Here is a 72,089-nt window from a genome sequence, read left to right as displayed (position 1 = left end):
CACCATCTCTTCGCCGAACTAGTGCACCTATACAATTTACCAGTGTATTGGGTGTGTTGGGGACACAAGAGACTCTTTGTTATTTGGTTGCAGGGTTGCTTGAGAGAGACCATCTTCATCCTACGCCTCCTACGGATTGATAAACCTTAGGTCATCCACTTGAGGGAAATTTCCTACTATCCTACAAACCTCTGCACTTGGAGGCCCAACAACGTCTACAAGAAGAAGGTTGTGTAGTAGACATCAGACAACAACAATCCCCTCCAGCACGGTGTAGAGCTAGAGGACGAACAACTTAGCCCTCCAGAGCAGACATCAGATGGAGAACCGGAGCATGACAATTACATGCCTCTCTCCGAAGACAAGGCGAGCCTCGGCGATGACGAGTTTATTGTGCCTGAGGACCCCGTCGAACCAGAGCGCTTCAAGCGCCGACTTATGGCCACGGCAAATAGCCTAAAGAAAAAACAACAACAGCTTCAAGCTGATCAGGACTCGCTAGCAGACAGGTGGACCGAAGTCCTCGCGGCCGAGGAGCATGAACTCGAGCGCCCGTCCAAGAGTTACCCAAAACGCAGGTTGCTACCTCACCTCGAGGAGAAAGCATTGAATACTCATTCACCAGTGTACGATGCGGCTGACCGGCCACTACGCGGCAAAGCCAGAGAGGCGTTTCAGCCTAAAGTTCAGACCGCACCCCGTCGCCACTCAGTCAAAAATATTAAGGCCCGGGGCAACACAGAGGACCTGCATGACATCTTGGACAATAAGGCAAAAATCGCAAGGTCAAAATACGGGACACGGGCACATGCGCCCACACGAGACGACGATCGTCGCGTCGGATACACCAAGAGTAAATCCGGCTGGGCTGAATACAGCAGACAAGACTCCTACGATCTACGTCGGGATATATAGCCCGGCACAGAGGTGCCGCACACCCCTTATGCATCACTGATGAAGTTATGAATCATGAATTCACGGAGGGTTTCAAACCCATAAATATCGAATCATACGATGGCACAACAGATCCCGCTATATGGATTGAGGATTTCCTCCTTCATATCCACATGGCTTGCGGTGATGATCTACATGCCATCAAGTACCTCCCACTAAAACTCAAAGTACCAGCTCGGCATTGGCTGAATAGCTTGCCAACAGATTCCGTAGGCAGTTGGGAGGATCTGGAAGACGCATTTCTTGACAACTTCCAGGGCACTTATGTGCGGCCACCGGATGCTGATGACTTGAGCCACATAACCCAGCAGCCAGGGGAATCGGCCAGACAATTCTGGACACGGTTCTTGACTAAGAAAAATCAAATTGTAGACTGTCCGGATGCAGAGGCCCTAGTGGCATTCAAGCATAACATCCGTGACGAATGGCTCGCCCGCCACCTCGGCCAGGAGTGTAAGTGCATCTAGTGCCACCCCTAGTTGCTTTTGGAGTATTGACGACAAACCTAGCTGAGGGACTAATGTGTTTGTGAAAATTGCAGGACAACACAGGTAGAAGTCCCTCATTGATTCGGTTTTCCTACCAGAGATGACCCCTAAAAATGTATGAAGACATTGAAGTTAAAGGTGGTATATGAAGATATTCACATTGAAGACTATGACAAGAGAAGACACCACATGAAGCCTATGGAGCTCGAAGACTTAGATCTTTCGTAGTCCTCTTTCTTCTGTGTTGAGTCATAGGAACCACCGTACTGTTAAGTGGGGTCCAAGAGAACCGGTCAGAATGACTGAAGTGATGCTTAAGCAAAACCTATGTCTTCGAGTGAAGACTTTGAGAGCGAATCTTGTCCAGAGTCGGGCAAGTCAGCTTTGCTTGAAACGCAAGTAAAGTTGCCGTGTGAGTTTGAAATCTGACCGTTGGAACACGTGTCAGTTCCTTAGTGACCCAGGGTCATTTCGGACAAATCAGGTCGGGTTGCCAAGTGGCTATAAATAGCCCACCCCCTACAACCATAAACGGTTGGCTGCTCAGATTCAGAGTACGGCTTTTGTCGTTTGAGAGCAACCCACCTTGAAGCCTTTGAGAGAGAATTCCTTGCGAGGATAAAGCCCTAACCACCCAGAGCCAAAGAGAATTAGGCATCACTTAAGTCTTCTTGTATGTGTGATCTGAAGACTTATTACACTTGAGGACTGTGCATCCTCTAGCCGGTTAGGCGTCGCGTTCTGAGCATCCAAGAGACATTGTGGATTGCCGGTGAACGAAGTCTGTGAAGGTTTGGGAGTCTACCTTGAAGACTTACCAGAGTGATTGGGCGAGGTCTGTGTGACCTTAGCTCAAGGGGAATACGGTGAGGACTGGGTGTCCTGAGCTGCGTGTTCAGGACTGGTGTCCGGGACTGTGTTTCCTAAGGTTTAAATACCTAGCCTCCCTAACCAGACGTACAGTTGTCACAGCAACTGGAACTGGTCCAACAAATCATTGTCTTCAACGAGTCACTGGTTTCATCTTCCCTTCCCCTTACTTACTGTTACTCCTTGTGAAGTCATTGTATGTTCGCACTATCTTTTGTCTTCACTGAGTGACTGCGTGTTCTGTGTGGCTTCACAATATCTTCCTACCTGATCCATACTACATTGTTGCTATTAGTCATTGTGCTTTCACTCTATTGAATACTTGACTATGGCTTGCCTAGTGTAGTCTACCTTCCGCTGCAGGGTAATAGGTTTATTTCTATCGTTTGTCTTCATAACTTCCACGTTTTGAAGACTTTCATAAAAATCGCCTATTCACCCCCCCTCTAGTCGATATAACGCACTTTCAATTGGTATCAGAGCTAGGTGCTCCCTTGTTCTGTGTGATTCGGTTTAACCACCTGGAGTTTTAGCTATGTCGACTGCAGGGATAATTAAAGTCTCCGCTGCGTGCCCCGTCTTCGATGGAACTGAATATCCCTACTGGAAGAATAAGATGTGCATGCATCTTGAAGCCATTGACGTCGACCTATGGTATGTCGTCAAGAACGGCGTTCCCAAGGCTGGAGAAGGTGTCACTGCTGCTGATGTCAAGAAGTTCGTTCAACTGGACTCTACTGCCAAGAATATCATCTGTGGTCATCTGACCAAAGAACAGTATGGCCGTGTGAGTGCTTTGGAAACATCTAAGCTAGTCTGGGACTGGCTCTCCAAGGTCAATGAAGGCGTCTCAACCCAGAGAGATCAGAGAATCAGTGTCCTTCGCAACCTCTTCAACCGCTTCAAGCGAAATGACAATGAGAATGTCCAGCTCACATTTGACCGACTCACTGACATCACAAATGAGCTTCAAGCCCTCGGCGCTACTGAGATCACCAAACATGAAGTCGTCAAGACACTACTGAGATCACTTGATAGTTCGTTTGACACCCTAGCCCTGATGATTCAAGAACGTCCTGATTTCAAGACACTCGAGCCGTCTGACATACTTGAGAGGCTCAACACACATGAGTTTCAGCTTTCTGAGAAAAGAGATATCTACGGTCCAAACTATGGGCGAACTCGTGCCTTGAAGGCAAAAGTTGTCTCCTCATCTGAAGAAGAATCTGACAGCAGTTCGGATGATCCTGAAGACATTGGAAGGGAACTTGCTATGCTTGTGAAGAAGTTCCAAAAATTCACCAAGAAGAAAGGTTTCAGAAAGTCTTCCCGATCAAGCTCAAGGAATGATGAAGCTTCTGCTCACGACTACAAGAAGAAAACATGTCACAAGTGCAAGAAACCTGGCCACTTCATCTCTGAGTGTCCACAGTGGGACAATGATAACAAAAAGAAGAAGAGCAAGGAATATGACTCTGACGACAAGAAGAAGAAGAAATACTCAAAGTCTTCTTCCAAGTCTTCCTCAAAGTCTTCATCACACAAGAAGAGCTCATCTGGCAAGGCACATGCGTTTGTTGGCAAGGAAATGGATTCAGAGGAGGAGTCCGCTTCTAAGGAGGCAGAGGTGGAGTCTGAGGAGGAGTCCGATTCAGGCGTCGCAAGTCTGGCTACTGCATACGTTGCCAAGTCCATCTTCAACACTGAAGACAATGACTTCATCACCGACACCGATGCAAATGACAAGGACTACTCCGCTTCTACCTACTGCTTCATGGCACGCGGTGCCAAGGTAAACACACGCACTACTCACTATCAAACATCTAGTGACGATCACTCTGATTGTGGTTCAAAACCCAGCTACAAAACACTTGCTAAAATTGCAACTGAACAACAAAAAGCTATGGAACATATTCAAAAACTGTTAGACAGAAGCGATGATCTGTTAGGTGATGAAATGACTCGATCTGAATCCTTAATTGAAGACATAAAAAATCTTCACGTTAAGTATCAGGAACTTGAAAGTCATCATGAAACTCTCTCAACAACTCATGAAAAGCTTTCCTATGATTACCTTCAAAGGAAGCAAGATCTTGAGAAATTGAGAGCGGCTCATGAAGATCTTCAAAAGGAAAACGAGTCACTTCACACCAAACAGACCAGTTCCGCTCAGGAAGGATTTGAACCACCATGTCTTAAATGCATTGAGTGTGATAATGCTACTTCTGTTGCTGAATGTTCTACTGCTACTGCTGTTGCAATATCTTCAACTGTTGATGTGGTAACTAACCCCTCTGCTGAGGATACCACTGCTATTGCTGATGAGAATGCTAGGTTGAAGACATTGCTTGAAACAGGGATGTACAAAAGTCTTAAAGGGCATCAGACACTATGTGATGTCCTCAAAAAGAAGATTCGGAACCGAAACCCGAGGAAAGAGGGTGTTGGGTTCGTAAGGAAAATGAATGCTGATGGCTCTTACTGGAAACCTGAGCAGTACCCCAAAACCACGTGGGTTGCTACAAAGGAACCTTCAGCAAATCCATCCAATCTATCTAGCTTCACTTGTGCTAACCCCATTATCATTGATGAATCCCTTGATGCAAACTATAAACTGTTTAAGAATCAGAATGGTGAAGTGTTTGCCAGGTACATTGGTACTAACCGCAGGAATGGACCGCCTATGAAGAAGATCTGGGTTCCAAAAAGGTGTCTGGAGAATCTTCCTGTGAATGTCATCATTACACCTCACGTGAAGAAGACAAACCTCAGACCAAAGGCTTCATACGGTCCAAAGGCTTCATATAGACAGAGGACTCACCTGAGTCGCACTAACGCAAATGTTTTGCAGGGAAACCATACTCAGGCATATGAATATGAGAGCGGTTCATCAAACCGCCATGTTCATAAGACCAAGAACTATTCTGCTTATTCTTATGAGTACTATTGTCTGCCTGCAAGACTGTTTGCTAGGGCTCCAAAGCCAAAGTTCTCAGATGCTGCACTTAGACTTATTGCTTCTAAGCCACCCTTGAAGATGTGGGTGGCCAAGAAAGCTTAACTCTCTTTTGCAGGGAAAGGTCTCCAGCAGAAAACCAAAATCGTCTGACGCTATTGCTGGGGACCTTAAACATCTTGTAGGGCGCAAGATCAAATGCCCGAATGGTCTTACTATGTACTTTGTTCCTGAATCACTTGCCACTCTCCCTATTAGTCCTAATCTAGATCTAAGCTTTCATAACCCACTGGTTCGTCAAATGTTTTTGCTTCACAATGCTCTTCGTGAAGCCTATCCCCCTAACTGCACTGTAGGGTACGACACCAGCGTCTTCAGAATGGATTATTGATAGTGGGTGTACAAATCACATGACTGGCAAAAGAAGCCTTCTTATGGACTCAACCTTACGTCCATCCGACAAGAGCCACATCACATTTGCTGACACTGGTAAAAGTAAGGTATTGGGTCTAGGTAGAGTTGCAATCTTAAGGGATCAACACATGGATAAAGTCATGCTTGTTGAATCCCTTGGCTTCAACTTAATGTCTGTCTCAATGCTTTGCGATTTAAACATGATCGTAATATTTGGAAAATATCGTTGCCTTGTTCTAATGGAATCTGACAAGTCTCTAGTATTTGAAGGGTATCGAAAAGATGATTTGTACATGGTAGATTTCTCAGCAGGACCACAGCTTGCCGTATGTCTTCTCGCAAAAGCTTCAGAATGCTGGCTCTGGCATCGGAGGCTTGGGCATGCTGGCATGAGGAACCTCCACACCCTGGCAAAGAAGAAGCATGTCATAGGCATCGAGGGTGTCAAGTTCAAGAAAGATCACTTATGCGGTGCCTATGAGGCAGGAAAGATGACGAGGGCCAAACATCCCTCGAAGACAATCATGACCACTACTCGACCCTTCGAACTGCTTCACATGGATCTTTTCGGTCCCACTCATTACTCAACTCTTACTACTATTGCTTGTCTCTATGGCTTTGTCATTGTTGATGATTATTCTAGATATACTTGGGTGCACATAATCCTTTACAAGACTGAAGTGCAGGATGTCTTCAGACGCTTCGCCAATCGAGCAATGAACAACTATGGCGCCAAGATAAAGCATATCAGAAGTGACAATGGCACTGAATTCAAGAACACTGGCCTTGATACATATCTTGATACCTTGGGCATCACACATGAATTCTCAGCCCCGTACACGCCACAGCAGAATGGGGTCGTTGAACGCAAGAACAGAACACTCATTGAGATGGCTAGAACGATGCTAGATGAATACAAGACTCCAAGAAAATTCTGGCCTGAAGCCATTGATACTGCATGCCATACAATCAATCGTGTTTATCTTCACAAGCTTCTGAACAAGACATCTTATGAGCTCCTTACTAGCAAGAAGCCAAATGTCAGTTACTTCAGAGTATTTGGCGCCAGGTGCTGGATCAAGGACCCACATCACACCTCAAAGTTTGCACCAAAAGCACATGAGGGTTTTATGCTTGGATATGGAAAGGATTTGCACTCCTACAGAGTCTTCAATCTCTTTCATTACAAAGTGGTTGAAACAGTGGATGTGCGGTTCGATGAGACCAACGGTTCACAAAGAGAGCAACTGCCAAATGTGCTAGATGAAGTTCCATCCAGTGAATCAATCAAGCTAATGGGAACTGGAGAAATTATACCTTCTGAAGCTCATCCTGAAGAAGAATTTATCATCTCAGCACCTGATCAACATGAAGACAATGCTCAGCCTGAAGACATTACTTCTAACAACGACAATGATCAGCAAGAGCAAAATCTTCGCCCTATACATCCTCGCGTTGCCAATGAAGTGCAGATTGAAAGAATAATTGATAGCATCAATGCACCCGGTCCACTCACTCATTCAAGGGAAACTCAGCTAGCAAATTTCTATGGGCACTTCGCATTCGTCTCAATAATAGAACCCAAGAAAGTTGAAGAAGCCTTCATGGAACCTGAATGGATTCAAGCTATGCAAGACGAGCTTCAACAGTTTGAGCTGAATAATGTATGGGAACTGGTCAAGCATCCCGATCCTCGGAAGCACAACATAATAGGCACCAAATGGATATACCGTAACAAGCAAGATGAGCATGGTCAAGTTGTCAGAAACAAAGCTCGTCTCATTGCTCAAGGATATACTCAAGTGGAAGGCATTGACTTCGATGAAACATTTGCTCCTGTGGCTAGACTTGAAGCCATACGCATACTGCTGGCCTATGCAAATCATCACAACATACTTCTTTATCAAATGGATGTGAAGAGCACCTTCCTCAATGGCAAGATTGAAGAAGAAGTGTATGTTGCACAACATCCTGGCTTTGAAGATCCAAAACATCCTGACATGGTATACAAGCTCAACAAGGCACTGTATGGCCTCAAACAAGCCCCTCGGGCCTGGTATGACACACTCAAATACTTCCTGAAGAGCAAAGGCTTCATACCTGGTTCTCTCGACCCCACTCTCTTCACGAAGACATATGATGGTGAACTGTTTGTGTGCCAAATATATGTGGATGACATTATCTTCGGCTGCACCAATCAGAAGTACAGTGAAGAGTTTGGATATATGATGCAAGAGCAATATCAAATGTCTATGATGGGAGAGCTGAAGTTCTTTCTCGGTCTTCAAATACGACAGCAACACAACGACATCTTCATATCTCAAGAGAAGTATCTCAAAGATTGCCTGAAGAAGTTCGGTATGCAAGACTGCAAAGGCTTCACGACGCCAATGCCAGCCAAGCATCATCTGGGTCCTGACGACAATGGTAAAGAGTTCGATCAAAAGGTATACTGCTCCATGATTGGTACTTTACTTTATCTATGTGCATCTAGGCCAGATATTATGCTTAGTGTTGCATGTGTGCTCGATTTCAAGCGGCACCAAAGGAGTCACATCACTTAGCTGTGAAGCGAATTCTTCGATATTTGGCTCACACCCCAACTCTAGGATTATGGTATCCAAAGGGCTCAGAGTTTGATCTGGTTGGATTCTCGGATGCTGATTATGCTGATGACAAAGTTGATCGCAAGTCTACATCAGGCACATGTCACTTTCTGGGACGATCACTTGTATGTTGGTCTTCAAAGAAGCAGAACTGTGTATCTCTCTCCACTGTTGAATCTAAATACATTGCTGCTGGATCTTGCTGCGCTCAGCTTCTGTGGATGAAGCAAACGCTCAAAGACTATGGCATTCATCTGAAGCAAGTGCCACTCTACTGCGACAATGAAAGCGCCATCAAGATTGCCAACAACCTAGTTCAGCACTCGAAGACAAAGCACATTGAAATTCGTCATCACTTTCTCAGAGATCATGTTGTGAAGGAAGATATTGATATCATACACGTCAACACTGAAGAGCAATTGGCAGATATCTTCACCAAGCCTTTGGATGAGAACAGATTTTGCAAGTTACGGTGTGAGCTAAATATCCTGGAATCCTCAAATGTCCTGTGATCAGGCACACATCCTAACCCTTATGCATATTGATGACTTAGATGTGCAACACACGAAGTAAAGTATATCTTCAATCAACGAAGACATATATTCTAAGCGTGAATACATTAATGTGGAATTTGACTTTGGAGCGCCACGATAATTGTGCGCCGTGTCTGGGTCTAATACTTCCTATACGGTGGGTAACGCCACCACCAAATGTTCTATTTTGAAGTGTTTCGCTCATGGCATTACCTTGCTATGTCTTCACATTTCGTTTGGCTTCAATCTCAACATGTCTTCATGATTATCTTCACTATGTTGATTATACATATATATATATATACTAGTGTTCTGTCCTCTACAGCATTCACTTATAGCTATGTCTTCTTGTTGAATCTTTTGAACTAAGTGAATGTGATCGGACCCTAACCTCTCTATGCTTTCTATCTCAAACTCTATCATCTCCAAATCATATGCATTCTATTGAAACTGTCGAATGTCTTCTCTGCGTCCTTGTCAACAGAAGATACAGAGACAAACATTAAGTCCGTTTTCAATGCTCATTCCGTCACCTGAAACCCGGACAAGTGGGAACGACCACCCGACAATCCAGGCGTGCGTGGGACATGGAACAACCCCCGATATGCTACATGACGGCCACGTACCCCTCAGATGCGAATCGCCAGGGGCACCTGTGTAATAACGCAGTGCCACCCTGTACCTATAAATACACGCCTCACCACAGTCATTATCTCTTCTTCCACTCTCGCACGAACCCTAGCGCCACCGCTAGCCCTCGACGACGCCAGCGACGAAGCGCTTCGCTGCCGCAACCTCTCTGACACCGTCTTCACGCTGACCGCGGACATCGTTCTCTCCGCCGTCGCCGTAGGTGTCCTCCGTCGCCAAGTTAGGGCACGGAAGATCGAACTGCTCGGCCTCATCTTCCACTCCGTCTAGCAGTTCTTAGTGTGGTAAATAAAACTTCCTTTTTACGGCACCGTTGATCCTATGGCCTTGTCACTTTCTACCACAAGCAGTTTCTATTCACACAAGTTAGATCTCTCTCATACTGCATCTCATAATATGCCTAGTATATTCACTTATGCTTCACAAAGTAGTTAGATTCCTCACTTGTACTGATCTCTAGATTCGTACAAATCTGGAACCAACTCCTTATCTATGAGTGAATGTCTACGCACGATGAGGTCAATGTCTTCTAAACTGTTTTATATTCAAAATCTTCTGAGAATGCATATGACCTCTTCCCCTTCCCTCGCACCTTAATGCTGTCACAGGTACATGTCTGTGGGAGAATCCCTTGGTTCTCATAGTCTGCATTCATTTGCAGAATTCTTACAGCATCATATAAATTCTCCCGAAGCAAGTTCCTGTTTGTCCAGCAAGCGAAAATCTTTGAAGCCTTTGAACATGTTGAAGCCTTTCAGTTTAAAGTTCATGGCTTCAGAGAAATCAGCAAGGAAGGGTGGCAGAAAGCATCGTGGAGAAACATCTAGAGATCTGCCAGATGACCTCTCAGAACTGTACAAGACAGATCCTGAAGAGGATTACAATCAGCGCAAGACCCGAATCCAATGGATTCGAAGATATTGGGCAGAACAATGGTTCAAATACCGATTTGTAACCCAGGAATATGCTGAGAAAAATGCCATCAAGAGACCGTGGGGAGATATCCTATACAAGAATCTTCAACCCAGGTCCAGAGATGAAGCCATTGAACAAGGCTTCTATCCCTGCATGGTCCGTGGGCCACAGCCTGTTGATGCACACCGATCATCACTACTATGGTGTCGTGACGACATTCTGTTCAAGCGCAACTTCCAGTTTGCCCAAAACTCAGCGAAGCAAAACAAGAAGTCATTGGGACTAGACTTCAACCCTGGTCCCTCAGCTCCAAGGGCTGATGGCACACGAGATGCAGAACCCAATGTCATCGGTCCTTTCTACAACCTTGAAGGCCTCATCACCCATATCTTGGTTCAAGGGACTGCAGTGAATGAGCCTGCAGCTGACGCTGAATCAGATGAAGCGCCTGCAGCACCGAAGCCAAAGAAGTTGAAGAAGCCTAAAGCTTCAAAGCCTGCCCCTTCACCAAAAATCTCACAAGAGAAGCCACTGGCAACTGCACCTCCTCAAGACAGTGTGCAGTCCGAATATTTATCACGCATCTCCAAGCCCCAGAAGGTCAAGATGCCTCTGCCACACACCGGCCAAGAGCTAACAGCTGCTGCCATTCTGCGCAATGATGCCATTGATCTGTCAAGTGATGAAGATCTTGCAGATGACGCTCTTGAGCAACTCATCAAGAGCAAAGAAGAAGCAGAAATCTTCAATGATCTGCCTCTCTTTGATGTGACAATCATCCACAACTTCATTGATGAGTGGTTTGACTCGCCAAACATCAGCTTCGAAGATCTGCAGCTACCCATTGGCCTTAGTGTCGCCTTCCATGGCGCCATTGCTTCAGAACTAGCTATCGCCCAGCGCATTGTTGAACTGAAGCAAAAGATTGACTATGAAAAGGCTCAGTTCAAGAAGCATATGGCCAAGCTCAGCGTGCAAGAGGTGAAGAACTTCAAGATTATGTTGCACGAGCTCAAGGAAGCCTTTCTAAAGAAACGTGCAGAAGCTCAGGGTTCGCGTGAGCGCATGAAGGTTCTGGCTGACAGATGTGTGCAAGCCTACAATGAGGCTGAGAAGCGCAAGGCCCTTGGGCGTCCTGACATCGACCCCAGGATGGCAGCAAAGAAGATGAAGAAGCCCGCTACGGCTGAACCTGACGCACCAAGGCAGGAAGCAGATCCCATTGTCTTCCCAACTAGAATGACTGGCTTGAAGCCAAAAAGCCGGTCAACCGCTTCAGAGCTCAAGAAGACGAGGACTGCTGAGGCTGAAGCCAGGAAGAGGAAACATCCTAAAGCCTCTCCTATTGCCCCCTCCAAGAAGAAGAGGAAGACCAAGAAAGATCGGGCTGCTCCCACAGAGCCTTTGATAGTTGAACCCATTACTATGGTTCGTCCTGACGCTGAATGCCAACTGACAATCCATGAGCCTGCTTTCACAGAGGCTCATGAAGCTGAAGACTTTCCAACAGCTGATCCCATCGCTGCTGAAGACATTGGTCACCATGACCATGTAGAAGATGGTGCAGTCCTTCCTCAGCTCGAGCACAGCGAACTCATCAGCATTGGTCGTCCTCTGACGCCAATCGCTCAGGATGCTTCATGGGCTGATCGCCCACAAGAGGAAGAAGACTTTGAGGCCCAGCCAACTCCAACTACACAGGCGTCGCCTGCGTTGCGCAGGCTTCACAAAGGACCAAGGCCTCCAGTCTCTGCGTCTGAAGCTGAATCTGCTGAAGACATTCCGGCTGCATCAGCCGATGAAGAAAAAGTCCCACAAGCTGCTACTCCCCCGTCCCACCAAGAAGCAGTTCTCGAGGAGAACGTGATTGAAAATCTTGAGGCTGCCACCACCAACACCACTGAAGCCACTGACGCTGTCATGGCTGAAGCTAATGTGGAGCCATCACCAACAAAAGCACCAGAAGTCAGCAAAGCCACTGATCCCGCCACTTCTGTTCCTAAGTCTGCTGCCGGTCCCCAGTTCGACTATCATGTTGAGCACAGGCCTCAGGTACAGAAGCCAATCCCAAGATTGCCAAGGTTCCCAGGTCCTGCATCAACACCTGGCTCCTTCAATATCAATGGCTTCAGAGCAGACAACACATTCTTCAATAGCTCCAGGAACCCCTACTCAAGGGAAAGGATATCATCTGATCGGTTCTGGAGCTATCCACAGCGAAGCTATTACTCCTGCATTCTATACAATCAAGGTCGCATCTTCCCCCACAAGCGTCTTGACATTGAAGCTATAGCTGGTCTGCCCTGTCTAGAAGAAGCTCTGGATTGCTTCAAAGAAGTTGGATTGCTGCTGTTCGTCACTGACCAAGAGCATTGGAATGAAGAGTTGCTGCTCCAATTCTATGCCACACTTCACATCCGCGGGTATAGCAGAGATCCGAAGACTTGGGTCCTAGAGTGGATGATAGGAAACGTTCATCACAAAGCTAAAGCCTTTGACATCATTGAGCTCACTGGTTTGCCCACTCCTGGCGATCTCTATGAGCATGGCTGTCAGCTTCATAGTGAAGCTATTGAGAGCATCTTTCAGAAGACTGAACCTAATATGAGTTAGATGCTCAGTATGATGACGCCATTGCCCCAAGATGCTGCTTATCCCATGGAGTTCTTCGTTGAAGACCTTGAGTGTCTGCCAAGAACCATTTATCACATCATAAGGTGAGCTCTCTGGCCAATCAAAGGACACTCTCCACATGCCAAGCTTGAAGGTGCAATGAAGACTTTGATCTTCTATATTCTTCATGGAAAATGCTTCAATGTACAGGACTTCTTCATTTGCCAACTTGCTGCATCAGGCTCTGATCTGTTTGGCTTGAAGTTCTATGCCCCATGGGTCATGCGGCTGATCAAACTTCACTCCACTATCTCATATCAGCCATCTACTCACAATCATCGGATTTTTCTGCCTGATGTGGATATGTCAATTGAAGCCATCTATCCTGAGCCTGCTAAGGAACCTCTCAGTCTTCAGAATGCAGAGCATCAAAGTTTCACTCAGAATGTTGAAGGCGTGGAAGCCGTAACTCGTGTGTATCCTTTGGCTGGCATTACACGTGCACCGCATCCTGCTCTCACTGAAGCCACTGACAGTACAACTGCTCCATGACCCAAGAAGCGTACTCATGTTCTCAACGACCGAGAGCTTCTTGTGGCTCTTCATCAGAAACAGGATAGGCATCATGACTGGCTGAAGCGTCAGATGCAAAGCCTCTTGGTGGATGTTAATCGCATTCGCAATCTTGCCACCAAGAATGCTTTTGTTGCCCATGAAACCTCTCGCCGCACATGGAAAGGGCTAACGCTGATGTGTTCTGAAGATGATCTTCAAGAGGATGGCTTCACTGAGCGATTCAAGTTTGACTCCACACCTCCTCGAAGGGCAGTGCTATGACGAACTCCATCCCTTGAAGACTCTGAGTTCTCTTCCTCTGCTGCAACTGTGACTGCCAGCGTGATCGAGGATGAAGACGATGCTACTTCACCGCCACCTCCTTTAGCACGCTTCGACTCTGCTCCAAGCTCTTCAGCACCGCCAAACACCACCAACGACCCTGTTGCTTCACCTACTCCTCATGGGAACGAGTAGGTGCTCTATGTCTTCAAACCTTTTTGGTCCTTACTGACAAAAGGGGGAGAAGCATATGAGGTTGATAGTCTTCAAGCGGGTCCATATGGGCGGGTGCTTTATATTTTGCTTCGTGCTTACAACTCTCGTTTTGCTACATTTGGTTCTTTGAGTTGTAACACTTAAACTCGATGGTCGTCTGCTACTTATCTGCCACCTTGTGTTGCGATGATAAATTCTGCATGTGCGACGATAAATTCCGCACTTAGATCATTCTGCAGACGTCCATTTTCCATTATGCATGTCATTATCTTCATATACTTACACATGCATAGTGGATTGTCATCATAAGTTGAAGTGGATCTCCACAAGTACAACCTGCCATGTGCATTTGCATTCCAAAAGCAAATTACTTATATGCACATCTTCAGGGGGAGCCCTTGCAACTTATGAAGACAATTCCTTATCCTTTACAATTTCACAGATTATATTCCCCGTTGAAAACTTCAACTAGTTTGTCATCAATCACCAAAAAGGGGGAGATTGTAAGTGCATCTAGTGCCACCCCTAGTTGGTTTTGGAGTATTGACGACAAACCTAGCTGAGGGACTAATGTGTTTGTGAGAATTGCAGGATAACAAAGGTAGAAGTCCCTCATTGATTCGGTTTTCCTACCAGAGATGACCCCTAAAAATGTATGAAGACATTGAAGTCAAAGGTGGTATATGAAGATATTCACATTGAAGACTATGACAAGAGAAGACACCACATGAAGCCTATGGAGCTCGAAGACTTAGATCTTTCGTAGTTCTCTTTCTTCTGTGTTGAGTCATAGGAACCACCGTACTGTTAAGTGGGGTCCAAGAGAACCAGTCATAATGACTGAAGTGATGCTTAAACAAAACCTATGTCTTCGAGTGAAGACTTTGAGAGCGAATCTTGTCCAGAGTCGGGCAAGTCAGCTTTGCTTGAAGCCCAAGTAAAGTTGCCGTGTGAGTTTGAAATCTGACCGTTGGAACACGTGTCAGTTCCTTAGTGACCCAGGGTCATTTCGGACAAATCAGGTCGGGTTGCCAAGTGGCTATAAATAGCCCACCCCCTACAACCATAAACGGTTGGCTGCTCAGATTCAGAGTATGGCTTTTTTCGTTTGAGAGCAACCCACCTCGAAGCCTTTGAGAGAGAATTCCTTGCGAGGATAAAGCCCTAACCACCCAGAGCCAAAGAGAATTAGGCATCACTTAAGTCTTCTTGTCTGTGTGATCTGAAGACTTATTACACTTGAGGACTGTGCATCCTCCAGCCGGTTAGGCGTCGCGTTCTGAGCATCCAAGAGACATTGTGGATTGCCGGTGAACGAAGTCTGTGAAGGTTTGGGAGTCTACCTTGAAGACTTACCAGAGTGATTGGGCGAGGTCTGTGTGACCTTAGCTCAAGGGGAATACGGTGAGGACTGGATGTCCTGAGCTGCGTGTTCAGGACTGGGTGTCCGGGACTGTGTGTCCTAAGGTTTAAATACCTAGCCGCCCTAACCAGACGTACAGTTGTCACAACAACTGGAACTGGTCCAACAAATCATTGTCTTCAGCGAGTCCCTGGTTTCATCTTCCCTTCCCCTTACTGTTACTCCTTGTGAAGTCATTGTATGTTCGCACTATCTTTTGTCTTCACTGAGTGACTGCGTGTTCTGTGTGGCTTCACAATATCTTCCTACCTGATCCATACTACATTGCTGCTATTAGTCATTGTGCTTTCACTCTATTGAATACTTGACTATGGCTTGCCTAGTGTAGTCTACCTTCCGCTGCAGGGTAATAGGTTTATTTCTATCATTTGTCTTCATAACTTCCACGTTTTGAAGACTTTCATAAAAATCGCCTATTCACCCCCCCTCTAGTCGATATAACGCACTTTCAAGGAGAAGCCGAAATCTATGGCAGCCCTCACAACACTCATGACCCGCTTTTGCGCGGGCGAGGACAGATGGCTGGCTCGCAGCAACAACACATCAAAGAATCCGGATACCTCGGATACCAAAGATGTTAACGGTAGGCAGCGGCGTAATAGACCAAAGCGCCACAATAATGACGATAACACCAAAGATATGGCAGTCAATGCCGGATTCAGAGGCTCTAGATCCGGTCGGCGGAAAAAGCCATTCAAAAGAAATACTCCGGCTCCATCCAGTCTGGATCGCATACTGGATCGCTCGTGTCAAATCCACGGCACCCCCGACAAGCCAGCCAATCACACCAACAGAGAATGCTGGGTGTTCAAGCAGGCCGGTAAGTTAAATGCCGAAAACAAGGACAAGGGGTTGCATAGCGATGACTAGCAGGAGCCCCAGCCGCCGAACACAGGAGGACAGAAGGGGTTTCCCCCACAAGTGAAGACGGTGAACATGATATACGCAACCCACATTCCCAAGAGGGAGCGGAAGCGTGCACTAAGGGTCGTCTATGCGATGGAGCCCGTCGCCCCAAAGTTCAACCCATGGTCTACTTGCCTGATCACCTTCGATCATAGGGATCACCCCACTAGCATCCGTCATGGCGGATCCTCCGCACTGGTCCTAGACCCCATCATTGACGGATTACACCTCACTCGAGTCCTTATGGACGGCGGCAGCAGCCTGAACCTGCTTTATCAGGATACAGTGCGAAAAATGGGTATCGATCCCTCGAGGATCAAACCCAGCAAAACCACCTTTAAAGGCGTCATCCCAGGTGTAGAGGCCCATTGCACAAGCTCAATCACACTGGAAGTGGTCTTCAGATCACCGGATAACTTCCGAAGCGAAGAGTTAATCTTCGACATCATCCCTTTTCGCAGTGGCTACCACGCACTGCTCGGACGGACAGCATAATTCAATGAAGTGCCGCATTACGCATACCTCAAGCTCAAGATGCCAGGACCTCGTGGGGTCATAACAGTAAATGGAAACACAGAACAGTCGCTCCGTACGGAAGAGCACACTGCGGCCCTTGCAGCAGAGGCACAAAGCAACCTGTTCAGGCAAACCACTCATTCGGCATCACGGCCCAAGGACACCTTCAAGCGAGTCCGGAACAAGCTGCAACAGGATCGCCTAGCACGATCAGAGCTCGCCTAGCAATTCGGCCCCCGTCCCAGTCCCAGTGAAGCGACGAAATTCGTGCCGCGCATACATAACTACGCATTAAAAATACCATGGACATAGGCGGGGGCACGATCAGGACACGCCCCGCATTGTGGCTTAACCACACTAGGGGCTGTATAACTTCGACTTTCCTTTTCTCTTTCAGGGCCTAACTCTCTGGAAGCCCTTTCCGGCAGTACGATTGCCGGACACATTCCGGAAGCAACAACCAAGGCGGCAAGAAGCTAAGATGAACACGGGAACCGCTAGGTGGTCTCTAGTAATAATTGATATACCCTCTTTTCACTATTTTATGCACAGCTTGCCCTGGGATAGGACATTTCGAATTGTCCCCCTTTATGCTTATTGCACTACTTGTACCAAGTATGCTTCGACGTATCATTTAAATAACAATGCATATCATTAATCTGTCATTGCATTATTTAAGTTTTTCTCTTTCTCTTATATATGTCCATTTACGACAATCCGCACCCGCACGTGCGGGTGCGGTCAGTTCGCCAGGGGTCCTCGTTTACCCCATAATACGGCGCAAGAAGCCCGAACACTTTCGACAGTGCGGCACCCCGAACTTATAGCATTATATGCATCAGCTCTGAATCATGTCTTTGGTCAAATGTTGGGTTGCCCGGCTCCCATGCTTTGGTACCTTACGTTCCGCTATATCGGCTAAGGTAGCGGTGGGAGAACTACTGCGATTGTGTCCCGGTTCTTCCGGATGAGCACCTCAGTAGAGAAAGCCAAAAACCGACTGTCATGATAAGGCGAGAGACTAGTCGCTGTTCGAGAGGTCTCAAGTCCTTAAAGACTTTTTCCGCTTCGGGCGAGGAGTTGGCCTTGTCCGGCTTAGGCGTGTATAGCGCCCCAAATTCGGCCCTCTGAATACCAGGGGCTTCGCCAACAATTTAAAATCATAGACTTCTATGGCTAAGTGAGAGTGATAAAGCATTATAGTCCGATTGTCTAGTTCATTGCGCTGAACACCTCCCTTGAAGGACCCAAAATTGGGGTAAAGAGTGTTCAGATTTATCCCGAACACCCCAGTACTAGTTACATGGGGGTAGAAGCCGACGACTGGCCAACTCTCAGATTTTATAAACGGCCGCATAGAAGGTAATATTTTAAATTAAGAAAGCGTCGCATGGCGCAAACGAACTCATTTAATATTACAGGATCACATGGGCATGTTCATTCAAAAATTACATCCTTGGCACACTCATCTGCCACTAAGCAGGAACCCTTTAGGACACTCTCATAATAATTCTCGGGGCAGCGATGCTCCTTGCCCTTCGGTGGCCCCTCCTTCACCAGCTTCACGGCGACCAGCTTCGCCCAGTGCACCTTCGCCCGGGCAAAAGCCCTGCGTGCACCCTCGATGCAGACGGACCGCTTGATGACTTCAAGCCATGGGCAGGATTCCACTAGCCGCCTCACCAGGCCGAAGTAGCTGCCGGACAGGGGCTTGCCAGGCCACATCCGGACTATAAGGCCCCTCATGGCCTGTTCGGCCGCCTTGTGAAGCTCGACCAGCTACTTCAGCTGGTCGCTCAAGGGCACGGGGTGTTCGGTCCCAGTATACTGAGACCAGAACAACTTTTCCGTTGAGCTCCCCTCCTCAGCCCGGTAAAACTCCGCGGCATCCAGTACACTGCGGGGAAGATCTGCAAATGCTCCTGGAGAGCTCCGAACTCGGGTAAGAAAAAGGAAAGTCTCCTTCACATGCTTGCTTTGCATATTGAATGCCTTACCCGCTGCTATCTTATTCACCGCGTCAATCTCCTGAAGGGCCTTGTGGGCTTCGGCGTTGGCACTCCGGATGCTTTCCAGCGCCTGCGCGAGCTCAGACTCTCGCGTCTTGGAGTCAAGCTCCAAGGACTCGTGCTTTTTGGCAAGAGCCTCGAGCTCTTGCTGCACCTCGCCTACTCGGGCTTCTTGTTTCTCCCATTCAATGCGTTCTTTGGCCGCTTTGTCTTCAGCCTCGGACAACGCCTTCCTCAGGGTCTCCACCTCGGTCGTGGCCCCTGACAAATTCATGATGATCCTATTACTTCACACCCGAACTTCTTTTTAACTATATAGATAGGGGTATATCTTACCTTTGCTCTCTTCGAGCTGCCTCTTGGTAAGGCCGAGCTCGTCCTCGGACCGCTTCAGGGCCTGCTTCAGCGCAGAGACTTCCGCAGTACGTGCGGCAGCGGCCAGCAGTGAAGCCTGCACATACACATAGACATACTCTAATAAGACTCCTGAGTTATCATTTGATCCTCTATTCGGTTTTTCTTCGCGAACGCCGAACAGAGCATCAGGGACTCCTGAGTTATCATTTTGATTGCTTACCTCAAAGCCTGTTAGGAGGCTGGCGCAAGCTTCGGTCAGTCCGGAACCATCGAAGGTTGCGGCGCAGTGAACGGCTGGGGCCCGAACTCGAAGCCCATAGGAGCCTCGCTCCCTAGGTACCCAGGGTCCGGGAAGTCGCCGTCAGGCGCCCCCGGGACCACCTCCCCTTGGCTCGGTGCCTTTTGAGACAACACCTCGGCGTTGTCCGTAGGGCGAAGGGTGGAAGCAGTCGGAAGAGAACCGTTGTTCATATCCGACGAGTCCAAAGAGCCGCTTGACGAAGGTATGTCAAGATGAGCTCGGGACGGACTGCATAATCATGTTCGACATGAGGGAAGGCAGTACAATAAAACATACCATGAAGTACTATGGTGTCCGGACACTTACGATTTCGCCAGGGGCTTGACCCTGGGTAGCCACTCGTCGCCGCAGTCGGAGGCCATCGTGGCGTAGTCCGGAGGGAGGGACCTTCCCTTCTTGGACCCTTTGGCCTCCCCGGATGGGTCGGCCTTCCTTTTCTTGTCTCCCCCGGCTGGGGGGGAGAACTTTTCTCCTCCTCCTCGTTTCCGTGGGAGGAGTGCGCGTCGGAGTCATCATCTGATGACTCCGATACAACCTCGCACCGGAGACCCTTTCAGGTCCCCACGGCCTTCTTCTTGGTCTTCTTTTTCGGCACCTCATAGGGTGCCGGAGTCAGCATCTTCGTCATAAGAGCGTCTGCAGGATCTTCAGGCAGCGGGGCTGGGCTGTCAAGCTGCTCCGCCGTCTCTATCCAGTCCTGTTAATGACATGGAAGTTCAGATCCTGCACACAACTAATCCGGGGCAAATAAATACCCTGGGATATATAAAAACCTACCGGATTGGCACGGCGCTTTGTGCTGAGTCCGCGGTCCTCGGTGAGGGAGGGAGGCATCTCGGCGCTCTTGAACAGCACCCTCCATACGTCCTCGTGCGTCGTGTCATAGAGCTCTCGCAGCGTCTGGTGCTTGGCCGAGTTGAACTCCCACAAATTGAATGCCCGTCTTTGGCACGGAAGGATCCGGCGAAAGAGCATAACCTGGACCACATTGACAAGCTTGATTTTTCTGCTCGTCATGTTCTAGATGCAGGTCTGGAGTCCGGTCAACTCTACCGAAGAACCCCAGGACAGGCCCTTCTTTTTCCAGGAGGTGAGCCGCGTGGGGATTCCGGATAGAAATTTGGGGGCCGCCACCCAGTTGGAGTCGCGCGGCTCGGTGATGTAGAACCACCCTGATTGCCACCCCTTTATGGTATCCACATAGGTGCCCTCGAGCCAGGTGACATTAGGCATCTTTCCCACCATGGCGCCTCCGCACTCTGCTTGCTGGCCTCCCACCACCTTCGGTTTGACATTGAAGGTTTTTAGCCATAGGCCGAAGTGGGGCCTGATGCGGAGGAAGGCCTTGCACACGACGATAAACGCCGAGATGTTGAGGATGAAATTGGGGGCCAGATCATGAAAATCCAGCCCATAGTAGAACATGAGCCCACGGACAAACGGGTGGAGAGGGAATCCCAGTCCGCGGACGAAATGGGTAAGAAAAACTACCCTCTCATGGGTTTCGGGCGTTGGGATGATCTGCCCCGCATTCGGCAGCCGGTGCGCAATATCCGCAGCCAGGTATCCGGCTTCCCGTAACTCTTTGATGTTCTCCTCCGCGACGGAGGATACCATCCACTTGCCTCCTGCTCCAGACATGCCTGGAGTGGTTCGAGAAGAAGAACGCGAGCTTGGGCGCTAGAGCTCGAGTGTGCGGGAATGGGTAAGCGAGGAGGAAGAAGGCGTGGGTGAAAAAAGTAAATCTTTGTCCCTTTTATAAGGGCGGAAGAAGCGATGTGCCTCCCCACTTGCCTAGCAAAACCGCTTATTCCCCAGGCACCGTAATTGATGGCGCGGTTGGGTTACCCACATCCGTATTGATGAGAATCCCGTGACAAGGGGAACACGATCTCTACTTTGACAAGACGTGTTAAGAAAACCGCCTTGCGATATGTGCGGAGCTGGTTAAGAAAAGCGGTTTGAATAAAAAGTGGGCCATGGCATGATGTCATGCTGTCAAAACGTGTCAACAGATTAGATTCGTGGAAATATTATTCTCTCTACGGTGGTATGTGGAACTTATTTTGCAGGGTCGGACACTATCATTGTATTCAAGATCTTCAATGGTGTATTCAGAGGAGGAACCCGCCTTGCAATGCCGAAGACAACACTGCACGCCGGACTCATCGTCATTGAAGACGGGTTCAGGGGCTACTGAGGGAGTCCTAGATTAGGGGGTCTCCAGACAGCCAGACTATATCCTTTGGCCGGACTGTTGGACTATGAAGATACAAGTTTGAAGACTTTGTCCCGTGTCCGGATGGGACTCTACTTGGCGTGGAAGGCAAGCTAGGCAATACGGATATGTATATCTCCTCCTTTGTAACCGACCTTGTGTAACCCTAGCCTCCTCCGGTGTCTATATAAACCGGAGGGTTTTAGTCCGTAGGACAACATACAATCATACCATAGGCTAGCTTCTAGGGTTTAGCCTCTTTGATCTCGTGGTAGATCAACTCTTGTACTACTCATATTATCAAGAACAATCAAGCAGGACGTAGGGTATTACCTCCATCAAGAGGGCCCGAACCTGGGTAAACATCGTGTCCCCCGCCTCCTGTTACCATCCGTCTTAGACGCACAGTTTGGGACCCCCTACCCGAGATCCGTCGGTTTTGACACCGACAACAGCGGTCAAAAATATCCTTAGTGGAATAAGGAAATGTTTCTCAGTTATGGAGGTGACAAAGAGTTCGTCGTAAAGAGTTACGTCAATGCAAGCTTTGACACTGATCTGGATGACTCTAAGTCTCGATCTAGATACATATTAAAGTGGGAGCAATTAGCTAGAGTCGCTCCGTGCAAAGCATTGTAGACATAATTTTTTTGCAAAATACATACGGCTCTGAATGTGGCAGACCCGTTGGCTAAATTTCACTCACAAGCAAAACATGATCACTCTTTGGGTGTTAATCGCATAGCGATGTGAACTAGATTATTTACCCTAGTAAACCCTTTGGGTGTTAGTCACATGGAGATGTGAAGTAATCACATAAAGATGTGAACTATTGGTGTTAAATCACATGATGATGTGAACTAGATTATTGACTCTAGTGCAAGTGGGAGACTGAAGGAAATATGCCCTAGAGGCAATAATAAAGTTGTTATTTATATTTCCTTATATCATGATAAATGTTTGTTATTCATGCTAGAATTGTATTAACCAGAAACTCAGTACATGTGTGAATACATAGACAAACATATTGTCACTAGTATGCCTCTACCTGACTAGCTCGTTGATCAAAGATGGTTAAGTTTCCTAGCCATGGACAAAGAGTTGTCATTTGATGAATATGATCACATCATTAGAGAATGATGTGGTCGACTTGACCCATCTGTTAGCTTAGCACTTTGATCGTTTAGTTTACTGCTATTGCTTTCTCCATAACTTATACATGTTCCTATGACTATGAGATTATGCAACTCTCAAATATCGAAGGAACACTTAGTGTGCTATGAAACGTCACAACGTAACTGGGTGACTATAAAGATGCTCTACAGGTGTCTCCGATCGTGTTTGTTGAGTTGGCATAGATCGTGATTAGGATTTGTCACTCCGTGTATCAGAGAGGTATCTCTGGGCCCTCTCGGTAATGCACATCACTATAAGCCTTGCAAGCAATGTAACTAATGAGTTAGTTACAGGATGTTGCATTACGGAACGAGTAAAGAGACTTGCCGGTAACGAGATTGAACTAGGTATTGAGATACGGACGATCGAATCCCGGGCAAATAACATACTAATGACAAAGGGAACAACGTATGTTGTTATGCGGTTTGACCGATAAAGATCTTCGTAGAATATGTAGGAACCAATATGAGCATCCAGGTTCCGCTATTGGTTATTGACCAGAGATGAGTCTCGATCATCGCTACATAGTTCTCGAACCCATAGGGTCCGCACGCTTAACTTTCGGTGACGATCGGTATTATGAGTTTATGTGTTTTGATGTATCGAAGGTAGTTCGGAGTCCCGGATATGATCACGGACATGACGAGGAGTCTCGGAATGGTCGAGACATAAAGATCGATATAGTGGAAGTCTATGTTTGGACATCGGAATGGTTCCGGGTGAGTTCGGGCATTTACCGGAGTACCGGGGGGTTACCGGAACCCCCCGGGGAGTATATTGGCCTTATTAGGCCTTAGTGGAATAGAGGAGAGGAAGGCCAAGGTGGAGGGCGTCCCCCTTGCCCAATCTGATTTGGTGGGGGGCTGGCCCCCCTTCCTTCCTTCTCTCCTACTCCTACTAGGGAAAGGGGGAATCTTATTCCCGGTGGGAGTAGGACTCCCCCTAGGGCGCGTGATACGTCCATTTTGCATCATGCTTTTATATCGATATTTATTGCATTATGGGCTGTTATTACGCATTATGTCACAATACTTATGCCTATTCTCTCTCATTTTACAAGGTTTACATGAAGAGGGAGAATGCTGGCAGCTGGAATTCTGGGCTGGAAAAGGAGCAAATATTAGACACCTATTCTGCACAACTCCATAACTCCTGAAACTCCACGGAAGTCAGTTTCAGACTATATATAAAATATTGGGCGAAGGAAGCACCAGAGGGGGGCCACCCACCATCCACGAGGGTGGGGGCGCGCCCTACCCCCCTAGGCGCGCCCCCTGCCTCGTGGGCCCCCTGGCAGGCCTCCGGTACCCATCTTCTGCTATATGGAGTCTTTCGTCTGGAAAAATAATCATAAGCAAGCTTATGGGCCGAAACTCCGCCGCCACGAGGCGGAACCAATCTAGGGCTCCGGCGGAGCTGTTCTGCCAGGGAAACATCCCTCCGGGAGGGGGAAATCATCACCATCGATCCTCTCATCGGGAGGGGTCAATCTCCATCAACATCTTCACCAGCACCATCTCATCTCAAACCCTAGTTCATCTCTTGTATCCAATCTTTGTCTCAAAACCTCAGATTGGTACCTGTGGGTTGCTAGTAGTGTTGATTACTCCTTGTAGTTGATGCTAGTTGGTTTATTGGGTGGAATATCATATGTTCAGATCCTTTATGCATATTAATACCCCTCTGATTATGAACATGAATATGATTTGTGAGTAGTTACATTTGTTCCTGAGGACATGGGGGAAGTCTTGCTATAAGTAGTCATGTGAATTTGGTATTCATTCGATATTCTGATGAGTATGTTGTCTCTCCTCTAGTGGTGTCATGTGAACGTCGACTACATGACACTTCACCATTGTTTGGGCCTAGGGGAAGGCATTGGGAAGTAATAAGTAGATGATGGGTTGCTAGAGTGACAGAAGCTTAAACCCTAGTTTATGCGTTGCTTCGTAAGGGGCTGATTTGGATCCATATGTTTCATGCTATGGTTAGGTTTACCTTAATACTTCTTTTGTAGTTGACGATGCTTGCAAGAGGGGTTAATCATAAGTGGTATGCTTGTCCAAGGAAGGGCAGTACCCAAGCACCAGTCCACCCACATCTCAAATTATCAAAGTACCGAACGCGAATCATATGAGCGTGATGAAAACTAGCTTGATGATAATTCTCATGTGTCCTCGGGAGCGTTTTCCTTTATATAAGAGTATGTCCAGGCTTGTCCTTTGCTAGAAAAGGATTGGGCTATCTTGCTGCACCTTATTTACTTTTATTACTTGTTACCCGTTACAAATTACCTTATCACAAAACTATCTGTTACCGATAATTACTGTGCTTGCAGAGAATACCTTACTGAAAACTGCTTATAATTTCCTTCTGCTCCCCGTTGGGTTCGACACTCTTACTTATCGAGAGGACTATGATAGATCCCCTATACTTGTGGGTCATCAAGACTCTTTTCTGGCGCCGTTGCCGGGGAGTGAAGCGCCTTTGGTAGGTGGAATTTGGTAAGGAAAAATTTATATAATTTGCTGAAATTTACTGTCACTTGTTACTATGGAACATAATCCTTTGAGGGGCTTGTTCGGATATCTTCACCCCGAACAGTAGAGCAAAGAGTTTCTCCTCAACCTACTAAACCTACTGAAAATTTTTACTTTGAAATTCCTTCGGGTATGATAGAGAAACTGCTAGCTAATCCTTTCACAGGTGATGGAACCTTACATCCCGATTTGCACTTAATCTATGTGGATGAAGTTTGTGGATTATTTAAGCTTGCAGGTATGCCCGAGGATGTTATCAAGAAGAAAGTCTTCCCTTTATCTTTTAAGGGAAAGACATTGACATGGTTTAGGCTATGTGATGATATGGGATCATGGAACTACAACCGATTGAAATTGGAATTTCATCAGAAGTTTTATCCTATGCATCTGGTTCATCGTGATCGTAATTATATATATAATTGTTGGCCTCGCGAAGGATAAAGCATCACTCAAGCTTGGGGGAGGCTTAAGCCAAAGTTATATTCATGCCCCAATCATGAGCTTTCAAGAGAAATTAGTATTCAAAAATTTTATGCTCGGCTTTCTCTCAATAATCGCTCCATGCTCGATACTGCTTGTACTGGTTCTTTCATGATGAAGACTAGTGAATTCAAATGGGATTTATTGGAAAGAATTAAACACAACTCTGAAGATTGGGATCTCGACGAAGGTAAGGAGTCAGGTATAACACCTAAGTTTGATTGTGTTAAATCTTTTATGGGCACCGATGTTTTTCGTGAAGTTAGCACTAAATATGGACTTGACTCTGAGATAGTAGCTTCTTTCTATGAATCCTTTGCTACTCATGTTGATCTCCCTAAGTAGAAGTGGTTTAACTATAATCCTCCCATTGAAGTAAAACTAGTTGCACCTATTAGAGTTGAAGAAAAGACTATCACTTATAAAGTTGATCCTGTTGTTCCTACTGCTTATATTGAGAAACCACCTTTCCCTATTAGAATAAAGGATCATGCTAAAGCTTCAACTTTGGTTTGTAAGAGTAATACTAGAACACCTACACCCTCTGAGCAAATTAAAGTTGAACCTAGTATTGCTATGGTTAAAGATCTCTTGGCCGATAATATTGATGAGCATGTTATTTACTTCTGCGATGAAGCTGCTAGAATTGCTAGACCCGACACTAAAAATAAACATAGACCTGTTGTAGGCATGCCTGTTATTTCTGTTAAAGTAGGAGATCATTGCTATCATGGCTTATGTGATATGGGTGCTAGTGCAAGTGCAATACCTCATTCCTTATATAAAGAAATTATGCATGATATTGCACCTGCTCAGATAGAGGAAATTGATGTTACAATTAAGCTTGCTAATAGAGACACTATTTCACCAGTTGGGATTGTTAGAGATGTTGAAGTCTTGTGTGGGAAAGTTAAATATCCGGCTGATTTTCTTGTTCTTGGTTCTCCACAAGATAACTTTTGTCCCATTATATTTGGAAGACCCTTCTTGAATACTGTTAATGCTAGGATAGATTGCAAAAAAGATGTTGTTACTATTGGTTTGGGGGATATGTCTCATGAGTTTAATTTTGCTAAATTTCATAGACAACCCCATGATAAAGAATTGCCTAGTAAAGTGAAATTATTGGTCTTGCTTCTATTGCCGTGCCTCCTAATGATCCTTTAGAACAATATTTTCTCGACCATGAAAATGATATGTCTATGAATGAAAGAAGGGAAATAGATGAAGTATTCTCTAAACAGGGACCTATTTTGAAACACAACTTGCCTGTTGAAATCCTAGGGGATCCTACTCCACCCAAGGGTGATCCCGTATTTGAGCTTAAACCATTACCTGATACTCTTAAATATGCTTATCTTGATGAGAAAACGATATATCATGTTATTATTAGTGCTAACCTTTCAGAGCATGAAGAAAAGAAATTATTGAAAACTCTAAAGAAGCACCATGCTGCTATTGGATATACTCTTGATGATCTTAATGGCATTAGTCCCATTCTATGCTTGCACAAAATAAAATTGGAGAAAGACGTGAAACCGGTTGTTGATCACCAATGACGGTTAAATCCTAAGATGAAAGAAGTGGTAAGAAAAGTAATACTAAAGCTTTTGGAGGCAGGTATAATTTATCTCGTTGCTGATAGTCAGTGGGTAAGTCTTGTCCATTGTGTCCCTAAGAAGGGAGGTATTACTGTTGTTCCTAATGATAAAGATGAATTGATTCCACAAATAATTGTTACAGGTTATAGAATGGTAATTGATTTCCGCAAATTAAATAAAGCTACTAAAAAGGATCATTACCCTTTACCTTTTATTGATCAAATGCTAGAAAGATTATCCAGACATACACATTTTTTCTTTCTAGGTGGTTATTCTGGTTTCTCTCAAATACCTGTGTCAAAAGAGGATCAAGAAAAGACAACTTTTACTTGCCCTTTCGGTACCTTTACTTATAGACGTATGCTGTTTGGTTTATGTAATGGACCTGCTACCTTTCAAAGATGTATGACTGCTATATTCTCTGACTTTTGTGAAAAGATTGTTGAGGTTTTCATGGATGATTTCTCCGCATATGGAACTTCTTTTGATGATTGCTTAAGAAACCTTGATCGAGTTTTGCAGAGATGTGAAGAAACTAATCTTGTCTTGAATTGGGAAAAGTGCCACTTTATGGTTAACGAAGGTATTGTCTTGGGGCACAAATTTCTGAAAGAGGTATTGAAGTTGATAAAGCTAAAGTTGATGCTATTGAAAAGATGTCGTGTCCTAAGGACATTAAAGTATAAGAAGTTTCCTTGCTCATGCCGATTTTTATAGGAGGTTCATTAAAGACTTCTCAAAAATTTCTAGGCCTTTGACTAATCTCTTACCAAAAGATGTTCCATTTGTATTTGATGATGATTGTGTAGAAGCATTTGAAATACTTAAGAAAGTCTTGATTTCTGCACCCATTGTTCAGCCTCCTGATTGGAATTTACCATTTGAAATTATGTGTGATGCTAGTGATTATGCTGTAGGTGTTGTTCTAGGACAAGGAGTTGATAAGAAATTAAATGTTATCCAATATGCTCGTAAAACTCTAGACAGTGCCCAGAGAAATTATGCTACTACTGAAAAGGAATTTTTAGCAGTTGTATTTGCTTGTCATAAGTTCAGACCTTATATTGTTGATTCTAAGGTAACTGTTCACACTGATCATGCTCTATTAAATATCTTATGGAAAAGAAAGATGCCAAACCTAGACTTATTAGATGGGTTCTCCTACTACAAGAATTTGATTTGCATATTATTGATAGAAAGGGAGCTGAGAACCCCATTGCAGACAACTTGTCTAGAATAGAGAATGTTCTTGATAACCCACTACCTATTGATGATAGTTTTCCTGATGAACAATTAGCCGTCATAAATGCTTCTCGTACTGCTCCATGGTATGCTGATTATGCTAATTACATTTTTGCTAAATTTATACCACCTAGTTTCACATACCAGCAAAAGAAAGAAAGAAAATCTATGATTTAAGACATTACTTCTGGGATGACCCACACCTTTATAAAGAAGGAGTAGATGGGGTTATTAGACGTTGTGTACCTGAGCATGAACAGGAATAGATCCTATGCAAGTGTCACTCCGAAGCTTATGGAGGACACCATGCTGGAGATAGAACTGCACATAAGGTATTACAATCCGGTTTTTATTGGCCTACTCTCTTCAAGGATGCCCGTAAGTTTGTCTTGTCTTGTGATGAATGTCAAAGAATTGGTAATATTAGTAGACGTCAAGAAATGCCTATGAATTATTCACTTGTAATTGAACCATTTGATGTTTGGGGCTTTGATTATATGGGACCGTTTCCTTCCTCTAATGGATATACACATATTTTAGTTGCTGTTGATTACGTTACTAAGTGGGTAGAAGCTATTCCAACTAGTAGTGCTGATCATAACACCTCTATCAAGATGCTTAAAGAAGTTATTTTTTCAAGGTTCGGAGTCCCTAGATACTTAATGACTGATGGTGGTTCACATTTTATTCATGGTGCTTTTCGTAAAATGCTTGCTAAGTATGATGTTAATCATAGAATTGCATCTCCATATCATCCACAGTCTAGTGGTCAAGTAGAATTGAGTAATAGAGAGCTTAAATTAATTTTGCAAAAGACTGTTAATAGATCTAGAAAGAATTGGTCCAAGAAACTTGATGATGCATTATGGGCTTATAGAACTGCATATAAAAATCCTATGGGTATGTCTCCGTATAAAATGGATAATGGAAAAGCATGTCACTTACCTCTCGAACTAGAACATAAGGCATATTGGGCCATTAAAGAGCTCAACTATGACTTCAAACTTTCCGGTGAGAAGAGGTTATTTGACATAAGCTCACTTGATGAATGGAGAACCCAGGCCTATGAGAATGCCAAACTGTTTAAAGAAAAAGTTAAAAGATGGCATGACAAAAGGATACAAAGCATGAGTTTAATGTAGGTGATTATGTTTTGCTATACAACTCTCGTTTAAGATTTTTTGCAGGCAAACTCCTCTCTAAATGGGAAGGGCCTTACGTTATCGAGGAGGTCTATCGTTCCGGTGCCATAAAAATCAACAACTTCGAAGGCACAAATCCGAGGGTGGTGAACGATCAAAGAATCAAACATTATATCTCACATAATCCTATAAATGTTGAAACTAATGTTATTGAAACCGTAACCCCGGAGTAATACATAAAGGACACTTTCCAAAATGTTTCAGACTCCGAAAAGGAATAGGTATGTGGTACGGTAAGTAAACCAACTCCAAAACAGTTCTAATAGCAATTTTTCTCTGTTTTGGAATATTTAAGAAAATAGGAAAATAAGAAGCAGTCCGAAAAGGACACAAGGCTTCCACGAGGGTGGAGGGCGCGCCCTACCCCCTGGGCGTGCCCCCTGCCTCGTGGGCACCTCGTGCGCTCTCTAGACTCCGTTTTCTTGCACGATACTTCTTTTGGTCGGTAAAAATTCATTATATAATCTCTCGGAGGTTTTGACTATCGTACCACGCAAATATCCTCTGTTTTTGTTTCGAGCTGTTTTTCTGACATATCTAGATCAATATGACGTCTCCAAGCACCTCCAAGGACAAGTTCTTCGAGAAGGTCATCAACCCCTACCTCGCGGAAGTGCTGCAACATCCTCAAACCATTGAGATGCGTGAGGGGTTGCTGCACATCCGCGATGTTGAGGGAACAAGGAGGACCGGAAGCGTGAAGACAAGACTCGAAGCAGTGGAGCAACAAGTTTTCAAGTGCCAGGAGACAGTGGAACGTGGACTCGACGCCAACCACATAATGATCACGGAGTTCACCAACAACACCAAGCTAGATGCCAGGAACATCGGGGAGACCATCTTCAAGCTTCACGAGAAAATCGAGCATCTCCAAGCCCAGATCTATGACCTGCAAAACCAAAACTGTGAGTATGAATATAGATTCAAGAGGATGAGTTTGGCTGCAGATTCGAGGATCCCGGAGACTCGATCATCCTGATGGTGAGCCTATGCCTTGGAAGATGGACGACAAGCCTACATCATCAATAACTCCATCATCACCACCTCCGGGGAAGGAGACATAAACACACAGGTATGGGCACTCCCCTTGGCAACTGCCAAGCTTGGGGGAGGTGCCCCGGTATCGTATCACCATCACACTTTTATCTTTACCGTTTTTTCTTAGTTCGGTCCTTTTGGTAATATCTTGATCTAGTAAAATAAAGTTTTAGTATGATCTAGTTCTGAGTTTTGCTTTATGATCCTTCTATGTAATCGAGTCCGTGAGCTATATATAATAAAGATTAGTATTGAGTCAAGGGCTTGATTATCTGGCTATGATCTTGAGGGAATAAAAGAGAGAAAGAATAAAAAGAATTAAATAGATCATATGGATCTTATGGAGAGTAATGACTTCACATATAAAGAGTATGATGAATAAAAGTTGTTGAGAGTTGACAAACATAGTTTTGGTCATCGTTGCAATTAATAGGAAGTAATAAAGAAAGAGAGGTTCTCACATATAAATATACTATCTTGGACATCTTTTATGATTGTGAGCACTCATTAAAATATGACATGCTAAAAAGTTGATGTTGGACAAGGAAGACAACGTAATGGGTTATGTTTTCTTACATCCGAAATAAATTATATTCTCATGGATCATCCAACATGTTGAGCTTGCCTTTCCCTCTCATGCTAGCCAAATTCTTTGCACCAAGTAGAGATACTACTTGTGCTTCCAAATATCCTTAAACCCAGTTTTGCCATTAGAGTCCATCATATCTACCTATGGATTGAGTAAGATCCTTCAAGTAAGTTGTCATTGTTGCAAGCAATAAAAATTGCTCTCTAAATATGTATGATTTATTGGTGTGGAGAAAATAAGCTTTATACGATCTTATGATGTGGAAGAAATAAAAGCGACGGACTGCATAATAAAGGTCCATATCACAAGTGGCAATATAAAGTGACGTTCTTTCACATTAAGATTTTATGCATCCAACCATAAAAGCACATGACAACCTCTGCTTCCCTCTGCGAAGGGCCTATCTTTTATTCTTGTCTTATACTTCATACAAGAGTCATGGTGATCTTCACCTTTCCTTTTTACATTTTATCCTTTGGCAAGCACAATGTGTTGGAAAGATCCTGATATATATAGCTAATTGGATGTGAGTTTTCATGAAATATTATTGTTGACATTACCCTTGAGGTAAAAGGTTGGGAGGCAAAACTATAAGCCCCTATCTTTCTCTGTGTCCGACTAAAACTTCATACCCGTAAATATTGCATGAGTGTTAGCAACTGCGAAAGACTAAATGATAGTTGAGTATGTGGACTTGCTGAAAAGCTCTTATATTGACTCTTTCCGATGTTATGATAAATTGCAAATGCTTCAATGACTGAGATTATAGTTTGTTAGTTTTCAATGAAGTTTCTGATTCATACTTCAAATTGTGAATGAATTGTTACTTTAGCATAAGAAAGCATATGACAATATACATATATATGTTGCTGTTATACAAATGATCATGATGCCCTCATGTCCGTATTTTATTTTGTCGACACCTCTATCTCTAAACATGTGGACATATTTTTCGATATCGGATTCCGATTGAGGACAAGCGAGGTCTAAGCTTGGGGGAGTTGATACGTCCATTTTGCATCATGCTTTTATATCGATATTTATTGCATTATGGGCTGTTATTACGCATTATGTCACAATACTTATGCCTATTCTCTCTCATTTTACAAGGTTTACATGAAGAGGAAGAATGCCGGTAGCTGGAATTCTGGGCTGGAAAAGGAGCAAATATTAGAGACCTATTCTGCACAACTCCAAAACTCCTGAAACTCCACGGAAGTCAGTTTCATAATATATAAAAAATATTGGGCGAAGGAAGCACCAGAGGGGGGCCACCCACCATCCACGAGGGTGGGGGCGCGCCCCTGTCTCGTGGGCCCTCGGGCAGGCCTCCGGTGCCCATCTTCTACTATATGAAGTCTTTCGTCCAAAAAAAATCATAAGCAAGCTTACGGGACGAAACTCCGCAGCCACGAGGCGGAACCAATCTAGGGCTCCGGCGAAGCTGTTCTGTCGGGGAAACATCCCTCCGGGAGGGGGAAATCATCACCATCGTCATCACCATCGATCCTCTCATCGGGAGGGGGTCAATCTCCATCAACATCTTCACCAGCACCATCTCATCTCAAATCCTAGTTCATCTCTTGTATCCAATCTTTGTCTCAAAACCTCAGATTGGTACCTGTGGGTTGCTAGTAGTGTTGATTACTCTTTGTAGTTGATGCTGGTTGGTTTATTCGATGGAAGATCATATGTTCAGATCCTTTATGCATATTAATACCCCTCTAATTATGAACATGAATATGATTTTTGAGTAGTTACATTTGTTCCCGAGGATATGGGAGAAGTCTTGCTATAAGTAGTCATGTGAATTTGGTATTCGTTCGATATTTTAATGAGATGTATGTTGTCTCTCCTCTAGTGGTGTCATGTGAACGTCGACTACATGACACTTCACCATTGTTTGGGCGTAGGGAAAGGCATTGGGAAGTAATAAGTAGATGATGGGTTGCTAGAGTGACAGAAGCTTAAACCCTAGTTTATGCGTTGCTTCGTAAGAGGCTGATTTGGATCCATATGTTTCATGCTATGGTTAGGTTTACCTTAATACTTCTTTTATAGTTGCGGATGCTTGCGAGAGGGGTTAATCATAAATGGGATGCTTGTCCAAGGAAGGGCAGTACCCAAGCACCGGTCCACCCACATATCAAATTATCAAAGTACTGAACGCTAATCATATGAGCGTGATGAAAACTAGCTTGACGATAATTCTCATGTGTCCTCGGGAGCGTTTTCCTTTATATAAGAGTTTGTCCAGGCTTGTCTTTTGCTACAAAAAGGATTGTGCCATCTTGTTGTACCTTATTTACTTTTATTACTTGTTACCCGTTGCAAATTACCTTATCACAAAACTATTTGTTACCGATAATTTCAGTGCTTGCAGAGAATACCTTACTGAAAACTATTGTTCATTTCCTTTTGCTCCTCGTTGGGTTCGACACTCTACTTATCGAAAGGACTACGATAAATCCCCTATACTTGTGGGTCATCAGCGCGCCATAGAGAGGGCCAGCCCTCCCCTGCTCCACTCCTTTATATACGGGGGAGGGGGGCACCCCATAGGAGTACAAACATTTTTTAAATGAAATGGTTAATGTTTTTTTTTCAGATACATGTTTCATGTCTCCTATTTTTATACACACCTATAATTTTGTATACATCCAAAAAAAGTATTCTATGTTCGTTTAACATTTTGCAAATACATGTTTAACCTATTTTTCAAAGATATGCTTTTGTATGTTTTTGAATATGTTTTAATCATCTTTCAAATATGCATTGAAACATTTTTTTTCAAAAGCAATCAACATTTTTTAAAAGTTGCACAAACATGTTTTTAACACTGCCTAAACATTTTTTTCAAAAATAAGTAATTCTTTGTGGAATATATGTATTCATTTGAGAAAAAAATTAAAAGTAAAAAAAGAAGATAAATAAAAAGTTGAGAAAAAGTGAAATTAGATCGAAATAGTGAGAAAATGCACAAACCTACTACTGGGCTGACCCAATAGGGGCAGGTTTCGGTCTTACTATGAGCGAGGTATAGCTATGACGAGCCGAGACCTCCTAGTTTTTTTTATTCATTTTGGTCACATAACTTGCTACTGCTATGAGATATTCGACCGACGGGTTTGGTAGCAGTTACGAGCTAGGGTTTATTTTGGTCACATAACCGTCTTATGTAGAAATTTTGAAAAATATTTCAGATTTTCAATTTTTCCACGAATCCAGAAAAATGTTACTGAATTTCAAAAAAAAAAATGGATTTAAAAACATTTACCAATTTAGAAAAATGTTCATGAGTTTTAAGAATGTTACTAATATTTAAAATGTCCACAATATCAAGAGATTTAGTTTTATAAAAAGTCCAAATTTTCTAATAAATATTCTTGAATTTATGAGAAATGATCGTTAAATGGGAAAATAAGTAAATAATGCAAAAATGAAAGAAAAAAGGGAAAATAAATGAAGAAAAAAGGAGGTGAGCTGCGTGGTGCCGCAGTGGGCCCATCCACTTAGTGTTGGCGTAGACTGGGGGTGAGGAAGTGGGTGCGCACTTGCTCAACACCCATTGCCCCATGAGAGAAATATGAATAGTTTCACTGAAATATGTTCTTATCAGCGCAGGGATCTACATGTCGCAGGCTCCATCACCAGATTGACGCGATGCTACTGAATGTAAAGCACCACTGGTGAAAGTTGTTAATGGGTGCTGCCGATGCATTACGTGTTGGATAGAAAATTCGGCACCTTATCGCCATGAGTCCACATGCTGCCACAAGGAATGACTAGGGAAATAGGCTCGCTGCCACCCTGATCAAAATCGCAAGTACTGCTATACGATGGGGGTGCTGGAGGAGCGACAACCTTCACTGGCTGCCCCTCGACACCGGCTAGAAGCAACACAGTGGACTGATACTCATACCAGCTCCGCCCCACTTGGAACCCAACCCTCTAAGGCCTGCCATGCCCTCTATCTGTGGGAAGTCCCAGTGTCGCCAATGACGTGGGGTTTGCCCTGGTGTGAAAACGCACCTGGGCTCTTAACTATGTTCTGGCATTTATGATGAGAAATTAAAGGGAATATTGAGACTGATAAATCTATGTGCAGATTTTAGTTCCATGTATGAAGGTCGTCAAGCATCAATGACCCACCAAAAGTGAAAATACTGAATAGGACTATGAGGGTTGTTTTTTTGTAGCCTTTATTTTTGGTTCTTGAGTTATAACCAGAGAGCTAGGATTGTGGTTAGCAAAGTGCTTGCTCATATCATGGTATAAACATGCAGCCTACCAATCCACCAAAGAGACCAATGTCGTAGGCCGAAATTCTTATTTTCTTAAAACTTATCAAAATGCTGCTTTTAGGAGACCGGACTATATATCCGAACCATTTAGGACGGTTCGTACGACTGAGCACTTTGGGCTGGCGTAGGCAAAGCTCCTACTAGATTGTCCGTGAAAAGTAGTCAGGCGTGTTCAGGGTCACTCAACCTCACATCGGAGTCCAGGAATTTCATCCAGGCCGATCAGCCTCGAGTCATAAATCAGGGCCAGTTAGCTGAACCATCTAGGTCTGGAGTAGCGACCAAGTCAAGTCGTGGGGTGATTAACAGGTCGGACCATCCATGCATGTTGTTTAGTACTGCCCGGGGTCGTTCGATCTCGAGTCATACCATTTAGCTTTTGGGTCGATCCGTGCAAGGCTAAGATTCGAGCCCGCTGTGCACTGGCTTTGACATGTTTGATGATGAGTCATTTACATGGTCGGACCGTCCTTGCTTGTAGTTCAGTCCAAAAAACAGATAGTTCTCCTCTACTTATAAATGACACCATACCACTTTGGGATAGGGTTGACCACTTTCAGCCTCTTATTACAAACCTTAGATATTTCATCCCCACCTCTCCCAAGCTCAAATCCATTTATTCTTGGAGAGTTTGGTGAGATATTTGAGGAAGGAGCTAACCCTAGCCAAGCTCCAAGATTCCCCTATCCTTTGACCAATCACTTTCATGAGTTGAGGAAGCTTCAAGCTTTATCCATCAATCTTGTTACACTCTTGGAGGTCGAAGACCCCTAGGACGTAGGAGTCACTAATGAGGATCCAAGTTTTTGGATTCCTTCTAATTTGTGAAGGTTTGGAAGCCATTCCAAGGTCGTCCATTAGTGATTGAGCTCCTACTTTGCAATGGAGGCTTAAAGGGATGAAGGTGAGCCTTTGTGCCATCGGGAAACCTTTGGTACCTCTCAAACAGTGACCCGCTTCACTCCAAGGAAGTGAACATTGGGACACATCTCTTCTCTCCGCATACCCCGTTTATTCCTATACGACTTCTTTTGCTTGTGTTATTTACCTTGTTGTTATATTATATCATTGTATAGGGCGTACTCAATGTAGTTTCATTTATGAAAACTTATTTATTCGTAAAACCAAAATTGCTACCGTAAAATAGTAAATTTTGTGGAGACCTATTCACCCCTCCCCTCTAGGTCGTAATCTCAATCCATAAAGGTGGCACAATGGCGGCGACAAGAGAAGGAGATACGGGAAAGGAGGCTCTCGTGCCGGTGGCCTAGACGTGCCACCCGAGTCACCTTGAGAGACAAGTGCAATCCTGATTTTTCCCTTTATGGTGAACTATGATAATATGTTTTGTTATATTCACCAAACCCGGCTTGAAAAAAAAAACTCAAAGCCTATGAGAAACACAGAAATTAAGTGCATCCTATGAGGTTAGCAAGCCTTGGAATTTGATGCTAAATTTGTACATATAATGCAACCTTACAAATCACACAACACTGGATTGCAACATGTGGTGCAATTACTCCCCTTGATATATGTGTACACTATCTTCTTTAAACCACTACAATAGGTCAACAGATTACTCCCCACTGCATTGTTGATAGTTATATCAAGCTTACATGCAATTTGTACATAGAATACAGCCTTATGTCTATATCAAGAGAAGTAATTGCATTTCATAGTTATATATATTTTTAATATATGTCACTATGATCATTTTTCAAGCTAAAACCACTACTTTGATGGATGAGAGCTTGTCTTTTGACCAACGGGATAACCATGGCCAATAGATGCTTCTATGTCTCTCATGGTGGGTACACTACTAGGGAAAAGCCTAGCAGCAGCGCGGGTTTTCGGCCTTTTAGTAGCACGGGGGCCGGCGCTACTAATAAGGCGCTACAGCTAACGTATAGCAGTAGCGCTGGTCCACCCGCGCTACTGCTACACAAGTGTTGCAGCAGTGCGCTTAAAGGAACCTCGCTGCTGCTAATAGCTATAGCGCGCTTCCCCTGTGCGCACTACTGCTACAACCGCGCTACTGTTAACTTTTCTCCACTCGCTACTGCTAATTTTAGTAGTTTTTTGTTTTTTTGGCATATTTGTTTTGTATTTGAACAGGCTTTATAGAAGAATCTTTAGCACATCAAATGTCATCATGATACACATACAAATGCCTGCGAGACCACAAATGTAATCATAGCATATACATACAAATAGTCTCCTCATAATCATCATCCAACACAAAGTGGTATCTTGTCATCATCTCGAAAATAGCGATACATGCAAGTCTCGAATACTTGCAACTACAACGTCATCCATCTAAACAAAGGTATACGCGAGAAGAGCTATCACTATGAGTGAGAGCGGAACTATGCAGTACATGAGATGGCGGTTACGAGTCCTCTCTCGCGCTAGCGTGAACCTCAAGTAACTAGCTTCTCCTTCTTTTCTGCTTTTGAAGCCTTTATGGCTGGCGTCCGAGAACCCATTCACTTGCGCCTGACACTCATGCCACTCGTTGTACATCCCCGGAACCTTCCCTTTGTACACGACATAGCAGTTCCATCTCGCCATCAAGAAACTAGGTACCTGTTAGAGATGCATGTTCATGAAGAGGATGTACAATCATATATATGCAACAAAATATACTAGAGAACACCGAAAAAGAAAGGGTTAGCAACTAGATGCAACATACAATACACAAATTAATTAACTAGAGGTACGCAGGTCATCGTACGCAAACTAACAAAGTAGCGTTACGCAAGTTCGGCAGGGATCGTGGACATCACAAAGTTGCATCGCTACAAATAGTATACAAGTTCAACCGACACATATCATCATCATCGGCATCATAAATCACTAGATGTTCCATCCTTCCATATCATCGAGGATGGACCCTAGCTTCTTGAACGGCGTGAGGTCTAGACGTTGCATGCCTATGCGAGTTCGGACGTCAGCTCGCGATATAGGGCCATGGTGGAACATCCCCTTCTCATCGACGACTTCTTTCATGATGATCGTCGCAATGTCACTTTGGATGCGAAAGAAGTCATCTCTAAGTTTATAATCCGCTTCTCCATGAGATTCTAGCCACTTGTGGATATGATCATCATTTCTGCTTCTCATGCGAAGCTTTTGGTGATCTGTGTTGAACTGAATCATGAGATGGAGGATGTACAATCCATCCTTCTTGCTTGGTTTCGGGACTTGGATGCAGGAGAAGTTAGTTTTATGCGCGAAACCCATCTTCTTGTTCCTTTGTTTCCTGACCTGCATGTGGCCACCTCTAAAGCTGAAGCCTTAGAGAGCATCATCTAGAATATTCATTATGTGGGTGTAGTCTTTTTTCTCGTAGTCTCTGGAAGGGTCAAAATACACGGCGTGGGAGACTTGCGAATAAAGAACGATAAGGACGGCGCGCCCGTTGCTGCGGGGAAAAGACACCTCAAATTATTCCCCATAGAAAGAGAAGGAATGATTGAAATGTATGAAAGGGTTGTTCGAAACTGACTTACTTTGGATGATAAGGCACGAGGACAATTTACCGGTCCTTATTCTGTACCATGAAGTTTTGGAGGTAGTCCCTAGCAGTTTCACGCTCAAAGTCGTCGAGACTCAAGAAAGACTCGTGCATGTAGTACGGATCCGCCACACAGATTTGCGAGACTTCTTCACTGTTCATGACAGAGCTCATATGTAGCGCAAAAAGGCGGATGATTGTAAAATCGAGCCGCCTTGTCAGAAACATCTCAAAGATATGGTCAAACCGCAGGAAGAACACCTCCGCGGGCCGTGTCTCGACGTAGCACTTCCCCTCAGGCACACGAGCCGCGTATGTCGGATATCCTAGATCCTTTGAGGCTAGTAGGCTTTTCTCAGTCGACAGCACATGCTCGTGCAGTCTCCTGAGATCCCCTGATAGTGCCTCCAGCGGTTTCGGCGGTAGCATCGGCTCGCCCGTGAGATGGAACATGGCCGCACCTTTCACGGGTACACGCTCTTCAGAATGCATCGTTTGGATGCTATGTGCTCTGGCTTGTTTGGAGGCAGCTATCTTCCCCGATCTCTTTCTCTCCTTTTTCTTGGGCACACCTTCTAGACCCTTCCTTAACCCCTGCCCCAGTGTTCCCGGGCTAAGTACTGTACGACCCTCGCGCTGGGATAGTTGAGCCTGTGTTGAGGCGGCATCTTCAGGCGTGTCCTGTGAGGATTTCATGAAGAGAGACTTTTTGCAATCCCTGCTACGACCTTCCTGCCCGGGCATATCATCCATATCCTCATTAGCAAGCTGATAGCCCGATTCGTCATATGGTTGACTCATCAATTCTATGTCACAGTCATACGCGTTTGTATTGAGGAAATCCATAGGGTCGACCTCCGTCTCATCATCCATTCTCTGTTCTACAGTACAAATTACATCAGCCAGCACTATTGCACCCCCTTCATCATGTCGTCCGCCGCTCTCACCCGGCACTACAGGAGCTGGTAATTGCATAGGCGGGGTGGTGGTCTCCGCACATGCTTGTTGATGTGTGGTTATTGGTGTGCTCTCGGCCGGCTCCAGACGAATAAGATTCTTCGGCCATAGCAGCACCCAACCCTTGCAGCTTCCAATCCGCGGCGGGGTCTCGTCGTCCGCTCCCACATGCTGTACTAGAGGAGGCAAATCCTCGTGCCCCGATTTCACACTGGACAAGCTAACCCTGAAGTGCCCAGCAGGGATCGGCTGGTTGTGGAACGTGGGTTGCAAGGGGTCCATTATCATCCCCTTTCCCACGTCCACCTTCTGGCCTTTGATCAAGTAGAGTATGGTGCACGGGGTTTCTTTCGCCTGCAAACACATATGTCTGTGGCGTAAAACATCCGAAAGGCAACAAAAATGGAATATTATATATATATATATATATATATGTTGGTGTGACATGTAATTACCGTGACGGCGTCGAGCTCAACCAAAGACGAAGGCCCACCAAGCGCGCCAGAGACTGAGGACGGGCTGCTATGAGCGGGAGCGGCTGCGAGAGGAGGCCCAGTTGCGTGAGCAAGTGATGGTGCGATGGTGTTGTTGTTCATGGAGTTGCTCCCGACGAAACTGGGCAACGGGAAATCATGTACCGTCTTGTCTGGATTTTCCTTCGTCCAGTTGATGATAACTGGAACCAAGCTAGTAGCAAAATCATTTCTACAGGCAGTTACAGCTGCATTGACTGCCTGCTGTAGCAACTCATATTTGTCCTCAGCTGCTTTTTTCGCGTCCTCAGCTGCTTTTTTCTCGACCGCAAGCTTCACCTTCACGTCGATGTCCGCCTGACTAAACTTCTTTTTCTGCTTCTTGGCCTCCGGGCCCTCGTTGTAAAACACCTTCCACGTGGCGCCATCTCCAGCGCCGTGCACACGACCATATTGCGGCCGCTGGCCCAAAGGGAGTCCCTTAAGTTCATTCAAGGCCCGGTTGAGAGGGGTGTCCCACTTGGGCCTCATCGGAGAAGTAGGGTTTTCGGCTGCAAGCTGGTGTTGCTTCTCCAGTAGTCTAATCAATTTCCTCGTGATCTTGTCCGTGTAAAAAACCTTTTTCTCCTTGTCCCACTTGTAGCGGGCCCTGATGAAGTCATGCTCCAAGGGGTTGGTGAACTTCGCGAAGGGGTCTGGGAGACCCGCGGCTTCACGTTCCGTGTCCTCCTTATCCCATATGGGCCTTTTACCGAGGTAGCCACGGCTTCCGAGGCGATGCTTCCCCGTGTTCCTTTGCTGAAGGCTCTTGAATTTCGCAGCCTTAGCCTTGGCGTCCTCGGTAGCGCAAGTGTCCTTGAACTTTTCGAACTCCTCTTCCGTAAGTGTCGGATTTTCCTCCAGAATCTTGGACAGGGGTTCCTCAGCCTCAATAGCTCGTTTCACCCTCGATTTCCAGGAGGCCAAATCATTGTTGAATATGCCCATGGCGTGATTGTTAATCTTTTTCATCTTCGGATCATCCCACGGTTGTTCTATGTTATCATCCCGATCAGGGAACTTGAATCTCTTGTGCAACTTCGTTAGGAGCAACTGCGTCAAATGTTCTTTACCCCTTAAGTCATCGTCATTGATGCTCGCGCATTCCCGTAGGATGCATCCTACTTGGTTCCCATAGCACTTGCGAGGTTCTTCTGGCTCTAACGGCTCAAACTTGCCAGGTGCCATCTTTGTGATCACAAGTCGTCCAATCCCTAGTTTATTAGGTTTTCGTATCATCTGCTTCTTATGCCTCTTTTCGGTACCAGCATGGGCGCCGGTATCTTCCCCGGCGGTACCTTCCCCACCGGTCTCGGCACCGCCATCGGTGCCGGCGCCGTCGGTGTCGGCGTCAGTACCATCATCGAGGCGGACCTGCAAACCTTGCTTAGCAGTCAAAAGGTCGAGGTAGTCTTGTTCACCCTCATAATCCATCTCGTCTGCATCTTGGTCAGAAGGCCCAGTTTCTTCGTTGTTCGATATGTTTCCTATGATTAAGTGCCCTCATTTATTTCTAAAAGTATGAATAAATGAGAAATGAGATAAAAAAAGAAATCTATGTGCCAGCACTCGATATGCCAACTATGTAGCACAAATCATGCCTTTATTCACGGGAAATTTCGGCATGACCTTTGCTAAAAAAATGGACATATCGAGCACCTGAAATTCACCGGAACGGAAATGAATCAACATTCCGGCGTAACATAGGCAACTCGGATCATTTACCAAAACATGACATGTCCAAAACATGACATATCCACATATCACATGTCCAGTTCAAATTTGCATATAAATTCAGCAAATTTTGAAACCTATCTAAATTCATAACTAAATAGATAACCTAATTAACATAACTAAAACCTAAGTAAATTAACCCTAGCTAGCAGAGAGAGAGAGGGGGGTGGTTTACAGAGGGCGCAGGGCGAGGAGGCAGGCCCGACGACGGCCGAGGTTGGGAGGGCAGGAAGCAGATGAGGGAGGCGAGGGCCGAGGGGTCGGGGGCGAGCGCCGGCGCCGGGGGCGAGCGCGCCTGGGTCGGGGGCGGCAAGGTCTTGGCGAGCGCACCGGGGTCGGGGGCGGAGGCCGGGGGCGAGCGCGCCGAGGTCGGAGGCGGGCGTGGCGGTGCGACGGGGCCGGGGAAGAGAGAGTGGGGATTTAGGGGAAAAGAGGCGGGATGAAGCAGGGAGAGGGAGAATTTTGGGTTAAGTGGACGTAGCAGTAGCGCGTTTACACGAAACGCGCTACTACTATTACGAGCAGCTATAGCGATTTTCTGCAGAAACCGCTACTGCTACCTTGACTAGCTATAGCTCTTTTTCACTAAAGCGCTACTGCTATAACCAGTTTCCCTTTTTTATTTTCGTCAGCATAATAGGAACATATATATTACATCATTGGACCCTTGCATAATAATGGCTAAGTGTGTATACAAAATAGGAACATATATATATTACATCATTGGACCCATGCATAATAATGGCTAATTAAGTGTGTATACAAAATAGGAACATATATATATATATATATATATATATATATATATATTACATCATTTGACCGATTCCTCAGCGCTGACGTTTTCGCTTTTGAGTCAGCTTCTATCCCTTCTTGTTCATCGAAGAATAATTGAGCCCCTCATTGTGACTTTGCCTTTTCCACGGAGTACGATTTTTCTTTCGTAATGTAGTATTGATTCTTCTTTTGACGTATACTTCATCATCATCGTCATCTTCCCTCATTGGGTTGCCTACTGATCATAGTCTTCCTCGTTGGCGACTCCATCCATTCCAATGATGTTTCTTTTGCCTTTCCTCACGACAACACGACTGGGATTGCATGGGTCGGTTATGAAGAAGCATTGTGTCACATGCTTAGCGTGTACCCATGGCTCGTTTTTTGCGATAGCGTTCACGGTAGCGCTCTTGGCGTCGGGTATAGTCATGGTAGTGAAAATCCGGCTTTCTCTCTCGACATTCTTAGCCCATCTGACACGAAACATCATCGTGTTGTGCAGTCCAGAGTAGTCAAGCTCCCAGATCTCCTCGACCCTTCCATAAAATTGTTCAGTTGCGCCGTTGTCGCTGCCGGTCATGCATTCCATCGTCACCCCTGAGTTCTGATATTCATCACTGTCCATATCTTTGGCCTCCGTGTAGAACGTGTATCCGTTGATATCATATGCCTGATAGGTTACGAGGTTGGGCGAGGGGCCATGTGCTAAGGCGTATATGAGCAATCCGTCCTTAGAGCCCTCCTCCGGGAGATTAGCAATAATATGCTCTTTGAACCAATGCAGGAAAGTGGAGTTGTGCTCTCTAGTAACTTCGGCATCCGTCCTGCATACCCCCCGGTCACGATACTTCTTTGCGATAATTTCTTTGTGCAATGCCACGAAAGGATCTACCTCGTCTAGGTGTTGTAGCCACATATCCGTAACCAAGATAGTCGTGCACTGTCATGATCAGTGCGGCTCTCATGTTGAAATGCTCGCCTTTGCTGGCGTCCCATGTCTTGGCCGGTGTTTTCCATAACGTGTCTAACTCCTCCTGAAGTAGCCCCAGATACAAATTAATATTATTTTCTGGTTGTTTCTGCCCTTGAATAAGCATGCTCATGTGAATGTACTTCGATTTCATGCACAACCAGGGGGGTTGTACATCCATACAAACACGGGCCATGTGCTATGGTTGGTGCTCTGGTTGCCAAACGGATTCATGCCATCGGTACACGCGCCGAGCATGATGTTCCTTGCATCACATTCAAAATACCGATAGAAGCTGTTCAACGCTCTCCACTGGCTTCCATCCTTGACGTGTCTCAGCTTCGGATCGTCTCCATCGTCGGGCTTCTTCCTCTCCGTGTGCCAGCGCATTAGCTTTGCTTCCTTGGGATCTACAAAATACCTCTGGAGACGGGGAGTGATCGGTAAGTACCATACCACTTTCTGGGGACATTTCTTCCCGGCCTTCTTGTATCGAGAAGCATTGCACACCGGACAACTTGTTTTTTCCACGTGCTCCTTCTGATAAATTATGCAATCGTTGATGCATGCATGGTATCTAACATGTGGCAGATCAAGAGGGCACACGATCTTCTTGGCCTCATCAACACTACTAGGACATAGATTACCCTCAGGAAGAACATCCTTTAGGTACTTGAGATGCTCATCGAGGCTAGTGTCGGTCCATTTGTTTTTAGCCTTCGTCTTCAGCACTTGGAGCGTGAAACTCAAGCGGGTCGCCTCAGGATTGCAACCATCATACAATGGAGTGTTCGAGTCTACCACCAGTTGCTCCAGCTAAGCCTCCTCTCTAGAAGCAGCTCTCTCAGTACTCGTCTCCTTGCGAAGCAATGCTTGAACATGAGGGTCCCGCACGATTGAACTTAGTACCGACGAACTCTGCTGCGTGGAGTCCATGTCGTTCTCTCCACCGCCATGTCCGGCCCCTTCTCCGCCGCCATGTCCGGCCTCTTCCCCGCTGCCATTATCGATCATCTCTTTGTCTTGCCCCGTGTCATCATTGCCTGCCCCGTCGGCATCCTCAACATCGTCATCCTCATCTTCAGTTATCCACCGAGTATAGCCATCCATGAAACCAGTCATGAGCAGGTGCGCTTCGACACGACCATCGACATGGGGGTCAAGCCAAACTATTCCTTTTGCATTTTCGACACGGACATAAAACCTCTGTCAGGTTATTTTGCTTCATGTCCTGCACCGCCGACCGCAACCACCTTTCCACCATCGTTCCATTGACCATCGTGAACTCTGCACGGTAATAATAAACAAATTGATTATAAAAATGTGTGCATTCATCAAAGTCATACAAAAATTCGGCATGACCTTCCTTAAAAATAGGACATATATAGATCTAGAGTTTGCCCGGAATTCGCCGAAACGTAAATAAATCGACATTTCGGCAAAACATAGGCAACTCAAATGCACAATTTGGCGTCAACTCATGTCACACACACAATTTCCATAAAAATATCACACACACATGCATAAATATATTTCCATTTTGTAAAAGCATGAAATATTAATCACACCTCTATCTCGAGATCGAGCACACGGTGGAGATGATGATGTAGGGAGGTCAAAAGTGCACAAAGCTCTTCTTGACAAAGAAAGATCTAGTTAGGGGGCAAATAGGTCACTTAACTAAATGCTACATCTACCTAGCTAGCTAATTTGGGAGGAGACAACTTCAACTAGTAGAGGGGGAGGAAAAAAGAAAGGAGATGAATTAATGGAGGTGGTGTAGTTATAACTAGGAGTAATGAAGAGAGAGAAATATAGGTAGAAGAGGGAGAGTAATGGGGGAGAAGTATTGAGGAAGAAGAAGAGTGAGAGAGGGAGGATGTGGGAGGTAGGGGAAAGGGAGGAGAGGAGATGGGGAGGGGGAGGTGGAAAAGGTGGTGGGTGCTGCGTCTTAGCAGTAGCGCGGGAGAGAAAGCGCGCTGCTGCTAAGAGCGTAGCAACAGCGCGCTTTCCTGTCACGCGCTACTGCTAAACAGGCCAACCCTGTGCACAATTTCAAAATTAGCAGCAGCGAGGTGACAAAAAAGCGCGCTGCTACTATGGCATTAGCAGCAGCGCGCTCCCTGGCGCCGCGCTACTGGTAAACTTATGTCGTTGTGTACTGTCGGTGGATTTTTGTAGCAGCGCGGTTTAAGCGTCACGCGCTACTGCTAAGTTTGCACCAGTAGCGAGCTTTCCGTAGCCGCGCTGCTGTTTTTATGCCGCGCTGCTGCTAAGATTCTGTGTATAAGATTTTCCCTAGTAGTGGTACTACCATAGTGAAGCATATTATCTTTTCTTTCTCGAATACACACGAGTGTGCGTACTATATTATAAAAAGAAAAAATGGATTAAATAGCCCCTCCATGTTAGTGTTACAAACTATATGTACATGAACATCAACACCATCCACCCTAAACTATCACCAACTACTCGGTCTAGCCCACCCTTCCACATCACCGAAGAAGTTGTTCATGTCACCCTTTAGGCTGGCCATAGTGGGAGTATCATAGCTGGTATCATGCACTCGGGAATAGTATAAACATGACGATGTGACAGAATTAAAGAAGAGAGAGAGAGAGGAGAGGTTAGAGTAATATAAGTAGATACCGTAACATAATAAATATTATACTACTTTGTGTAATGCATAGCCATAAATAAAGTCATTTATAATACTACTTTATGATATTATACACTATAAAGATAGCATCATATACTAATATCATATGTATGATACTAGTATATGATACTCCCCACTATAAGTAGCCTTAGTAATCCCGCTTGCTTCCATGGACACCCTTCCACCCTAAACTATCACTAACTACTCGGTCTACCCCACCCTTCCACATCACAGTGAAGGATATTATCTTAGTTACTACTACTACCTACCCACTGCATAGTGTCATTGCCTGGTATGTTAATTTGTGCCACTTTATTTATTCATATGTGGAATCCCAATGAGAAGTTGTGTACGAGATCCATTTGCCATTAAATTTCCTCATTCGATGAGTTATGGCATGATATATCATATTAATACCGGTATCTTTTCTTTTTCTTCAACTACGGTGCCACATCACCTACATGCACGGAACTTGCTATGAGACCTACTCCGAATTTAGGTATTACAACTTTGTTCAACTCACCAAGAGCCTTTCCTTTTCACTGTAATTGAAACACTATAGGCTCCAAGCCTCCAACAACCACGACTTCCACAAAAATATGACAACCAGGAATAATCTATTAGCAAGAATGGAATTCTTTAATCACTCCAAGGAGAGTATTCAACCAATGACGCAATAAGAATCGAGGCAAAAGTATGTGCTTAGAGCCTTGAGACTGACAAGGACTCTCGCGAATCCACTTGAACTGGACTGGGATCACAGGATGACCAATCAACCTCTTCAAAGGTTTGAACGAGACTAGCTTCAGTTACATCACGTTGAAAATTACCTCGCCGTCATCGTTGGTATTCCAGTAGCAGTAGCGATCGATGACACAGCACTGCATTTTACTGGAGTAATAGCCATATCACTTAGGTCTAGTCTGATGACTCTAGAAGCATGCCCACTTACATTGTTCTTGAGAGGAACCACTCGTTTGAGATGGAGAAGTTTTCTTGGCTCCATGATTGCCCCATCATGTGCACCCCTGTCACATCAACAACTGAAGAAAATCAACTGAGATTGCAACTTCCTGGAAAATTGGCTTCTGTTGAACGGCGGAAAGTATTTGTTTGGATTTTACTGGTTTCCGGTCCATATGCGGGAAGTTTCCCTCCTCCTAATAGTAAAATTGCAGTGCTACTGCCTCTTGACCAGCTCCATAGTAAACAAAGCTTATTTCCATCTTTAAAAAGGTCTTATATTTTGATACAGAGGTAGTAACATGTTACTACCAACTAAATTGGCCAAAGTAACATGTTATACTTACTTTCGATGAAAAAAGTTATCTTCTCGGTCCAAGCCGAGTAACAACTTAAGTGCATGACTGTCCTCTCAGTTCGACTGTATATATTCCATCGTCTATGCATGAGCTCGTCTGTGCATGACCAGTGCAAAGAAATGAGGGCAACCAGCCAACTTCTTGTGCATGACCAGCTGCTCTTGATCACTCTCTTCCTCCTTTCGGTCCAAACTACCGCCGCTTCCGGTGCCCGTGACAGGTTCGAGAAGGGCCAGAACCTCACCGACGGCGACACGCTCGTCTCGCCGGACGGCTCCTTCACCCTGGGGTTCTTCTCTCCCGGGGCGTCCACCAAGAGGTACCTCGGCATATGGTTCTCCGTGTCCAACGACACCGTCTGCTGGGTCGCCAACCGCGACCAGCCTCTGCCCGACAAGTCCGGCATGCTGGTGTTCGACGACCTGAGCAGCCTCGTCCTGGTCGACGGCTCTCGCCGGACGGTGTGGTCACCGAACTTCATGGCCGCCTCCGCCGCGGTGGTTCAGCTTCTCGACTCCGGCAACCTGGTCGTGCACAATGGCAGCAGCAGCGCCGCCCTGTGGCAATCGTTCGACCACCCAACGGACACCTTGCTGCCCGACATGAAGCTGGGCAAGGACCTCTGGACCGGAGCTGAGTGGCAGCTCACGGCGTGGCGCTCCGCCGACGACCCGTCTCCGGGGGACTACCGCCGCACGCTGGAGACCAAGGGGCTACCGGACATCGTCCTGTGGCAAGGGGACGTCAAGAGGTACCGCACGGGCCCGTGGAACGGGCTCTACTTCAACGGCGTCCCGGAGGTGACGGCGTACGCGGACAAGTACACGCTGCGGGCGACGACGAGCCCGTGGGAGGTAACCTACGGGTACACCGCCAAGCCCGGCGCGCCGCTGACCCGCGTCGTGGTGAACTACACCGGCGACGTGGAGCGGCTGATGTGGGACGCGGGCACCCGGGCGTGGAAGCCCTTGTTCAAGGGGCCGAGGGACCAGTGCGACACCTACGCGCGGTGCGGGCCGTTCGGCCTCTGCGACCCCGAGGCGGCGTCGTCGGGGTTCTGCGGCTGCGTCGTGGGGTTCAGCAGGCCTGCCGCCGCCGGGACCCCGTCGCAGTCGGCTCAGGAGGTGAACGATACCGCGGCGGACGGGTGCCGACGAGACGCGGCGCTGGACTGTGCCGGCGGCGCGACGACGGACGGCTTCGCGGTGGTGCGGCGCGTGAAGCTTCCTGACACGCAGAACGCTTCGGTGGACATGAACGTCACGCTAGAGGGGTGCAGGGCGAGGTGCTTCGCCGACTGCTCGTGCCGGGCCTACGCCGCGGCCGATATCCGGGGAGGCGGCGACGGCACCGGCTGCGTCATGTGGGCGGATGCCATCGTCGATCTACGTCTCGTCGACAGGGGGCAAGATCTCTACCTGAGGTTGTCAAAATCAGAATTCGGTATGTGCAGATTAGCCAACCACCTACCGTTGCCATGCACCTTTCTTCTTTGTCTTGACACAAATTGACTCAACTTTTTGAGAGACAAGACTTGATTTACACCTACTGGACCAAAAAAGAGTTTCTATATTTTTAGTTCATGTTTGAACTGGTTGCTGCCATAACAGATGACCAGAAAGAGTTTCCTACTCTGCTTGTTGACTCGATTTACACATGCATGTAAATCAAGTCACAGTCATACACCTTGACAAAAATATTGACTCGATTTATACATGCATGTTGGAAAAAAAAAGAGTTTTAATTTTTAGTTCATGCATGTTTGAACTCACAGTTCACCGTTTTGCTGCCATAACAGATGACCAGAAAGAGTTTCCTACTCTACTTGTTGTCGCACCTGTAGCTTCCGGTGTCATTGTTCTTCTGGTCGTCTCTCTGATTTGGTGGAGACGGAAACGCAGAATCATAGGTAATTTCTACTCTGATGGGATGGTTCGCTGTTACTGTTATTTCATATGGAGAAAAAGGAAAAATACAAGATAATTGGACTGGTTTAAACTTAAACATGATTTTATATTAAAAAAATCAAAAATTACGGTTGGTGACATATAAAACGATTTGAAATTTCTAGACTAGATTCATGATTTTTTTGGTCATTTTGGCGAGGGAAAAATATCCCCATTTCTAGAATTTTAACACTCAAGTCCACAACCTCGTTAAGAGGTTTTTTTAGGGAACAGAGATATAATGTTATTGGGGATACAAACCGGGCTAGGGATATGTGGCAAACCAAATATGCCCACCATCAGAGAGGGAGGTCACAAACTTAACTAGCGCATGTGCATCCCTAACATGTTCTTGCCGTTCAGCCTATGGAACAATTTTTCTTAGAACAGTTCCATAGGCTGCCATGAAACTTCCGGCAACAAGGCCTGAGATTTCTCCAAGTCTTGGTCTAGTGAACTTTGCACTACTAGATTAGTCTCGTAAAAATCCTTCTTTTTTATCGCATGTAACTTATTTTCTTTTGTCAAGTGATTGTTCGATGGAGATCCAACAACTCACTATTATTCGTGATTTGATTTTCTTAAATCTCATTCCACTGATGCCTTGCCGGACCTATACATGTTGTAACACAGTTTCAAGCATAATAATCAATATGTTCTTGTTGCAGGTGCTATCCCTCAAAATCCTGCTATGGCCGTTCCTTCAGTTAATCTAAGCATTATAAAGGATGTCACTGGAAACTTCTCTGAAAGTAACATTATAGGCCAGGGAGGATTTAGTATCATTTACAAGGTTAGTTCTTTTTCTACTAAAGAGATATGAGTGGGGTTTGTGATGTGTGTGGGTCTATCTTGTACTGTTTGAGAAACTCATGCATGACTATATCCTTCACATGATTTTCACATATAGAACCATCCATTGCAAACTCTACAGCTCAATTCTTATCATCTAAAATTTCAAAATCAACAGGGGCTGCTGCCTGAAGGAAGAATGATCGCTGTCAAGAGGCTTAAACAGTCAGCACTAACCACGAAAGGCAAGAAGGATTTCGGGAGAGAAGTGGAAGTGATGGCCGGGCTCCGGCATGGCAATCTTGTTCGTCTCCTTGCTTACTGTAACGAAGGCAAGGAGAGAATACTCATCTATGAACACATGCAGAACAAGAGCCTGAACGTCTACATATTCGGTACACACTGCTACAAGAACACGAGAAATTTCTTGACTTATCTTTTTTTCTGAGTTGTTGATTGTTTTTTGAGGTAGCTACCCGTTTATTCCAAGCGGTAAATTTCTCGACTTATCATGAAAACTCGACCGTCTAATTCTTGTGTATGCACTATCTCTCAAGTTTTATTAATCTACTGTCTACATGCATGCACCTCCTAAGTCCACTCTTCCCTTATATCCCCTAACTATTCCCCTGACTTATTAGCTTGACTCACTTACCCTCTCAAATTATATTTGAACCCACCTAACGCCAGAAGCTATCACATCCGAGATCCTTTTTCAGTCATGGGGTCAGTATATACGTGTCATTTGGTTACAAAATAGCAACCAATGTAAAAAATAATAATTAAATAGGTCCGTTAGGTCATAAGCTGTCGTGGCATTTTTTTTCTTCAGATAGTTATTCGTATGTATTTCATGTACAACTAACATATATGATTTTTCTCCGGATTTTTTGAAATCTTTTTACAAAGATTTTTTTCATTTCGAAAATTGGTTAAAGGGTGATGTGCTCTAGGATGGACAGTCGGGGGTTAAGTGAGCTAGAAACAACTAGAGACTTAAATCTGTACAATTAGGGGAGTAAAATGAACTTTTACCTTTTAAAATGCATTATTTATGAATATTATCAAAGTGGGTGTACCTATCTAACAATACATATTTGGCACTCACAGGTATACCTAAACTGCGTGCTTTACTGAGCTGGACAAGAAGGTTGGAGTTACTGCATGGCATTGCGCATGGTGTTGCGTACCTACATGGAGGATCGGGTGAGAGTGTAATCCACCGGGACATCAAGCCTGGGAACATTCTCCTAGATGATGAGTGGAAGCCTAAAATTGCCGACTTTGGCACCGCTAAGCTGTTTGTCGTCGACCAGGCGGGGCCTGATCAAACAATTGTAGTTTCACCGTAAGTAGTCAAATATATATGCTACTTCACCACCAGATATATACCTAACATTGTTGAGTTCTTTAAAAAGGGGATACGCAGCTCCAGAGTATGCACGGAGAGGGGACATGACGCTGAAATGTGATGTCTATAGCTTCGGAGTTGTCCTCCTCGAGACGATCAGCGGGGAAAGGAATGGTGGCTTGCATAGGCTCCTTTCTCATGTAAGCTCAGATACTTCAGGAATTCATATTTATCACAAACTAAGGCATGTGCATCCATGTACAATATATATTGATGTTGTGTTCCGGCACTCAGTCTGATTTTAATATTTCTCTTCGTGAAATGAAGCAAGACATAACTTGGCGAATCTTTTTGGTAGGCATGGGAACTGTGGGAGCAGAACAGGACTATGGAGCTTCTTGACACCGCAGTGGTGCCACTCGCCAAGTCCGAGCCTGAGCTATTGTCTGAGCTAAAACGATGCATCCAAATTGGGCTCCTCTGCGTCCAGGAGACGCCCTGCGAAAGGCCAACCATGTCCACAGTTGTCGCTATGCTGACTAGCACGGCATCGCAAATCGATCGGCCGAGAAGGCCGGTGCTGGATAGCGGAGGAGTTGTGCAACCTTCGAATTCATCACATGGGCTTGAGACGGATCTTTTGAGCCCCACTACTATTGATTTGACGTAAATTCCTATTGGGTGCAACTAGTTGTTGCTGCAGCCTCGCTTGTAGGCGATTTATTAAAGGCTCGGTTTGTGTTTGTAAAATTAGGTTCAAAAGTGGTCCCTCAAAAAAAAATTGTTCAACAGTGAAAAAAAGGCGGGTGAAGCAAACACTAAGATGGGGAGGAAATTGGTTGGGCAATCGTGATTATGAGAATCCAGCGCAGTGTAAAACGTAGTCTAAATTGCATATAGGAGTTGTCTTTGTTCATGTGGTTATTCTTGAGTACACGCAGTACATACTTACTGTACTATATGTAGACATCGATTTGTCTGCCAGTCTTTCTTTCTTTTTTTGGCAGGCAACGGGCAAAGGTGCTTTCCTTTCTTTCCTCACAACTAATCCCCTGCAGCCCATTCATCCAGTGAATCCTATCCGGGTCCTCTTTGACTGTCAAGTTTTTCCGGCGAGCGAGCAAAAAATAACCCCGGCGCAAGCAGCGCGAGCACGTTGCCATGCAGCCATCTGTCGACCCAGAACTTTGCGCGAGCTCCATTCCCAATGAATATTTGAGTGCAAGGAGAGAATAGTTGTCGGCCCGAGGAATCGCAACGGATGGCATTGCCTTTCCAATGTATCTGGTTGTTTTTGCTCCACTCGTACCAAGCCCAACGAACCCGAAGTGCTCTGTTCTAGCCCTTGATGACTTGATTCCTAGACCACCAACCTTAGATGACCCACAGGTTCTTTTCCAATTAACATGGCATTTGGCCCGCTAGCCTCTTCGTCTCCATTCAAAAGGAAGTTCCTATAGGGTAATGCAGCAGAAAACAAGAAAAATCCGTACTACATACAAGCCGAGGACCACTATAAAGATGCATACAGATAATGACTTTGCCAGGAGACTTCCTTGATGAGCAGCGTGGCTAAAGTTTCTTCAGCCCTCGTATCACCTTCCCTAATTCATTTGCTTAGTTAAAATGTTCACATGTCATATTTCTTGTCAAATTTTTTTTAGGGGCGGACCACCCCACTAGTAGAAAAGAGGGCTTTGGTTCAGGCCGGGTCAGCCCATTAGTCCCGGTTCAGTCCAGAACCGGGACCCATGGGGGCATTGGTTTCGGTTCGTGAGGCCAGGGGTCTTCCGGGCCTCGTGGGGGCATTGGTCCGGTTCGTCTGGCCCCTTTGGTCCCGGTTGGTGGGACGATCCAGGACCAATGGGCCTCGCTCCTGGCCCACCACCATTGATTCCGGTTGATGGTTTGAACCGAGACAACAGGCTTTCCTTTAGTCCCGGTTCATGCCACGAACCGGGACCAATGAGGTGCCTATATATACCCCTCGCCCGCGAGCAGAGCACTCCAGTGCTCTGTTTTTCTCTGGCCGGCGAGGGGAGGGCTTTGTGGTGCTCTAGCTCACCTCCTATGCACATGAGGTGTTCGATGAAATGCCCAAGCCACACTAGTTAAGCTTTCTCCTCTCGAAGCTCGACCTCAAAACTCCATTTTTCTCGAGATTTGTCTAGGTTTAGCGGCCCGTCACGTCCCCATTCCCGTCTTCACCGCCGTCGATCGCCCGCGCCGATCTTGTCGTCGGCACCACCGTGGTGAGCCTCTTGTTTTTATCTTCTTTCTGAAAGAAAAAAATTCTTACTTTAGATAGATACTTGTCTAATTTTCTTACTTTTATTATTGCTTGTTATTATATAGTGCGATGGTTTTGGTATCCACCCCTGTCGGCCCTCGTCCTGGCTATGATTCGGATGTGGTATATATATTATCTTTTTATAACTATTTGCTTCATTTATTGTTTATGACAATTATGCCGACCAGCGTGACATAGATTTTATTTATGTAGGAGGTAGTTGAACCGGAAATTTCAACCAACCCTATTGTCGAGAGGTTAAATTTAGTTGAAGAAGAAAACAATTACTTGAAGGAAAAAAATAAAAAATTGAGGAGGAGAAGATGATATTGGAGTTGCATGTTGCGGATGTCGTCGATGATCACAAGATCAAGATGGATGCAATGCGGTTGAAGATAAGAAAGATTAGAAAATATGTCATTCATACCGAGGCTTGGTATCATTATGCCGTTGGATCAATTGATACCTTGGTTGCGATTATGATCACATTTGTTTTCGCATTGAAATGTTTTACATAGTTTCAATGTATGGTTTAATTAATTAGATGCTCTCGAGAGCTATATGTTGTTAGATGAGAACTATGTATGTATTTTGGTTTTAATGTAATGATGAACTTCTATTAATTTGGTCACTTAATTATCTATTCATGATGTTCTGTAATGGTTTTTGACACACTTAATTATGTATAATGCACGCAGATGAACCGGCAATGGATGTACGGTGATAGACACACCTCCGAGTACATTAAGGGCGTGCATGATTTTCTCGAAGTGGCTGAGGCAAACAAGCAGAATGGTTTTATGTGTTGTCCATGCCCTAAATGTGGGAATACGAAGTCTTACCCTGACCGGAAAATCCTTCACACCCACCTGCTTTACAATGGTTTCATGCCACACTATAATGTTTGGATGAGGCACGGAGAAATAGGGGTTATGATGGAAGACGGCGAAGAAGAAGAGGACGATGATAACTATGTGCCCCCTGAATACGATGCTGCTGCAACGGGGGAAGCTGCTGAAGATCAAGAGGAACCAGATGATGTGCCCAATGATGCTGCAACGGGGGAAGCTGCTGAAGATCAAGAGGAACCAGACGATGTGCCCGATGATGATGATCTCTGCCGGGTCATTGTCGATGCAAGGACGCAATGCGAAAGTCAAAAGGAGAAGCTGAAGTTCGATCGCATGTTAGAGGATCACAAAAAAGGGTTGTACCCCAATTGCGAAGATGGCAACACAAAGCTCGGTACCGTACTGGAATTGCTGCAGTAGAAGGCAGAGAATGATGTGCCTGACAAAGGATTTGAGAAGCTAGTGAAAATATTGAAGAAGAAGCTTCCAAAGGATAACGAATTGCCCGACAGTACATACGCAGCAAAGAAGGTCGTATGCCCTCTAGGATTGGAGGTGCAGAAGATACATGCATGCCCTAATGACTGCATCCTCTACCGCGGTGCGTACAAGGATCTGAACGCATGCCTGGTATGCGGTGCATTGCGGTATAAGATCAGACGAGATGACCCTGGTGATGTTGATGGCGAGCCTCCTAGGAAGAGGGTTCATGCGAAGGTGATGTGGTATGCTCCTATAATACCACGGTTGAAACATCTATTCAGAAACGAAGAGCATGCCAAGTTGATGCGATGGCACAGTGAGGACCGTAAGAAAGACGGGAAGTTGAGAGCACCTGCTGATGGGTCGCAGTGGAGAAAATTCAAGAGAAAGTACTGGCCTGAGTTTGCAAGTGACCCAAGGAACGTATGGTTTGGTTTAAGCGCGTATGGCATTAATCCTTTCAGGGAGCAGAGCAGCAATCACAGCACCTGGCCCGTGACTCTATGTATGTATAACCTTCCTCCTTGGATGTGCATGAAGCGGAAGTTCATTATGATGCCAGTTCTCATCCAAGGCCCTAAGCAACCCGGCAACGACATTGATGTGTTCCTAAGGCCATTAGTTGAAGAACTTTTACAGCTGTGGAATGGAAACAGTGTACGTACGTGGGATGAGCACAAACAGGAGGAATTTAACCTGCACACGTTGTTGTTTGTAACCATCAACGATTGGCCCGCTCTCAGTAACCTTTCAGGACAGATAAATAAGGGATACCATGCATGCACGCACTATTTAGATGAAACTGAAAGTATATACCTGGAGAAATGTAGGAAGAATGTGTACCTGGGCCATCGTCGATTTCCTCCGACCAACCATCAATGTCGAAAGAAAGGCAAGCATTTCAAAGGCAAGGCAGATCACCGGAAGAAGCCCGCCATGCGTACCGGTGATCACATACTTGCTATGGTCAATGATTTACATGTAATCTTTAGAAAGGGTACCGGCAGACTAGTTGTTCCGAATGATGCTGAGGGACACGCACCCATGTGGAAGAAGAAATCTATATTTTGGGACCTACCCTACTGGAAAGACCTAGAGGTCCGCTCTTCAATCGACGTGATGCACGTGACGAAGTACCTTTGCGTGAACCTGCTAGGCTTCTCGGGCGTGTATGGGAAGACAAAAGATACACCTGAGGCACGGGAGGACCTGCAATGTTTGCACGAAAAAGACGGCATGCCTCTGAAGCAGTATGAAGGTCCTGCCAGCTACGCTCTTACGAAAGAAGAGAAAGAATTCTTCTTTGAATGCCTGCTCAGTATAAAGGTCACGACTGGCTTCTCGTCGAATATAAAGGGAATAATAAATATGCCAGAGAAAAAGTTCCAGAACCTAAAGCCTCATGACTGCCACGTGATTATGACGCAACTGCTTCCGGTTGCATTGAGGGGGCTTCTACCGGAAAACATCCGATTAGCCATTGTGAAGCTATGTGCATTCCTCAATGCAATCTCTCAGAAGGTGATCGATCCAGAAATCGTACCAAGGCTAAGGAGTGATGTGGCGCAATGTCTTGTCAGTTTCGAGCTGGTGTTCCCACCATCCTTCTTCAATATCATGATGCACGTCCTAGTTCATCTAGTCGATGAGATTTTCATTCTGGGGCCCGTATTTCTACACAATATGTTAACCTTTGAGAGGTTCATGGGAGTCCTAAAGAAATATGTCTGTAACCGCGCTAGGCCAGAAGGAAGCATCTCCATGGGCCATCAAACAGAGGATGTCATTGGGTTTTGTGTTGACTTCATTCCTGGCCTTAAGAAGATAGGTCTCCCTAAATCGTGGTATGAGGGGAGACTGACTGGAAAAGGCACGCTGGGAGGGGACTCAATAATATGCAGGGGCGGATATTCTTGGTCTCAAGCACACTACACAGTTCTACAGAACTCTACCTTGGTGACCCCGTATGTCGATGAACACAAGAAAAGTCTGCGCTCCAAACACCCGGAGCAGTGCGACGACTGGATTACATGTGAACACATCAGGACTTTCAGCAGTTGGTTGGAAACACGTCTCAGAGGTGACAACACTGTTTGTGATGAGCTGTACTTGTTGTCCAGGGGACCATCTTTGACTGTATTGACTTACAAAGGATACGAGATAAATGGGAATACATTTTACATGATCGCCCTAGATCAAAAGAGCACCAACCAAAATAGCGGCGTCCGCTTTGATGCAGCAACCAAGAAGGGAAATGACACATATTATGGTTACATAGTGGACATATGGGAACTTGACTACGGACATGATTTTAAGGTCCCTTTGTTTAAGTGCAAATGGGTCAATCTGTCAGTAGGCGGGGTACAGGTAGACCCACAGTACAGAATGACAACAGTGGATCTAAAAAATCTTGGGTACACCGACGAACCGTTTGTCCTAGCCAATGATGTGGCACAGGTTATCTATGTGAAGGACATGTCTACCAAACCGAGAAAAAGAAAAGATAAGGAAGCGAATACATCATACGATGAGCCAAAGCGCCACATAGTTCTTTCAGGAAAAATGGACATTGTGGGAGTGGAGGGCAAGACAGACATGTCTGAAGATTATGAAAAGTTTCATGAAATTCCTCCCTTCAAAGTCAAGGCTGACCCAAGCATCCTGATAAATGATGAAGATTATCCATGGTTACGGCGCAATAAGCAAATGACACAAGCGAAGAAAAAGTGAAGACTTTCTCCCGTAACTATTATGATGATACCATGCCAACTTTGTAACAGACGAGTATGATACCATTGTCCGTTTTGTACATGCACATGCTATGTGGGTGAAATTATGATACCATGCCAACTTTTAACTTTTTTAGAGTTCATTTGAAATGCTTTAATGTCTTATGGTTCGGCCCCCGTAATACCATTATTCAAATTTTAACTATTCAAATTTGAAAACTAATGGCACTAACAGAAAGTTTATAATTTTTCTAAAACTAATGGCACTAACAGAAAGTTTATAATTTTTCTAACCTAAAAGCAAAAAGAATTAAAAAATAAAGCAAAAAATAAAAGAAAATAAATAATGCAAAAAACAAAAGAAAAAACTGGAAAAAAACTATTTTTCTAGTAAAGTTAATCACGAACTTGTGATCCACACAAATTTCAAAGAATTCAAATTTTAACTACTGAAATTTGAAAACTAATGGCACTAACAAAAAGTTTATAATTTTTCTAAAACTAATGGCACTAACAGAAAGTTTATAATTTTTATGACCTAAAAGCAAAAAGAATTAAAAAATAAAGCAAAAAATAAAAGAAAATAAATAATGCAAAAAACTAAACAGAAAAACTGGAAAAAAAACTATTTTTATTGTAAAGTTAATCACAAACTTGTGATTCACACAAATATCAAAGAATTCAAATTTGAACTATTCAAATTTCAAACCTAATGGCACTAATAGAAAGTTTATAATTTTTGTGACCTAAAAGAAAATAATTTAAAATAAACTTTAATAAAATAAAAAATAGAAACAATAAGTATTTTGTTGTAAGTAGAAACAAAATAAAATAAATAAAGCAACAAAAAAAAAGTGCCACCTACTGGGCCCCCACGGCCTGAATACGACTAGAAACCCTACCATGGGCCAGGATTCAGGCCCATAGGTGGCCCAGTAGGCCCACAGGCACACAGCGTATGGTTAGGCCTGAAAGCCTACAATTGAGAGGAGCTCGAGAGGGTGGGCGCAGCAGCGCTTATAAACCACTCTCGAGCTCTCTCAGCTAGCGAGGTGGTACTAAACTTTTGACGCGGGGCAGCACAAGGCCTTTGGTCCCGGTTGGTACCACCAACCGGGACTAAAGGGGGCATTGGTCCCGGTTCGTGGCACCAACCAGGACCAATGCGCCTCGCCCCTGACCCATGACCTTTAGTCTCGGTTTGTGCCACAAACCGGTACTAAAGGGTTGGTCCTCATTGCGGTCAGAGTTTAGTCCCACCTCGCCAACCGAAGGGCGCTCACACCGGTTTATAAGCCCTTCCCTCTCTGCCTTGTTGAGCTCCTCTCAAAGTGAAAATAGATGCCCTTATACAGGAAATTTGACCTAAATTTAGAGTGAATTTCTCTGAAATTCATAGAAATTTACTATGAATTTAGGTTGAATTTTCTCTATAAGTGCATCTATGCTCATTTTTTTAGTAAAGTTAATCACAAACTTGTGATTCACACGAATTTCAAAGAATTCAAATTTTAATTATTCAAATTTGGAAACTAATGGCACTAACAGAAAGTTTATAATTTTTCTAAAACTAATGGCACTAACAGAAAGTTTATACTTTTTCTGACCTAAAAGCAAAAGGAATTAAAAAATAAAGCAAAAAATAAAAGAAAATAAATAATGCAAAAAACAAAACAAAAAATAGAAAAAAAACTATTTTTATAGTAAAGTTAATCACAAACTTGTGATTCACACAAATTTCAAAGAATTCAAATTTTAAATATTCAAATTTGAAAACTAATAGCACTAACAGAAAGTTTATAATTTTTCTGACCTAAAAGCAAAAAGAATTAAAAATAAACTTTAATAAATTAAATTAAAAATAGCAACAATAAGTATTTTTTTGTAAGTAGAAACAAAATAAAATAAATAAAGCAACAAAGAAAACAAAAAAACAAATTTGAAAACTAATGGCACTAACAGAAAGTTTATAATTTTTGTGACCTAAAAGAAAAAATAATTAAAAATAAATTTTAATAAAATAAATAAATAAAGCAACAATAAGTATTTTGTTGTAAGTAGAAACAAAATAAAATAAATAAAGCAAAAAAGAAAACAAAAAAACTAATTTGAAAACTAATGGCACTAACAGAAAGTTTATAATTTTTGTGACCTAAAAGAAAAATAATTAAAAATAAACTTTAATAAAATAAATAAAAATAGCAACAATAAGTATTTTTTTGTAAGTAGAAACAAAATAAAATAAATAAAGCAACAAATAAAACAAAAAAAGTGCCACCTACCGGGCCCCCACGGCCTGAATACGACTAGAAACCCTACCATAGGCCAGGATTCAGGCCCGCCGGAGGCCCAGTAGGCACACAGGCACACAGCGTATGGTTAGGCCCGAAAGCCTACAATTGAGAGGAGCTCGAGAGGGTGGGCGCATCAGCGCTTATAAACCACCCTCGAGCTCTCTCAGCTAGCGAGGTGGTACTAAACTTTTGATGCGGGGCAGCACAAGGCCTTTGGTCCCGGTTGGTGCCACCAACCGGGACCAAAGGTCTCTTTTCAGCAGCCCTTGCCACCAACAGGGACTAAAGGGGGGCATTGGTCCCGGTTTGTGCCACGAACCGGGACCAATGCTCTCAGTATATAAGAAACCACTTAGCGTTTTCCAGATTCATCTCTGCATCACTTGCCCCGCCCCGACGCAGCCCGCCGCCCAGACGCCGTCCGCGTGCCGTGATACGTCTCCAACGTATCTATAATTTTTGATTGCTCCATGCTATATTATCCACTGTTTTGGACTATATTGGGCTTTATTTTCCACTTTTATATTATTTTTGGGACTAACCTATTAACCGGAGGCCTAGCCCAGAATTGATGTTTTTTTGCCTATTTCAGTGTTTCAGATAAACGGAATATCAAACGGAGTCCAAACGGAATAAAATATTTGGGAACGTGATTTTCTCACCAAACGTGATCCAGGAGACTTGGACCCTGCTCCAAGGAACAAAAGAGATGATCACGAGGGTGGGGGCGCCCCCCCTAGGGCGCGCCCCCTGCCTCGTGGGCCCCTCGTTGCTCCTCCGGCGTACTTCTTCCTCCTATATATACACACGTACCCCCAAACAATCAGAACAGGAGCCAAAAACCTAATTCCACCGCCACAACTTTTTGTATCCACGAGATCCCATCTTGGGGCCTGTTCCGGAGCTCCGCCGGAAGAGGGCCGTCATCACGGAGGGCTTCTACATCATCATAGCCTCTTCGATGAAGTGTGAGTAGTTTACCTCAGACCTTCGGGTCCATAGTTAGTAGCTAGATGGCTTCTTCTCTCGCTTTGAATCTCAATACAAAGTTCTCCCCCTCTCTTGTGGAGATCTATTCGATGTAATCTTCTTTTTGCGGTGTGTTTGTTGAGATCGATGAATTGTGGGTTTATGATCAAGTCTATCTATGAATAATATTTGAATCTTCTCTGAATTTTTTTATGTATGATTGGTTATCTTTGCAAGTCTCTTTGAATTATCCGTTTCGTTTGGCCAACTAGATTGGTAGTTCTTGCCATGGGAGAAGTGCTTAGCTTTGGGTTCGATCTTGCGGTGTCCTTACCCAGAGACAGAAGGGGCAGCAAGGCACGTATTGTATCGTTGCCATCGAGGATAACAAGATGGGGTTTATTTCATATTGCATGAATTTATCTCTCTACATCATGTCATCTTGCTTAAGGCGTTACTCTGTTTTTAACTTAGTACTCTAGATGCATGCTGGATAGCGGTCGATGAGTGGAGTAATAGTAGTAGATGCAGAATCATTTCGATCTACTTGTCACGGACGTGATGCCTATATACATGATCATGCCTATATATTCTCATAACTATGCTCAATTCTGTCAATTGCTCAACAGTAATTTGTTCACCCACCGTAGAATACTTTTGCTCTTGAGAGAAGCCACTAGTGAAACCTATGGCCCCCGGGTCTATTCTCATCATATCAATCTCCATTACTTTAATCTTTCTTTGCTTTTTTACTTTGCTTTTACTTTTTACTTTGCATCTTTATACCAAAAATACCAAAAGTATTATATCTATCAGATCTCACTCTCGTAAGTGACTGTGAAGGGCTTGACAACCCCTAATCACGTTGGTTGTGAGTAGCTATCGCTTTGTGCAGGTACGAGGGACTTGAGCGCGGGCTCCTACTGGATTGATACCGTGGTTCTCTAAAACTGAGGGAAATACTTACGCTACTCTGCTGCATCATCCCTTCCTCTTCGGGGAAAACCAACGCAAGCTCAAGACGTAGCAAGAAGGATTTCTGGTGCCATTGCTGGGGAGTCTACACAACAAAACTCAACATACCAAGTACCCATCACAATCCCTATCTCTCGCATTACATTATTTGCCATTTGCCTCTCGTTTTCCTCTCCCCCACTTCACCCTTGCCGTTTTATTCGCCCCCTCTCTCTCTATCCTGCCTCTCTATTTGCCTCTTTTTGCCCGCTTGCCTTTTGTTTGCTCGTGTGTTGGATTGCTTGTTTGTCGCGATGGCTCAACCGAGATTTGGCGATCTTCACCTTAAAAGGTTAGAGGAGATCGAAAACAACGTTAGGAAGTTTATGGTCTTGCAATTTGAGCATAATAATTTCTTTAGAAACGAGCTTAAGGAACAAAAAAGTTTTATGAGTTATATGAATAAAGAGCTTGATGATATGTCTAAAGAATTTGACGGTATAAGATCCCAAATTGCTCGTCTAGAAAAGATGACTGCTGAAATTTCAAATATGCAAGCCACCTTAGTCAATAAGATGGCCGCTAAACCCAATTCCTATGAAAATCAAGATGAAGATCTAAAAGGTATTGATGTGTCTCCTATTAAATCTTTGTTTTGCAATATGAATCTTGATGAAACTGAATATGATCTTCCTTTACCTAGAAGGCGTTCTAAAAATTCGGAGTGTTTAGATCTTAATGATGAAATTGATGAAAGTGGGATTGAAAGAAATAAAAATCTAGATGTTGCTAAACCCACTATATTGGATTTCAAGGAATTTAATTATGAAATTTGCTCTTTAATTGATTGTATTTCCTTGTTGCAATCTGTGCTAAATTCTCCACATGCTTATAGTCAAAATAAAGCCTTCACTGAACATATTGTTGATGCCTTGATGCAATCTTATGAAGAAAAACTTGAGTTGAAAGTTTCTATCCCTAGAAAACTCTATGATGAGTGGGAACCAACTATTAAAATTAAAATTAAATATCATGAGTTTTATGCTTTGTGTGATTTGGGTGCTAGTGTCTCTACTATTCCCAAGACTTTGTGTGATCTACTAGATTTCCGTAACTTTGATGATTGCTCTCTAAACTTGCATCTTGCGGATTCCACTATTAAGAAACCTATGGGAAGGATTAATGATGTTCTTATTGTTGCAAATAGGAATTATGTGCCCGTAGATTTCATTGTTCTTGATATAGATTGCAATCCTTCTTGCCCTATTATTCTTGGTAGACCTTTCCTTAGAACGGTTGGTGCGATTATTGATATGAAGGAAGGGAATATTAGATTTCAATTTCCATTAAAAAGGGCAGGGAACACTTTCCAAGAAAGGAAATAAAATTACCATATGAAACTATCATGAGAGCCACTTATGGATTGCCTACCAAAGATGGCAATACCTAGATCTATCCTCGCTTTTATGCCCAGCTAGGGGCGTTAAACGATAGCGCTTGTTGGGAGGCAACCCAATTTTATTTTTATTCCTTGCCTTTTGCTTCTGTTTAGTAATAAATAAATTATTTATCCTGTGTTTTGGTTGTGTTTTTTTGTGTTTAATTAGTGTTTGTGCCAAGTAGAACCGTTGGGAAGACTTGGGGAAAGTCTTGTTGAACTCGCTGTAAAAAACAGAAACTTTAGCGCTCACAAGAACTGCTGTCATTTTTATTTGAAGAGTGATATTTAGTTAATTATTTTTTCAGATGATTAATAGATACATTCCTCACATCCAGAAATTTATTTTAGAATTTTTGGGGTTCCAGATATTGCGCTAGCTACAGATTACTACAGACTGTTCTGTTTTTGACAGATTCTGTTTTTCGTGTGTTGTTTGCTTATTTTGATGAATCTATGGCTAGTAAAATAGTTTATAATCCATAGAGAAGTTGGAATACAGTAGGTTTAACACCAATATAAATAAACAATGAGTTAATTACAGTACCTTGAAGTGGTCTTTTGTTTTCTTTCGCTAACGGAACTCACGAGTTTTCTATTTTGAGTTTTGTGTTGTGAAGTTTTCAAGTTTTGGGTGAATTCTTTTGATGGATCATGGAACAAGGAGTGGCAAAAGCCTAAGCTTGGGGATGCCCATGGCACCCCCAAGATAATCCAAGGACACCAAGAAGTCAAAGCTTGGGGATGCCCCGGAAGGCATCCCCTCTTTCGTCCACTTCCATCGGTAATTTACTTGGAACTATATTTTTATTCACCAACATGATATGTGTTTTGCTTGGAGCGTCTTGTATTATTTGTGTCTTTGTGTCTTAGTATGCCACAATCATCCTTGATGTACACACCTTTTGAGAGAGCCATACATGAATTAAAATTTGATAGAATACTCTATGTGCTTCACTTATATCTTTTGAGCTAGATAGTTTTGCTCTATGTGCTTCACTTATATCTTTTGAGCGTTATAACTTTGCTCTATGTGCTTCACTTAGATATTTTAGAGCACGGTGGTGGATTTGTTTTAAAGAAACTATTGATCTCTCATGCTTCACTTAAATTATTTTGAGAGTCTCTTAATAGCATGGTAATTTGCTTAATAATAATATGCTTGGTATTCAAGATTTGTGAAACTTTCTTTTGAGTGTGTTGAATACTAAGAAAAGATTGAAGCATGATAATTGTTTTGAGATATGGAGGTGATAATATTAAAGTCATGCTAGTTGAGTAGTTGTGAATTTAAAGAATAATTGTGTTAAGGTTTGTGATTCCCGTAGCATGCACGTATGGTGAACCGTTATGTGATGAAGTCGGAGCATGATTTATTTATTGATTGTCTTCCTTATGAGTGGCGGTCGGGGACGAGCGATGGTCTTTTCCTACCAATCTATCCCCCTAGGAGCATGCGCATAATACTTTGCTTTGATAACTTCTAGATTTTTGCAATAAGTATATGAGTTCTTTATGACTAATGTCGAGTCCATGGATTATACGCACTCTCACCCTCCCACCTTTGCTAGCCTCTCTAATACCGCGCACCTTTCGCCGGTATCATACACCTACCATATACCTTCCTCAAAACAGCCACCATACCTACCTATTATGGCATTTCCATAGCCATTCCGAGATATATTGCCATGCAATTTTCCACCGTTCCGTTCATGACACATTCATCATTGTCATATTGCATATCCCGGTACACCACCGGATGCATGCACATAGAGTCATATTTTGTTCTAAGTATCGAGTTGTAATTGTTGAGTTATAAGAAAAATAAAAGTGTGATGATCATCATTATTAGAGCATTGTCCCAGTGAGGAAAGAATGATGGAGACTATGATTCCCCCATAAGTCGGGATGAGACTCCGGACGAAAAATAAAATAAAAATAAAATAAAAAAAGAGGCCAAAGAAGCCCAAATAAAGAAAAAAAAAGAGGCCATAAAAAAAGAGAAAAGGCCTAAATAAAAAATGAGAGAAAAAGAGAGAAGGGACAATGTTACTATCCTTTTACCACACTTGTGCTTCAAAGTAGCACCATGATCTTCATAGTAGAGAGTCTCTCATGTTATCACTTTCATATACTAGTGGGAATTTTTCATTATAGAACTTGGCTTCTATATTCCAATGGTGGGATTCCTCAAAAATTACCCTAGGTCTTCATGAGCAAGCAAGTTGGATGCACACCCACTTAGTTTCTTTTTGAGCTTTCATATACTTATAGCTCTAGTGCATCCGTTGCATGGCAATCCCTACTCACTCACATTGATATCTATTGACGGGCATCTCCATAGCCCGTTGATATGCCTAGTTGATGTGAGACCATATTCTCCTTTTTGTATTCTCCACAACCACCATTCCATTCCACCTATAGTGCTATATCCATGGCTCACGCTCATGTATTGCGTGAAGATTGAAAAAGTTTTGAAAAAGTTAGAGTATGAAACAATTGCTTGGCTTGTCATCGGGGTTGTGCATGATTTAAATACTTTGTGTGGTGAAGATGGAGCATAGCTAGACTATATGATTTTGTAGGGATAACTTTCTTTGGCCATGTTATTTTGAGAAGACATAATTGCTTTATTAGTATGCTTGAAGTATTATTATTTTTTATGTCAATATAAACTTTTGTCTTGAATCTTTCTAATCTGAATATTCATACCACAATTAAGAATATTTACATTGAAATTATGCCAAGTAGCACTCCGCATCAAAAATTCTCTTTTTATCATTTACCTACTCGAGGACGAGCAGGAATTAAGCTGGGGATGCCTGATACATCTCCAACGTATCTATAATTTTGATTGCTCCATGCTATATTATCTACTGTTTTGGACTATATTGGTCTTTATTTTCCACTTTTATATTATTTTTGGGACTAACCTATTAACCGGAGGCCCAGCCCAGAATTGCTGTTTTTTGCCTATTTCAGTGTTTCGGATAAACGGAATATCAAACGGAGTCCAAACGGAATAAAATCTTCGGGAACGTGATTTTCTCACCGAATGTAATCCAGGAGACTTGGACCCTGCTCCAAGGAACAAAAGAGGCGGTCACGAGGGTGGGGGGCGCCCCCCCCTAGGGCGTGCCCCTGCCTCGTGGGCCCCGCGTTGCTCCTCCGGCGTACTTCTTCCTCCTATATATACACACGTACCCCCAAATGATCAGAACAGGAGCCAAAAACCTAATTCCACCACCGCAACTTTCTGTATCCACGAGATCCCATCTTGGGGCCTGTTCCGGAGCTCTGCCGGAAGAGGGCCGTCATCACGGAGGGCTTCTACATCATCATAGCCTCTCCGATGAAGTGTGAGTAGTTTACCTCAGACCTTCGGGTCCATAGTTAGTAGCTAGATGGCTTCTTCTCTCTCTTTGAATCTCAATACAAAGTTCTCCCCCTCTCTTGTGGAGATATATTCGATGTAATCTTCTTTTTGCGGTGTGTTTGTTGAGACCGATGAATTGTGGGTTTATGATCAAGTCTATCTATGAATAATATTTGAATCTTCTCTGAATTCTTTTATGTATGATTGGTTATCTTTGCAAGTCTCTTCGAATTATCCATTTGGTTTGGCCAACTAGATTGGTAGTTCTTGCCATGGGAGAAGTGCTTAGCTTTGGGTTCGATCTTGCGGTGTCCTTACCCAGTGACAGAAGGGGCAGCAAGGCACGTATTGTATCGTTGCCATCGAGGATAACAAGATGGGGTTTATTTCATATTGCATGAATTTATCTCTCTACATCATGCCATCTTGCTTAAGGCGTTACTCTGTTTTTAACTTAATACTCTAGATGCATGCTGGATAGCGGTCGATGAGTGGAGTAATAGTAGTAGATGCAGAATCGTTTCGATCTACTTGTCACGGACGTGATGCCTATATACATGATCATGCCTATATATTCTCATAACTATGCTCAATTCTGTCAATTGCTCAACAGTAATTTGTTCACCCACCGTAGAATACTTATGCTCTTGAGAGAAGCCACTAGTGAAACCTATGGCCCCCGGGTCTATTCTCATCATATTAATCTCCATCACTTTAATCTTGCTTTGCTTTTTTACTTTGCCTTTACTTTTTACTTTGCATCTTTATACCAAAAATACTAAAAATATTATATCTATCAGATCTCACTCTCGTAAGTGACCGTGAAGGGATTGACAACCCCTAATCGCATTGGTTGCGAGTAGCTATCGCTTTGTGCAGGTACGAGGGACTTGAGTGTGGCCTCCTACTGGATTGATACCTTGGTTCTCAGAAACTGAGGGAAATACTTACGCTACTCTGCTGCATCACCCCTTCCTCTTCGGGGAAAACCAACGCAAGCTCAACACGTAGCAAGAAGGATTTCTGGCGCCGTTGCCGGGGAGTCTACGCAAAAAGTCAACATACCAAGTACCCATCGCAATCCCTATCTCTCGCATTACATTATTTGCCATTTGCCTCTCGTTTTCCTCTCCCCCAATTCACCATTGTCATTTTATTCGCCCTCTCTCTCTCTATCCTCCCTCTCTATTTGCCTCTTTTTGCCCGCTTGTCTTTTTTGTTTGCTCGTGTGTTAGATTGCTTGTTTGTCGCGATGGCTCAAGATAATACTAAATTGTGTGACTTCACCAATACCAATAATAATGATTTCCTTAGCACTCCGATTTCTCCTCTTACCGATGCTGAATCTTGTGAAATTAATACTGCTTTGTTGAATCTTGTTATGAAAGATCAATTCGCCGGCCTTCCTAGTGAAGATGCCACTACTCATCTGAATAGCTTCGTTGATTTATGTGATATGCAAAAGAAAAAAGATGTCGATAATGATGTCGTTAAATTGAAGCTATTTCCTTTTTCGCTTAGAGATCGTGCTAAAGATTGGTTTTTGTCTTTGCCTAAAAATAGTATTGATTCATGGAACAAGTGCAAAGATGCTTTTACCTCTAAGTATTTTCCTCCCGCTAAGATCATCTCTCTTAGAAACGATATTATGAACTCTAAACAACTTGATCATGAACATGTTGCACAAGCTTGGGAGAGAATGAAATTAATGATACGTAATTGCCCTACTCATGGTTTGAATTTGTGGATGATTATACAAAAAATTTATGTCGGATTGAATTTTGCTTCTAGAAATCTTTTAGATTTGGCCGCGGGAGGCACTTTTATGGAAATCACTTTAGGAGATGCTACTAAACTCCTAGATAATATTATGGTTAATTATTCTCAATGGCATACTGAAAGATCTTCTAATAAAAAGGTGCATGCGATAGAAGAAATTAATGTGTTGAGTGGAAAGATGGATGAACTTATGAAATTATTTGCTACTAAGAGTGTTTCTTCTGATCCTAATGATATGCCTTTGTCTACTTTGATTGAGAATAACAATGAATCTATGGATGTGAATTTTGTTGGTAGGAATAATTTTGGTAACAACGCTTATAGAGGGAATTTTAATCCTAGGCCATATCCTAGTAATCCTTCTAATAATTATGGGAATTCCTACAACAACTCTTATGGAAATTATTATAAGATGCCCTCTGAATTTGAGAATAGTGTTAAAGAGTTTATGAATTCACAAAAGAATTTTAATGCTTTGCTTGAAGAGAAATTGCTTAAGGTTGATGATTTGGCTAGGAACGTTGGTAGAATTTCTCTTGAGATTGATTCCTTAAAGCTTAGATCTATTCCTCCTAAGCATGATATAAATGAGTCTCTCAAAGCCATGAGAATTTCCATTGATGAGTGCAAGGAAAGAACCGCTAGGATGCGTGGTTCCAAAGATGCCTTTATTAAAGCGTGTTCCTCCAATTCCTATGAAAATCAAGATGAAGATCTAAAAGTTATTGATGTGTCCGCTATTAAATCTTTGTTTTGCAATATGAATCTTGATGAAACTGAATATAATCTTCCTTTACCTAGAAGGCGTTCTAAAAATTCAGAGTATTTAGATCTTAATGATGAAATTGATGAAAGTGGGATTGAAAGAAATAAAAATCTAGATGTTGCTAAACCCACTATATTGGATTTCAAGGAATTTAATTATGAAAGTTTCTCTTTAATTGATTGTATTTCCTTGTTGCAATCTGTGCTAAATTCTCCACATGCTTATAGTCAAAATAAAGCCTTCACCGAACATATTGTTGATGCCTTGATGCAATCTTATGAAGAAAACCCTGAGATAAAAGTTTCTATCCCTAGAAAACTCTATGATGAGTGGGAACCAACTATTAAAATTAAATTAAAGATCATGAGTTTTATGCTTTGTGTGATTTGGGTGCTAGTGTCTCTACTATTCCCAAGACTTTGTGTGATTTACTAGATTTCCGTAATTTTGATGATTGCTCTCTAAACTTGCATCTTGCGGATTCCACTATTAATAAACCTATGGGAAGGATTAATGATGTTCTTATTGTTGCAAATAGGAATTATGTGCCCATAGATTTCATTGTTCTTGATATAGATTGCAATCCTTCTTGCCCTATTATTCTTGGTAGACCTTTCCTTAGAACGGTTGGTGCGATTATTGATATGAAGGAAGGGAATATTAGATTTCAATTTCCATTAAAAAAGGGCATGGAACACTTTCCAAGAAAGAAAATAAAATTACCATATGAAACTATCATGAGAGCCACTTATGGATTTCCCACCAAAGATGGCAATACCTAGATCTATCCTCGCTTTTATGCCTAGCTAGGGGCGTTAAACGATAGCGCTTGTTGGGAGGCAACCCAATTTTATTTTTATTCCTTGCTTTTTTCTCCTGCTTAGTAATAAATAAATTATTTAGCCTCTGTTTTGGTTGTGTTTTTTGTGTTTAATTATTGTTTGTGCCAAGTAGAACCGTTGGGAAGACTTGGGGAAAGTCTTGTTGAACTTGCTGTAAAAAACAGAAACTTTAGCGCTCACGAGAACTGCTGTCATTTTTATTTGGAGAGTGCTATTTAGTTAATTCGTTTTTAAGATGATTAATAGATAAATTACTCACGTCCAGAAATTTATTTTAGAATTTTTGGGGTTCCAGATCTTGCGCTAGCTACAGATTACTACAGACTGTTCTGTTTTTGACAGATTCTGTTTTTCATGTGTTTTTTGCTTATTTTGATGAACCTATGGCTAGTAAAATAGTTTATAATCCATAGAGAAGTTGGAATACAGTAGGTTTAACACCAATATAAATAAATAATGAGTTCATTACAGTACCTTGAAGTGGTCTTCTGTTTTCTTTCGCTAACGGAGCTCCCAAGTTTTCTATTTTGAGTTTTGTGTTGTGAAGTTTTCAAGTTTTGGGTGAATTCTTTTGATGGATCATGGAACAAGGAGTGGCAAGAGCCTAAGCTTGGGGATGCCCATGGCACCCCCAAGATAATCCAAGGGCACCAAAAAGTCAAAGCTTGGGGATGCCCCGGAAGGCATCCCCTCTTTCATCCACTTCCATCGGTAATTTACTTAGAGCTATATTTTTATTCACCAACATGATATGTATTTTGCTTGGAGCGTGAGGGAGTCCTGGATTAGGGGGTCTCCGGACAGCCGGACTATATCCTTTGGCCGA

General features: G+C 44.0%; 1 protein-coding gene and 1 pseudogene across 2 annotated transcripts; both read left to right on the top strand.

Annotated features, from left to right (window-relative positions):
• Positions 1 to 48,452: 48,452 nt before the first annotated feature.
• Positions 48,453 to 53,467, top strand: LOC125539874 (G-type lectin S-receptor-like serine/threonine-protein kinase At4g27290). 2 transcript variants are annotated; one of them, XM_048703411.2, is made up of 7 exons: positions 48,458 to 49,846; positions 50,202 to 50,312; positions 51,018 to 51,142; positions 51,320 to 51,536; positions 52,252 to 52,489; positions 52,560 to 52,692; positions 52,851 to 53,467. In XM_048703411.2, the coding sequence occupies exons 1-7, from the start codon at positions 48,490 to 48,492 to the stop codon at positions 53,160 to 53,162; spliced, it is 2,493 nt and encodes an 830-aa protein (XP_048559368.1). In that variant the 5' UTR covers positions 48,458 to 48,489; the 3' UTR covers positions 53,163 to 53,467. The 2 variants fall into 2 exon arrangements, with proteins under 2 accessions (XP_087401136.1, XP_048559368.1); XM_087545010.1 differs by lacking the exon at positions 50,202 to 50,312 and having other exon boundaries at positions 48,453 to 49,846.
• Positions 53,468 to 55,480: 2,013 nt separating this feature from the next.
• LOC147986943 (uncharacterized) lies at positions 55,481 to 61,573 on the top strand (annotated as a pseudogene).
• Positions 61,574 to 72,089: the final 10,516 nt, after the last annotated feature.

Source organism: Triticum urartu, chromosome 2A (assembly GCF_056163025.1).
Source record: "Triticum urartu cultivar PI428250 chromosome 2A, HENAU_Tu73, whole genome shotgun sequence".
NCBI lineage: Eukaryota > Viridiplantae > Streptophyta > Magnoliopsida > Poales > Poaceae > Triticum > Triticum urartu.
This window is presented reverse-complemented; position numbering and strand designations above follow the sequence as displayed.

Bases quoted from the DNA above. Each gene is read 5' to 3' on its own strand.
- LOC125539874 (XM_048703411.2), top strand. From the start codon at position 48,490: ATGAGCTCGTCTGTGCATGACCAGTGCAAAGAAATGAGGGCAACCAGC. The intron at 49,847-50,201 runs GTATGTGCAGAT...CTGCCATAACAG, and splicing joins GTTGTCAAAATCAGAATTCG to ATGACCAGAAAGAGTTTCCT. The intron at 50,313-51,017 runs GTAATTTCTACT...TTCTTGTTGCAG, and splicing joins ACGGAAACGCAGAATCATAG to GTGCTATCCCTCAAAATCCT.